This window comes from Herpailurus yagouaroundi, unplaced genomic scaffold (assembly GCF_014898765.1).
Source record: "Herpailurus yagouaroundi ecotype Mexico unplaced genomic scaffold, PumYag 219, whole genome shotgun sequence".
Classification (NCBI taxonomy): domain Eukaryota; kingdom Metazoa; phylum Chordata; class Mammalia; order Carnivora; family Felidae; genus Herpailurus; species Herpailurus yagouaroundi.
In genome coordinates this window covers 624,484-695,238 of record NW_024412450.1, presented here as the reverse complement: position 1 = coordinate 695,238, position 70,755 = coordinate 624,484, and the positions used below count along the sequence as shown (strand labels likewise).

Genomic DNA, 70,755 nt, shown 5'->3' with positions numbered 1-70,755 from the left:
CCCCTGCTTGTGCTCTCTTTCTCTCCCAAAAAATAAAGTAAACATTAAATTAAATTAAATTAATTAATTAATGAAAATTTTTTTAAAAACGTGAACTTCATTCATACTGTAAGCATGAAAGAATCACTGGAAAAACTTGAAAAGAAGGAAATAGTCTTACTAGATACTAACCTACCGTAAAGCATCTTTAGATGACATCATGGTACTGATACATGAGTAGATGGATCAATAAAGCAATAGAAAGTACAAACGTAGACCCAAGCACATATGAAAATTGTACAATACGTTTGCCATCTCAAATCACCGTAAGGAAAAATGGACTTTTAAATAAATGTTGGGATAGGGGCGCCTGGGTGGCTCAGTCGGTTAAGCATCTGACTTTTGGCTCAGGTCATGATCTCATAGTTCGTGAGTTCAAGCCCTGCATCAGGCTCTGTGCTGACAGCTCAGAGCCTGGAGCCTGCTTCAGATTCTGTGTCTCCCCACCCCCCTCCTTCTCTCTCTGCCCCTCCGCCACTCATGCTCAGTCTCCCTATCTCAAAAATAAATAAACGTTAAAAAAATTAAATAAATTCTGGGATAAAGGGACATAGCCATTTTGAAAAGGCACATTAAATCTATGCCTCATACCATATATCAGAAACAATAAACTTTAAATGTGTCAGAGATCAATACATAAAATTTTAAATACCCAACCACTAGGATAAAGTGTGAATGACGTATTTTATTATCTGGGTGTACAGAATTCCTCCAAACCCAGAAATAATATCAAGAAATTTTTCTTTATGAAATAATTTAAAAATGCAGGACAGAAAACCCACACAGAAATAAAAATGATAAATTTTAGTGAAAATATTTGTAAGATTTATCATAGATAAAAGCTAATCTTTTTGGCAAATGCAATAAAAATGATCAAGAGACATGAGCAGTTTTCATAAACAGATAAATGAATGACTTTTAACTGTACAAAAAGGTGCTCCACTTCAATCATAAAATTACAAGTCAAAACTACATTGAAGTACTTTTGTCACCTGTCAGATGGCAAAATTTCAAAAGCTTGGCAACACAGTGTGGTGGCCTGACTGGAAGATAGGTCCTGTCATATGTCCCTGGTACACGTACAAGATGGCACCTTTCCTTTGGGGGTGGGGCACATTTGGGCAGCATCTAACGCCTACTTGTGCATCTAACTCCTGTTTGTACCCTTTGACCCACCCAGCAATACCCTTTCTGGGAATTTGCTTTGAATATACGCATCTACAAAGAAGAGATGACGTAGACATAGTTTTTCATTGCAGCTATTTGTAAAAGCAGAATGTTGTAAGCAACCTAAATGCTGACCCATGTACAGTGGCTGAATAAACTGTGGCGCATGAATGTAACGTGGGACCATGTACATAAAAATGAAGAGGGTATCTATGAACTGGTATGAGATGACCTCTGGAGAATATTCTCCTAGCAAGTGAAAAAAGGAAGGTGTGAACTACTATGTATAGTATAGAAAAGTATAGACACATTTGCATTAAATTTGTATATATTATGTATATACGTACATAGGTGCAAATATTGGTGTATATGTATGTATATATGTGTTTTACATATTTTTGCAAAAATAAACTGAGGGTAAACCATCACCAACAAAAATGGTTTCTTATGGAAGTGAAGGGGGAGTAGAATATAAGCAATATTACTCTGAATATGTGTTTTGATTTTGGGGGGCATCTGGGTGGCTCAGTCGGTTAAGTGTTGGATGCTTGGTTTTGGCTCAGGTCATGATCTTGTGGTTTGTGGGATTGAGCCCCACGTTGCTCTCTGAGCCGATGGCACGGAGCCTGCTTGGGATTCTCTCTCTCCTTCTCTCTCTGCCCCTCCCCTCTCCAAAAATTAATTAATTAATTAAAAAACTTTTGAAAACTGTATGTTTTCATCTTTTGTACCATTTAAATGCTTCAAATACATATTTTTTTCACTTGGATACTTTATTGGGACTTTTATTTTCCTGTCATAACTTCTGCATTTGGGAATGCTATGGCAATTTTGTATTGTTACAATTTTTCAAAGAAAGGATACATTGGCTTCTAGAGTAAAGATACATATAGCTTTTTTTTTTTCTTTTCTTTTCTAAATTGGCTTAGAAAAAAGTGTTTTTTTCATGACACTTAACAGAAAGGCAGAAACTTGGGAGTCCCAGTACCGGCTGTTCAGAAATATCTCCTAGAGAAAAAAATTCAAAAGCAATGCTTCAAATATTTAAAAAGCAATGTTAAAGGACACCTGGGTGGCTCAGTCAGTTAAGCACCTGACTTCAGCTCGGGTCATGATCTCACAGTCCGTGATTTTGAGCTCTGCATCGGGCTGTGTACTTAGAGCTCAGAGCCTGGAGCCTGTTTCGGATTCTGTGTCTCCCTCTCTCTCTACCCCTCCCTTGCTCGCTCTCTCTCAAAAATAAAAAATAAAACAAAAACAATTAAAAAATAAAAATAAAAAGCAATGTTAAATTCAAAGTGATTAAACACAGAAACAGATGAACTCAACTGTATATCAAATTATTATTAATAACAGAGCAAAAAAACAAGTAACTTGAACACAGTACTCTGACTATATTCTCTTAGTGGAATACTTACTGTCTGTGTACATATAAAGCTGCAAAGATATTGATTTCACATAGTAGGTATGTCGTTGGAAATGTTCTAAAACACAAAGCATTGTAAATTCTGAAACTATTCTGCACTTATTGTAGGTGAGGGCAAATGAGTAAATATATACATCATATTGAACTAAGTTTTTGTTTCACCGTGGGAGAAGGTATATATTAAAATGGAATATAGAAAGGTGAAATAGGGGCGCCTGGGTGGCTTGGTTGGTTAAGCATCCGACTTCGGCTCAGGTCATGATCTCACAGTCCGTGAGTTCGAGCCCCGCGTCGGGCTCTGTGCTGACAGCTCAGAGCCTGGAGCCTGTTTCAGATTCTGTGTCTCCCTCTCTCTCTGCCCCTCCCCTGTTCATTCTCTGTCTATCTCTGTCTCAAAAATAATAAATGTTAGAAAGGTGAAATAAATCTTACTGTGTTGAAATTGTATTGAATTCATGATATTCTGTAAATATGTTTACCAGCTCTATCCATGAAAGTGCCTGGAGGGGACGAGGCATCATTAACAATGAGCCAACCTCCTACTCAGTCTTTGTTACTAATACTGTTGCTCCAAAATGAATCAAGACTTATTGGGAAAACCGTTGAAACTAGTCCTGATACAGGGAAACAACAATGTGGTCATGTGTTTATTTTTCTGGAAAAATGGATGTGACCTAGCAGGGTCATGTTCAAACAATGCAGGAGCCTGATCAAAGGGGCCCCAGGGGCCAGATGGGAGACAGTTGGCGACCAGCATGAGTAAGGAAGGAATAGATTACAAAATAAGTCTATAGTGATATTCAAAATGATAGAAAGCTCTTTATGGGAAATTGCTAGCTAATAAATGTAGAAGAAATTATAAAGGCAGGCAGTAGCCCCCAGTATAAAAATTGATTCAAGCAAAAATCATCAGTGAATGCTAAAAACATTGGGGAATAGGCTATTGATGTCCATGCATGCTCTTACCCCATTGCCGACTTAGTAATTACAGTGGGAAAATGAGTGGATAGATCTGGTGATCACTGCCTTAACTAACTGATCAAATTTAGCATTATCGATAATGAAATAACTTGATAGCATGTGCCCTGTGACATGACACCATAAGTACACATTACTTACGTAGTATCCTTCCAAAAATTACTCACCAGAATCTGTGAGGAAATAAGACAAATCTCTGACATTCTATAAGATAACTGGGTCTGACTTTTCAAAATTGAATGTCATAAAAAAGATTCCTGTCTTTTTTAGATGAGAGAAAGCAAAAGGTATAATGTATAAATATTGTTTCATGGACTTAAAACCATAAAATATATTTTGGGGACAGTTAGGGAAATTTAGTTATAAACCATACATGAGATGGTTAGTGTAAGGAGCAGATGATGTTTTCTTTTTCCCCATGCATAACACTGGGCCAGTTTTCCACATTGACCCTAAAACAACTGTCAGATTCCTTTCTGGGTGTAGTAGTCCCAATCAGATAATTTGCATAACCCCCACCCCAAATATTTATTTTTAATTGCTTACACTGAAACCCATTTACAACTTTTTTTTTTTCCAACGTTTATTTATTTTTGGGACAGAGAGAGACAGAGCATGAACTGGGGAGGAGCAGAGAGAGAGGGAGACACAGAATCGGAAACAGGCTCCAGGCTCCGAGCCATCAGCCCAGAGCCCGACGCGGGGCTCGAACTCCCGGACCGCGAGATCGCGACCTGGCTGAAGTCGGACGCTTAACCGACTGCGCCACCCAGGCACCCCATACAACTTTCTTTTAATTGTCACAACTTAGGATTCCTTTAATGTTTGTGTTGTTATTCCCCAAAACCAAAACCACAGGGATGAGTACCGACTTCTGTCCAATGGAGAGAGTTTCTGTTGCATGGCTCTGCTTTATTAGTCCCAGCATTGTTTTGCTATCTCTCCTTATTCTGTTTGGCATTCATCTTAAGAATTCAGCAAAGGGGCGCCTGGCTGGCTCAGTCAGTTAAGCATCCGACTTCCACTCAGGTCATGATCTTGCAATCCATGAGTTCAAGTTGAACACGGGCCGGAGCCTGGAGCCTGCTTTGGATTCTGTGTCTCCCTTGCTCTCTGCCCCTCCCCCACTCGTGCACGTGCTTTCTCTCTCTCAAAAATAAATAAACATTGAAAAGAAAATTCAATGAAGACTCTTTTTCTTCTCACATTCTATTTCTGTACAAGAATGTTCTGAGGTTTAGTTATGCTTCGTACAGTGATCACCTATATTCATTTCCAGATGTATCGATTTGTCCCCAGGTCCCACAGGACACAAATGGGCCTGAAACTCCTATGGAGGAAATGAGTCCCCTGGATGCGGCACAGGAGTGCCTGGGTACCCAGCTCCCATCTATGGAAGACAGAATGGAATGTGCATCTCCAGAGCCACGCCCCCTGCAAGATAATGGTGAGGTCCAGAAGGAGGATGACGTTTGGGAGCGGGAAGGGTCTCCTTGCTGAAAAGCTCTGAAATCTCATCCATTGCAACCTTACTGAATTCGTCTGAGGGAAGGTCAGCCAGTGTTGGGTGATGCTATTAAAGGAGTTAAGCAGCCAGGTAATAATGTAAGAAATCATTGAATACAAGATTTTTGATGGATATTTTGCAATGGAATTACGTCCCTGTGGCTAAATCAGAGGATAAATCAGTAGGGATGCTGAGCACTCATCCGTGTGCCCATTGGTCTGATTTCTAAAGCCTCTGCCCTAGTTTTTGTCACACATGATGTTTAAGACTTGGATTGCTACTCAGAAATTCTGAAGAAAATGGAATTTCTGGTCTATGCCCTTAGCATTTCAAGGACTGTTAATAGGATAAGGTGTAGTGGAGGCAAGAGCACAGGCTGACTGTTCTGGAGCAACGTCTTTTCCAGAATCTCCAGTATAATCAACACGTTCTACGTCTTGTGAAGTCCTAACAACTCCCCAATTATCCTGCACCTACCAATACCCTCCTTGCTTCTGGAGCTCATGTTCTGGTTCTCATTCACATTGCCCTATATTCCTTTCTTCCCCCAAGTTCATCCTGCTTCACCCTCCTTTCCTACTCATGGCTCCACAGCGTGACACAAAATGTATTTGCGTGGAAAGAAGTACTGTCCATATGGTGGTCTTTTCAGTCGCATTTTGAGACATTGAAACATAAGCCCCAAATGTTGCTGTAACAGTTAACTTGACTTAATAGGACAAAACATGGTATAGTCTGGGGCTTTTTAAAAAAAGATCTATTACTGGGGCACCTGACTGGCTCAGTCCGTAGAGCACAAAACTCTTTGATCTCGGGATTGTGAGTTCAAGCCCCACGTAGTGTATAGAGATTACTTAAAAAATAAAGTTTTTTAAAAAAGCTATTACTGTATTGCTGAGGCTTCACTAGCCAAAACAAATCATCTTTTATAGTTAATAAATAATAACATCAATTTGTTTCTTGTTTTACATAAAACAGTACTTTAAGGCTAATCCCAGATACTGCTCTGGAAAGTCACATCTCTTTACTAGATCAGAACTTTTTGTTCCTAGCTTGGGTTCTTCATTTACCTTCTGTTTCTCCAAGGCTGGGCTCCCTAACCAAACCTGTGTTCCCCCAACTTGTGTGCCCACGCCTCTGTTTCTACCCCAAGCTCTAGTGACTGCTTGGGCAGTGTATATGTTTCAAGTGATATTCCCAAATATTCTAACTGATTTTTTTCTCTATATTTTAGGGTCATTTTTGTGGCTTTCCATGATGTCTCAAAGGGTGGGTGATGATAACCCCAGTAGCTTAGACACTAATGAACCAGAAATGGAACCAGAAAACATGAGAGAGAAGTTCTTCAGGAACTTAGCAGTGTTGCTGGAAAACAAAAGTAATAATACCAAGATATTTTCCAAAGCAAAGTACTGCCAGTTAATACAGGAAGTGAAAGAGGCTAAAGCAAAGGCAAGAAAGGAGTCTGTTGATTACCGTCGCTTAGCGAGGTTTGATGTGATCCTTGTGCAAGGAAATGAGAAGCTGATTGAGGCTATAAATGGGGATACAGATAAAGTTCGGTATTACTTACACAGTGAGGAGTTATTTGACATTCTGCACAACACACATCTCAGCATTGGGCATGGAGGACGTACCCGCATGGAAAAGGAGCTACAAGCAAAATACAAAAACATCACAAAAGAAGTTATAATGCTGTACCTGACCCTCTGCGGACCATGCCAACAGAAACATTCGAAACTCAAAAAAGTTATAACATCAAAACCAATTAAGGAAGTTAGTTCAAGATGCCAGGTGGATATTATAGACATGCAATTGAATCCTGATGGGGAGTATAAGTTTATTATGCATTATCAAGACCTTCGTACAAAGTTGAGTTTTTTGCGGTCACTAAAATCTAAAAGGCCCAAGGAAGTGGCACATGCTCTTTTAGATATTTTTACAATTATTGGAGCTCCCAGTGTCCTACAATCTGACAGTGGGAGGGAATTTTCAAGCCAGATTGTCTATGAACTCAGTAATATTTGGCCAGAGTTGAAAATTGTCCATGGGAAGCCTCAGCCCTGTCAAAGCCAAAGTTCTATGAACCAAATTAATGATGATATCCAAAATAGGATTATCTCCTGGATGCAAACTAACAATTCATCACACTGGGCTGAGTTTTTGTGGTTCATTCAGATGATCCAAAATCAGCCCTATCACAGAGGTATGCAACCAAATCCATTTGAAGGCACATTTAGCTCTGAAGCTAAGCCAGGCCTCTGTCATCCTCAGTTAACCGAAGAACTCATTGCCAGCCCAAATCCAGAAAGTGAATTTGAACCAGCTGACAAAGAATTAGAGAATCCACCAGGAGCACAGTATGAAGAAAATGTTGAGACTGGAACCGATAGTAGTGATATTGAAGAGAATCTTTCTATTACTCCTACGGTGGCCATGAAAAACCCTCCTGAAAGCAGATTAAAATTTTTATCCTGTGTAGTTTGTAAAAAAGAATGCTCAGGTACTAATAGTTGCATATCATGTGATGGAAGTGTCCATGCAGTCTGCGGGGTGCCCTCCCCACATGGGACTGCGGGCTACCATCACAGAATAACGTGCAGTCTTTGCTACGAGACCACCACAATGAAAAGGAAACATGATGAGATCCAAAGAAGTTTGACTGGTCAACCTTCCAAAATGCTAAAGCCTTCAGAGACACCATTTTCATCAGACAAAGTAGGGGATTGGGTAAGAGTTTGAGTATCTGTTGTAGATGAAAGCAGGGAAAGAGCTTCATTACTCTTCACTGTGCTCATGATGAGTGAGAATGTTTGGCAGGGTATATACTAAATAAAGCACAGGGTGGTCAACTTGGATTTGTTTTCTCCAGAGAAAAGCCCATTACTTCTAATTCCTATCCCCCCCCCCCCTTTTATCAGGTTGGAAGTTATAACCTTGAATGCTGCTTTATTTGTTGTGTGGGGTGATGACAGTCTCTCACTCTGTCCTGGTGTGAGGAATTCCTTGGGGGGATAAGGAAGCTAAGATCTAGGGGGTAAGTGGTGTGTGTGAGGGTGTGTTTCTACAGGAGGATGAACATGAGAAAAGCTGAACTTAATGTTACTTTGGGTGGGGAGCTGAGCCAAGAAAGGGCATCTTGGGTCAAGTGAAGTAATTAGGAAGGACAAGAGATGACAAGTTGGATTGTGAGATATGGGTTTGTGTTGAGAAAAAGTTCAGTTTTCAGATATAAATGGAGAACATGAGATAAGGCCAAAGAGCTTTATTTTAAATCCGTAGGTTTTATAGAGTTAATGTGTGTTCAGGGTTGAGTTTTGAAATATGGGGGCTACACCTGATTTGGGCCAGTGGTACTGGAGTGTGATCTTCGGATCAGCGCTGGTCTGCAAACTTTATACCAGTCCACAGTAGGGCAAGTGTACTAATCAAGAGTATTTAGAAACTAGCCACAATTTGACATTGCCGTAGTGCCCAGCACGTGATTACTTGACTTGCGTTTCCGAGTAGAATGCTGGGAGGTATGGATGTTGACTCCTAGGGCAAGTCGTGTGCTGGCATTGTATAGCACTCAAGCACAGTTACAGTGCGTGATATTTTATGGCTAGTTTGTCTGCTGTAACTCAGAAAAAATGTAAGCATTTATTTATCTTTATAACTTCATTTTAAAACCATTTTTAAGTTTGTAATCAAACCTAGTTTTTAATTTGTTTAACATTATTAGACAAAGGAGGAAAGTAACATTTGTGTTTATTTATTTTTAATCCTGATTTTCAGATGGCAAAACGAGCTTCACTGGACTTGTTTGTCAAGAAGAAACATAGCCTTTCTGAATCTGGGGGCAGGAGTAGAAGAAACGGTAAAGGTGGAAGTCAGCCTGAGGAAGTGAAAGGCAGAAGAGTTCACACAGGTTTCACCCGGAAATATGACCCCTCGTACATTGAGTTTGGGTTTATAGCTGTAATTGATGGTGAGGTGCTGAAACCACAATGTATTATTTGTGGAGATATCCTGGCTAATGAAGCGATGAAACCATCAAAACTTAAGCGGCATTTATATTCAAAACATAAAGAAATGAGTTCACAACCAAAAGAATTCTTTGAGAGGAAGAGTAGTGAATTAAAGAGCCCACCAAAGCAGGTGCTTAGTGTTTCTCACATAAACATTAACGCCCTGCGGGCTTCCTACAAGGTGGCGCTGCCTGTGGCCAAGTCCAAGACACCGTACACGATTGCGGAGACCCTGGTGAAAGACTGCATCAAGGAGGTCTGCCTGGAGATGCTGGGAGAGTCGGCTGCCAAGAAGGTGGCTCAGGTGCCCCTGTCCAATGACACCATCGCCCGGCGCATTCAGGAGCTGGCCAGTGACATGGAAGACCAGCTCATAGAGCAAATAAAAGAAGCAAAGTACTTCTCGCTGCAGCTGGACGAGTGCAGAGATATCGCTAACATGATTGTTCTCTTGGTGTACGTGCGGTTTGAACACGATGATGACATAAAGGAAGAATTCTTCTTTTCAGCCTCTTTGCCAACAAACACAACTAGCTCAGAACTGTGTGAAGCTGTGAAGAATTATGTCGTCAACAAGTGTGGTCTGGAATTTCAGTTTTGTGTAGGCCTGTGTTCTGATGGCGCGGCTTTGATGACAGGGAGACGGTCCGAGGTGGTGGCCCAGATTAAGGAACTTGCGCCGGAGTGTAAAATAACACATTGCTTCATTCATCGAGAGGGTCTGGCCATGAAAAAGATATCAGCTGAACTAAATAGTGTGCTTACTGACACAGTAAAAATTGTGAATTATGTAAAATCTAATGCATTAAATTCGAGATTGTTCTCTTTGTTGTGCGACAATATGGAAGCGGATCACAAGCAGCTGTTACTGCACACGGAGATGCGGTGGTTATCACGGGGGAAAGTTCTATCAAGAATGTTCGAAATACGAAATGAACTCTTAGTGTTTCTGCAAAGCAAGAAGCCAGTTTGGTCCCAACTTTTCAAAGACGTGAATTGGACAGCCAGACTTGCTTATTTATCTGATATCTTCAGTATTTTTAATGATCTTAACGTTTCTATGCAAGGGAAGAATGCAACATGTTTTTCAATGGCTGATAAGATTGAAGGACAAAAACAAAAGTTAGAAGTTTGGAGAAACAGAGTTTCTGTGAATTGTTATGACATGTTCCATAATTTAACAACAATTATCCATGAAGTAGGTAATGACCTTGATATTGTCTATCTGCGAAAAGTTATCAATGAACATCTTACAAATTTGTTAGATTGTTTTGAATTGTATTTTCCATCGAAAGAAGATCCACGCATAGGGAACTCATGGATCCAAAATCCATTCCTCTCATCAAAAGATAACTTAAATTTAACTGTCACCCTGCAGGATAACTTGTTGAAGCTGGCTGCTGATGAAGGACTGAAAATGAATTTTGAAAATACAGCATCACTTCCTTCATTTTGGATAAAAGTTAAAAATGAGTATCCTGAGCTTGCTGAGGTTGCTTTAAAATCCCTTCTTCTGTTCCCCTCAACGTCCCTGTGCGAGACCGGGTTCTCGACTTTAAGTGTCATTAAGACAAAGCACAGAAACAGTTTGAATATACATTATCCCCTGAGAGTAGCATTGTCATCCATCCAGCCCAGGTTAGACAAATTAACAAGCAAGAAGCAAGCTCACTTATCACATTAAAAACTTTAAGGTATTCAGTCGAAGTGTGCATATATGCATTACGGAATACGAAAGTTATTAAAATAGCAATTCTCTATATAAATTGTCTGTATGTACACTTTCAGTTACATGTACAGTTTTTATAATTCTTTTCTTGATATATTTCTTATATTTATTAAAATGTAATTTTAAATCTGTTGTTTCTAACATTAAAAAATTTTGGTCTTGTATTTTGTATGTCTTTGTTGTTGTATTTCATTAGGATATGAAGATTGTAGGATGACTTCAGGATGGCAGTGATTTCTCTGAAATGGCAGATTAGATCAGTGAGGGGAAGTGAATTTAAGGCTGGAATTGGAATCGGAGTGTCCTGGGTGGTCAGGTGGGAAGCTAATGTTAAGTTTCCTTTGTTGGTGCATGTCTACACACAGTGTTTACATGGTGAGGACAGGGAAACGCTTATCATGTAATGGTGTCATGGCTTTGGATTCATATTCATGAATTCTGACCTCATGGCAGTGGGGGATTGGGTCATAGTGATGAGTTTAGGTCAGGTACAGAGTTTTAGATTTTGCTTGAGCTGATTGCTGTTCAGGTTCTCTGGGACAGAGCCAGGTATGGCGAGCTCTTCATGTAGATTTATAACCTCTACTGTGCGGAGATGATTCAGAAAAATGGCACACAAATCTGCTCTCCTGTCTGCACTCCCTCGGAATTATAGAAAACAGACTGTTAGCACATGGCAGTTTCTTTAGGGTAAAAACATGCCAAGATCCTTGAGGAAAATGAGTCTTTTCCTAGACAGAAAAGCAACATAACAGTAAGTGCTTATTTTCAAAGAAATGTAACATTGAAAGTTGAAGACGGGAAAGATATGTAGTCATACGAAATGTCACTAATATTTTATGGATTAAAAAGTTTCATTGGAATGGATCCCAAAAATGTTAGAAAGTGGAGGAAACATTTTTCACATTCAATTCAGAACCTTCAGTAGGATTATATTTTATTGTGCATGTTTGATAAAATCTTACAGCTTCTCAAAAAAGGTGGTATTGGTGGATAGATATACGCAACAATGGTTTAATTTCTTCCACCTACATTTTATGTGTCCTGTCTCCTATCTGACTATATTTTGGAACTAAGGGACTTACATTTAAAAAATTTTACCATTTGTTTTATTGATTGAATAAAGTATTGTGCTTCCAATTTTCAAAATTAAAAAGCAATATATGTGTGGTGATTTTATATTTATTTCTATAAATACCTCAAGTGTCTGGGAGAAAATAAACTGATGGACATAAAGAATACATTTTAAAAGAGAACTAATTCCCCTTTATCTGTAAGAAATATAAAGTAGTGGATATTTGAGAACAGAATTAGAATCATCTGGGCAGAATTTTTGGTGTGAATTTTGGCCTTCTTGGATATTTTCTTTACTGGCTACCTGTTTCTCCTGCAAATGATACGCTACCAGGAGGCTGGATTGCTTTACCTGTACCTTTTTCACATTTTGGGAAATTGGACTTTCTTCTGTTTCCTCCTCCCTGTGTGTTTTATTATCTTACTGTACATTTTTTTTCAATTCAACAGCTTTATTGAGGTACAGTTTACATGAAACCTTAACATGAATTGGGTGACTAGTGACTGTAAGTCATGTGATCTTTTTCTTCCTATTTTCTGCTTGTTGTGCAGTGAGTTCACATGTCTGTAGACATGCCAGGAAGCACCCGCTTTGATTTTGCCAGGAAGTCACTTGTAAGTGATCCTTCAGGACGAAGGGCCTTGCATTTCATTCCCAGATTGGGCGTCGGGTTAGGCCGAGGATGTGCTCATGGGCCCTGTGGCTGCCTGAGCAGGAGGAAGAGGTTGGAGAGCGGTGGTTATTCCTGCAGGTCAGCTCACGATCCCACACTTTGGAGTGACAAAGGGATGCAAGTTCCCTGTGGGTCGGCTGACACCAAGGAGTGGAAGTCTGAGCCCTCAGCTAGTGTCCCACTCAGGACAGTGGTCCTGCAGCGGGAGAGCCCTCCAGCAAAGGCTGATGACATTTACAGCTGCTGGGGGTTGAAAGAGGTGAAGGAAGTTAAGCTGAAGGTCGATTCTCTTTCTGTACATATATTTGTGGGCAAGGCCCCCACAAATACCCTGAAAAATATCTCCCATGATCCCATGAGAAAGCTAGAATTCCAGGGTCTAATCAGAGAGCAGGTTACCAGTTGACTCTGTGTGTGTGTGTGTGTGTGTGTGTGTGTGTGTGTGTGTACATACTTTGACATCTTTCCACGAACCTGGCCTCCTAGCAAGGTTTATTGCCATGAGTAGGGCTGAGTTTGGGGGAAGCAGCAGGTCAGAAGAGGGATATGCAGTTGGAGGCTTTGCAGACTTTATGCCCCGATTCAGAGGACCTCCTCCCCATCAGCCCTGGTGGTGACAAGCCCGAAAAAGAAGGAAGTGAGGAAGAAACCCAGGGCAGGGCTTTGTGCAGGGGGGAGGAGGAGGGAGGGAGAAACTGACTGGTGTTAGTGATGCAGTGCGGCCCTGGGCCTCCCTCCCGGGCTGGCCGGCTCCCAGGATTTTTCAGACACTGAGAAGGATTGAGTCGGATTGGGAGGCGCAGGGCTCTGTGGTGTTGCTGTGTCCCTCCTGCAGGGGGTCCGCTAGGACCCTGCAGACTGGATGAGGAAACCAGCCCAGTTTGCACCCTTCCTGGGCACTCCTAAGTAATAACTTCCAGAATGTCTTTTCTGGTTTCACACCAAGATAGAAAGATTATTGTGAAAGCTCCAAACATAGAATTAGGCATTATTATGATGAAATAAAACATGCATTTACTGGCTCAAAGAACATACTATGTGTTTTATATTCTGCTATACTTGTGTTACACTGAATACAACCAATTATTACTATTATTTATTATTGATACAATTATGGTTTTAATTAAGCCTTGGGTTCATTAAAAAACGTAAAAAGGAAAGAGCATGAGGCCGTTATGGGCTGTATGACTTTTAGGAGTGTGGTTATTATGTGCTTTATCTTAGTAAACACAAGTTAATTTCTGACTGAAATCTCTTTTGCATCTTTAGGAGGGAAATTTTTTCCAAATTACCATTTCCCATCTGAAAGATCTGTCATAGTTAACTCGAGGAACCAAGAGTGAACTCTGGGCAGAGCACAAGGGCGTGTGGGGTGCTATCGGTCAGGAAGGAGGCCGGAGGTGAGGAGGCCACAGGACAGAAGCCGGTTCTCAAGGATAAACCCAGGTAAGGAGCATAGCCTTCATCCGGGAGACACTGGTAAGCACTGAAGGGATCATAAATAGACCCGAATTACAGTTCAGCAAGATTTCTGTGCCTACAATGTGGGAAGTAAAGTGCAGACTGAGAGGCAAGGAGGCCATGAGGCCTGTGTGATCGATCCTGGAGATAGTGGTGTGGATGGGGACATGTCACTAAGGAGGAAAGCAAGGGGACATATTGAAAGGCTTGGTGTTACAAAGGTGCCAGTTTACAGTCCTACTGAATATGCCAGTGCAGGTGTTATGCAATATAACCAGTATCTGTATACACAAGAGCTAAGCATCAGACTGGCTAAGAACATTAAAACTCATTATAAAGCTATAGTGTGTGAGACATGGTAGTATGAAGACAGAGACAGACAAATAAGCCACTGCAGTGTAACAGGGATCCCGGAAGCAATCCCACCAACATATGGAAACCTGATATGACAGGACTGTTCCTGCTCAGTGGAGAAAAGAAAAAAATGACTATCCATTTGGGAGCATATGGAATTGGACCCCTGCATTCTAAATGCATTAGAGACTTAAATGTGAAACACAAAGCTGTAAAACTTTTTAAATAAGTTATTATTCAGTACATTTGAAGATGTCCACGCCCCGAAGTCTTACCACGTCCACCGTTGGTTATGTGTCGAGCCCTGGAGGAGCCGTGCATCTGAATGGTTATGACATCAGAGTGTATAAGAGCCCAAGTGGGAAACAACCCAAATGTCCATTCACAGAATACAATGTACTATGTTACTCAACAGCTAGATTACAGTAGTAAAATCACATCATCACTGAGAGAATTTGGGAGATGTGATGAAATATATATATACATATATATGTCAAAATCCATCAAAATTATGTAATTAAAATGGTGCATTTTATTGTATGTATGGTATACCTCAATAAAGTTTACTTGAAAAGGCAAGTGACCTGGGGGCGCCTGGGTGGCTTACTCAGTTGAGTGTCTGACTCTTGATCTCAGCTCAGGTCTTGATCTCAGGGTCTTGAGTTCAAGCACCACGTTGGGTTCTATACTGAGCATGAAACCTACTCATGTGTGGAGGAATTTAAGAAACAAAACAGATAAGCTTGGGGGAAGGAAAGGAAAAATAAGATACAAACAGGGAGGCAGACTGTTAACAGGGAGGCTCTTAAGTACAGAGAACAAACTGAGGGTTGCTGGGGAGGTGGGCGGCGGGGCTAGATGGGTGATGGGCATTCAAGAGGGCACTTGTTGGGATGAGCACTGAGTGTTGTATGTAAGTGATGAACCACTGAGTTCTATTTCTGAAGCCAAGACCACAGTGTGTGTTAAGTAACTTGGATTTAAATTAAAACAAAACAAAACAAGTGACTTATAATTACACACATCAACATGGGTTAAATTTAGAACATAACATTGAAAGAGAAAACAAAGTTGCAGAAGAATACTGAAGTATTGTTCCCTTTATGTCAAAAAAAAGCTTAATGATGTTTTTTAAAAGATGAAAACCTCAACAGCACAAATGAGAGATATGCGGTGGTAAAAATGTAAAGAAAAGAGAATGCTACAAAATATGAAAACGGAGTTTCTGTCGGAGGTGCCCTGTGTCGGGTGGGGGAAGGAGGAGGGCAGGGGCTCAGGGAGGACCACTTTGGTCATGATTTGTTTCTCAACATGGGTGGTGAATAAAACAGTGTTCAACATACTGTTGTTTTGAGTTATAAATATTCTTTGATATCTTTTCAAAGTTTAAGGTACAAAATAGTTGCTAGAATGTAAATCTGACAAAAGTGATGCTGAAGACAGGATGAAAAGATTTTAAAAAGGAAAATTATGAAAGAACTGACATTATGAAGGAAAGACAGAGAATCTCCAACATCTGTTTATAAGAGAATAGAGAAGGGGCAGTGAGGGATCTTTGAAGAAATGAAGCACAAGAATATTCTAGAATTGAGAACGGCCTGAGCCCTCAAAATCAAGCTACAAAACAGCCCAAAGCCAGATAAATAAAACTAAATTTATACATAGATCCATCATAATGGGAAAAATATATTAAAAGCAACAAGGGACTTAAAAATAACAAATAAATAAAATTGACTTACAGTAGGTTTTTCGACAGCCATGACAGGAGCCAGAAAATGTTGAAAAACGTTTTCAAAGAGCTGAAAAAAAATAACTGTCAAGCTAAGATAGATGCAAGCCACTGGCCACTGTGGTGTTCAAGAATGAGAGAGGATTACCAAAAAAAAAAAAAAAAAAAAAAAAAAAAAGAAAAAAAGAAAAAAAAAGAAAAGAAAAGAATGAGAGAGAGTACAAACATCCTCACAAATGTCAGGAGAGACACGATACCAACAAACTTTCAGTTAAAAAAAAAAAAGCTGTTAAAGACATAAGTAAGAAAGAATAAAATTTAACCATGAAGGAAAATCTAAGCTCAACAAGGAATGATAAGCAAAGAAAAGAACAAACATCTGGGAAATGTAGATGAACATTTACCGTAAGATAATATTAGCAAGAATGTGAACTTATTAGGGTTAAAACGCCAAGAAGGAACTTGAAATGCTAAATAACAGGTAAGTTGGGCAGAGCAGAGTGCTGAGAATTGGTTTTTAACATATATAAGGAACAGACCCAGTTTGCTTTCACTTCTGTCCAACAAATACAATTTCCTACAGACAAGATATCTCAATGAAAGTCCTAATGGCAATTACTATTAAAATCTTTGAATTTGATAGGAGAGCTCCTTGTTCATCTGAGCAAATAAACTAGCAAGAAATTCAGATTTATGATGGAGATATGCATGTATCTAACCTAGTCTGACTGTAACCCATCTATAAGTGTTTTCTGTACTTGTGTAGTAACTGGCACGTTAATATACCCAACCTTTCTTCACCACAGGGAATGGCGACTTTATCTTATCAATAGCACTGAGTCAACCCTCACCCTTTCTTTCTGAGATTTCTGTGTCGTTACAAATAACTCCTACTGATCTCTCTGACTTTGCCCTCACTCCTGTTCAGTCCATTCTCAACAGCCAGAGAGATATTCTCAAAGTGTAGATTAAATTATATCACTCTGCTCAACACCCTCCCGTGTTTCCCATCTCATTCCAAATAAAACACAAAGCTTACAGCAGCTTGGACTGCCTTATACAATCCACCCCGGTCTGCCCTGGTTTCCTATTCTCTCCTTATAAATTTTTCTGTTTCCCACTAGAATGTGGTAGCCATGAGTGGATTTTTTTAACGTTTATTTACAGAGGGAGAGAGAGCAGGGAAGTGACAGAGAGAGAGGGAGACACAGAATCTGAAGCAGGCTATCAGCCTAGCTCAGTCGAGCTATCAGCACAGAGCCCGACATGGGGCTCGAACTCAAGAGGTCATGACCTGAGCCAGAGTCCGACACTCCACCCAATGAGCCACCCAGTCACCCCGAGAGAATGGGGTTTTTAATCTATTTTGTTTATTGCTATATCCCCATGACCTAGAAAGATACCTAGCACATGGTATTGTTCAATACATATTTGGTGAATAAATTAACACATAGATGTCAATGTAGGGACTCAGGATTGTATTAATACTTTGCATTGTAACAAATGCTAATTTTCTACTTATGATAATTTGCCTTATATTTTTCATGCACAAATTGCCTTTATAAGTCAAGGGAAGATTGTATCATAAAAATGATGTGTCAAAAGAGGAAGTAACAACTACCTCTGGGATAGGAAGCTAATACTTTGGAACAAATGAAGACCTTTATTTTAGTACTTTCGCCAAAATATAAATCCCAGATACATTATTGTTTAAATGTACTTTTTAAATGTTAGGATAAATTTAGATGGTAATTATGTAAAGAGTGGGAGGGAAAGTCATCAAAGAATGACTCCCAGGAAAGTTACTATAAAAAGCAAGCATTGGATTTAGCCCATTGAAAATTTATAGTTCTATGTTGAAACAAGCATTAATAAATATAAAAAAATTAGTAATTGGGAAAACATTTTGAATACATAGTACATAGATACACTTGCTCTATTATATGTTTGATGGCGATCTTTTGAATAAATAAGAAAAGTGTTGAACAGAGCAAAAGAAAAAAGAAATGGGTCAAGGACCCAGCGGCTTAAAGTAAGACATTTGCTCCTCACAGGCCTGTTGTTTGGCGCTGTTCTGCCGGGCTCAGCTGGGGCTGGCGGGGCTTTTGCTGTGCTATGTCTATGTCTCCACGTGTCTTCTCATTCCAGACCAGCAGCCACCATGTGTGCCCTTCTGCTAGTATGATGCAGATGGGCTGGAGAGCTTGGCCATGACTTTGAAAGCCCAGCTCAGAACCACACACCCTCTTCCACCCACATCCACTGGTCAAATCAAGTCCTATTGCTAAACCCAGTGTCAGTGGATTGGGAAAGTATACCTCCTTTTTAGGGAGGACACAGCAAGGGCAAAAAAACAAAAACATTAAAAAAAAAACAAACAGAATATTCAGCTAAAAGTCTTTTAAATCATAAACACATTTTTTTTTTTAATGTAGCAAGATAAAGTGGCCTCAGGATTATTTCAGTAACCCAGAAATGTGGTCAGGGAGCCAGGTTTTCTGTGTTCTGTCCTTTCCTGTCTGTTGGTCTTTGTCCTGATGTTTGTTGTCAGAGGTCACAGCTGGCTTTCCCAGCTCACTCGCAGAAAAACAGCTAAGTAGAAAGAACCTTCTCTGGAAACTCTCTCACCAGTAAGAAAAAGTCTTTTCCACAACCTCCAGGGGTTTCCCCTTCAACTGAACAGTGTAATTGGGTCACATAACTACCCTACCCATCTCTTTATTTAAGGGGAAGAGGGTTGCCATGGCTGGCTTAGAAAAATCCGGATTCATCCCCTATACCAGGGCACTGCCACGCAACAGGAATTCTGTTACCCGGATGACGGAGAATGGCAGAGAGAGGCAACCCTCCACGTCCGCCAGTACTGGTCGACATGTCAAACACTTTCTGGATGCTGGCTGGACGGAGAAATTCTTAGGGCTTACAGCCTCTCAAGACAACGATTTAGAAATAAGCGTGGAAACATTTAAAAACTTGGCAACATTTTACCAACAACTAGAATTCTTAGAAAATTATGTAACCTATGCCCCAAATCTAATTGTGAGATTGATATGTTAGGAGAGTTTATATTACTCTACACAAAAGGAAATCGTCCAGGAGCCAACTTCACAGGAACTGTTTAGTCAAGTAATGCTTCTTTGATACATTTAGATTCTAAGCAGTCTTTTTTTTTTTTTTTAACGTTTATTTATTTTTGAGACAGAGAGACAAAGCCTGAACGGGGGAGGGTCAGAGAGAGGGAGACACAGAATCTGAAACAGGCTCCAGGCTCTGAGCTGTCAGCACAGAGCCCGACACGGGGCTTGAACTCACAGACCGCAAGATCATGACCTGAGCCGAAGTCGGCTGCTTAACTGACTAAGCCACCCAGGCGCCCCTAAGCGGTCTTAATAATAAAAATGTATATGTATTTTCTTCCATGGGAAACTGGTCAAAATACTGTATTAACTGAAAAAAGATTATAAAACAGTTTATGTAGTACAATCCTAAATTGGACATTGTATTTCATGTGTATTAGAAAGTCTGAAGAGTTATTTCCTCAAAACTTTAACAGCAGGTATCAAGACAGGGAATAGATTTTGCAAAATCATTCAGTCATGAATGCATCTAGGAATATACATTTGTAAGCTTACAAAAGTACTCTAATTCAACTTTGGTTAAAATGAAATTTATTTTCAAAATTATAATCACAGTAGAATTTTAAAATCTTGAAAGAAGAAGGTGATGGTTTACTCAAGTGCTTTTGAAAATACAAAAAATCACTTTGTTATAAAGAAAGGGGAGAAGATTGGAAAATATTTCCATTCCAATTGCTACAAAAATATAGAGCATTTGCCAGGTGGAATTAAGGTCATATTAAGGTTTTGTGTATATATAACTTAATACATATTAAGTACATTAATACATATTTATATAATTTATATGTATAAATATAACCATCTTCTCATCAACAAATTGAATTACTGGCTAATATATTTGCTGAGATGAGCAAGAAGCTCTCCTATTAAATTCAAGGATTTTAATAGTAATTGCCTAAATTTAGGACTTGTTAATAAAATATTTTGTCATAGGAAACTGTATTTATTAAAGATGTGTGTTTAAAAAATTGAGTTTGTTGTTTAAAGTTATAAATTATGTTTTTTCCAACAAATTTCCATGCCAATCCTGGTTAATTAACCCACTATAAACTTCCTGATCTTGTTATACTTAATTTCACAGATAAGTAAAGCCAGAAATTCTCTATGGGTTAGGAAAAGTATACTGTCCAAACCTTTTATAGAAATACAGATCTCCCCTCTTTTCAAGGAGAAGGAAGTTTTCTTCATGTTGAAGGATAATCAACTGAAAACAACAGGTGTAGAAATGAAACCTTACATTATTTCACAAGGAACATACCTGTATATAATTATACATAGTAGCGGTTTCTTTAGAAAATTTAAAAATACCTGATTTTTACAAAGATACTTCCACAATATGTTCATACAAATTTTCCCTAATCCCCATGTGGCCTACCTTTGACCTCGGGACAGCTATTGATGTTATTTCAGTGATTTAGGATCAAGACACAGGGAAGGTCTGTGTAGGAGGAACAGACAAAAAAAGATGACCTTTTTTGACTTGATAAGTTTGAGGCATTTGTTGGGGAAATCAGAGTTCCAACAAAAGGCTAAACTACAAATTTGGAGTTGGATGAAAGGTTTTGACCAGCATGAAACTCAGTAAGATTATCTAAAGGAGAATGAGTGGAATGGCAGGAGAAATTCCTAGGACCAAGTTCTTGGAATGCTGTATGTAAGAGTCAGGTAGGAAAAGAGCGCTCAACAAGACGTGGGGAAGGAATCCTAAGAAGTAAGGAGAGAACTGGGGATAAGATTTTAACGGGAGCCAAGGAATGAGAGAGAGGCATGCAAGTGATTGTCAACTCTACAAAATGCTTGGTAAAATGAAAGTTGCTAAGAAGAACTCTTGGTAAAACAGGAGTCTGAAGGGAGCCTTTACAGACAGTCACCTCTGCACCATGGCCAGCCTGCTGCTGGGAAGTCTTTGCCTTCCCCTGCCCTGCCCTCGTCCAGCTGTGTGCTTCGGCCAGTGCTGTCACCTGATACAGATGCCCTGACCTGGCCAGGCTGACATGACCCGGCTCCTGGCTGCCTCTTCAAGGATTTTTGGATGTGGTGCAAAGGAAAGGATCAGGACACATCCTGGCTGTTGGTTTAAGCCCAGTCATAAACCTCGAGACCTTCTCTCTCACATAAAGATAGTTATTGTCCAGTAAAAGAGAATAAAGCTTGAAAGACACAAAACTAAACATTTTCAACACAAATAGGGAGGAGATGAGCAAACGAAGAAAACTTGAAAAGAAAAAAGAAAACTCCTGGGTTTTGAAAGTGAGAGATAATACTGGATTTTTGTCGTTGTGGTAGATGATTATTCAGAAGTATTTGCTGCCTCTTCCTGGGGTTAAAGATGGTTACTCCCAGGGGCAAGATTACTTCCTGGGGTGCCATGATTACTCCCAGGGGCAAGGTTACTTCCTGGGGTCAGTTGATTACTCCGCCTCCCCCCCATCTTTAATTGCCTTATTCACTTCACCCTGGATAATGGAATGTGAGCAGAATCGACAGGTTACTTTTGAGCAGCAGCAAACAAACAGTCCTTGATTTGGCCTTTTTTACTCCTCTGTCGAGAGAACATCAGTGCGTCCGGTAGAGGTGACCCCACCGCCCTGGGCTGGGTCACGATGGACAGAGGGCATGAGCAAGAACTAGACTGCTGCTCTTGTAGTCCCTAGGATTCCTGGGCTTCTGTGTTCCACAGCACTTGGAAAATGCTGTACTAACAATGTGGTTGGATGAGCGTCAGAAAAGGAGCTTAGGTCTTGACCCTGGTGTTTGCCTGAGTGAACCTGAACAGGTCCCTTACTTCATTGGTGTTGAATGTAAAATAGGGACAATAATGTGCTCAGCACCTTGGGGTTGCCTTTCGAGTTCAAGGGGGAAGTGCATTCATTCATTCATTCTCAAGTCAGCACCCAGTTTGGTTTGGGCTGCAGGAGTAGAACCCAGTGATTCATCTCTTACATACAACACCCCCGCGCTCATCCCAACAAGTGACCTCCTCGATGCCCATCCCCCATTGTCCCCACCCCCATCAACCTTCAGTTTGTTCTCTGTATGTAAGAGTCTCTTACGGTTTGCCTCCAAAAGGGGAAATAAAGTTGAAAGCTTTCAGTAAATTGTAAAGTGCTATAGAAACGTGAGACATATCATTTTCACTTGAAGTCTGGACTCAGATACGCGGTCTGTGGCCTCATTTCAGCTCCTGGTTCAGCCACCGCAAGCCACACAAAGTGCCTGCATATGAATGAAACCAGCACGGAAAGTCCTGTTTCTGGAAACAAAACACAAGGTGGGCGGGGGGGGGGGGGGGGGCAAGAGGTACATTAAAAGGTACTTATCGAAGCAAGCGTTTTGTTTGGTTCCGTGGCTTAGCTGGTTAAAGCGCCTGGCTTGTAGACAGGAGATCCTGGGTTCGAATCCCAGCGGGGCCTGGCTCCAGCCTTTTAGCTGGGGAGGGGGCGCGCGGCGCTGGGGGCCACCTCCTGGGGTTGAGTCCACCCTTAAGAACAAGAAACTCCTGGGGTTGAGTCCACCCTTAAGAACAAGAAAGAGCTACCACCAGTTTTGAGGATTTTCTGGAACAAAGGTTTTTCTGACTCGGGCAGAGATTCGATAAACCGGGAACCGGTGATTGACGATTAAAAGCGGGGCGTCTTCGGCGCTATGCCGGCGCATCCGCTTGGACAAAAGAGCGCCCTGAGCATCCTGCAGAGGTAGTGAGGACGCGGCTCCCCCCCCCCCCCCCACCGGGGCCGCCGCACACACGCGGTTTGGCTGCGTTGTGCGCATGAGCCGGTTTCTCGGCCACGTTTGTGGAATGCATACACGAGGCTTGAATGAGTGAGGAATGGAGTCTCAGGGCGTCCTCCCTATTTCCTACCCGGTCCGACGAAAGTCTCTCCCCTCTACCGCCCCTCCCTTCCCCCCCTTGTCTCCTGGTGTCCTTCCCCCCCCCCCCCCCCCGCTCTGCCCACACCCCTCCCCCAGCCCTCCTACTGTCCTCCTAGTGTCCTTCCAACACCCACAACGCCATCCACGCCCCTCGCCTAGCCCTCTGCCCTGGGATGGAGGCCTTTAGTCTCGGCCTGGGTCCCCCAGGGGGCCGGGAGCGGGGGTGAGGGGAGAGCATGAGAGCGCAAGGTCAGCTGAGGGGGGGTACCCGCACCCCTCCTCCCAAAAGTCGCAAGAACAATATTGTAGTAACAACATATTTCGGGTTTTAATCTCCCAATGTAAGGGTGAATGAAAAGCAGCAAATCAGAATACTTACTCCAGTATGATTTTATTTCCGTGCGTTTAGAAACACAAAACTATTGTGTGTGGGTGCGCATGTATTTAGTCAAGCAGAAAACATGAACGAAAAGAAGGGCAACCATTACGGGGTACTGGCTACTTCTGCAGAATGAGACGGGGCCGCGTCCTCAGTTCCCGTTTCTTCCACAGACTTCCTCTGCAGCGTGAGGGTCTCCGCGGCAGTATAAGCAGGGGTTCCTGGTACAGTGTTTCCCGTAGAAACCCCAAGGCTTTTTCAACATTTACTTACTTACTTACTTAACTTACCAGAAGACCGAGTTTTTGGCCTGTAAGGAAGTATCTCCTCTCAAGTACGAGAAGATTGGACACCTGTTGACAAAAGACTCAGTGACTGTCCTTAACTTGCTCTGGTCACTGACAGCTTTGGGACAGAGGAGCACAGTCGTCGACTGGGAAGGTGGGATTGTCCACTCCCAATTGGCAGGTCTCACCCATGGCCAGCTTGAAGGAAGGACACACTGGGGACAATGTGAATTTCGAATGTATTGCACTCCATCTTGCCACTGCCTGTCACTACTGATGCCAACTGACAAAAATATTTTAAACCTAAAGATAAACTCTTTTTAGAAATAAGTTTGTTGATAGTTATGGTGTGAGCCTGTATACAGACATAACTTCAACTGGTCCGAAAACGGGGTGTGCGTGAATATAGGCACAGTTCTGCTGAACCTGGAATGGACGTGGTCACTGAAAAATATACGTGTCGATGGCACATTCCCTTCTCTCTATGAATTGACAATACTCCACATGCTCTGAGCTCAATGAACTGGGCAGCTGATATAATACTTTTGGGTTAATTAAGAAAATACGGAGCATCAATTTTTCCAGCATCCCCCTGCCCCCGGCATTGATTTCGAGCACCATGTGTGGACTAGAAGAAGAAGGAGTAATACTTGGGTGTTACCAACTGGCTGTCTGGGTAGCATCCAAGCTGGTGTGATGTCAAAGGCACCATATTGGTCTCTGAAGCTGTGGCCTGATCTTGGAGGAAGCAGTCTGAGGAAAAGATGTCAGATAAACCACAAGTGGCTAAGAACAAAACTTGTGATAGCTTTATCTACGTCATCAATGAGAGTATCCATACTTATATATTAAAAGATAGAGGGATACTTGGGTGGCTCCATCGGTTGAGCGTCTGAACTTCAGCTCAGGTCATGAACTCATAGTTCGTTGGTTTGAGCCCCACCTAGGCTCTGTGCTGACAGCTCAGAGCCTGGAACCTGCATTCGGACTCTGTGTCTCCCTCTCTCTCTGCCCCTCCCCCACCCATGCTCTGTCTCTCTCTCTCTCTCCTTCAAAAATAAATAAACATTAAAGTGATGTGTGATATATCTTAATTTCTATGTATTTTATTATATATGAATAAGATAATTTTAAACAGTAATAGATAGTGACATGTAGGCTTTAAATGTTACCCTTTAAAATATTATTAATCTTATCAAGCATATTTTAAGACTGAGTTTTTACTACTTTGATTTTAACACCAATTTGAATGTTATGAAGAACAAGTGATTTGCATATTGACAAGAGTACGTCAGGAAAAAAATGTGCTGAAGAAGTACTCTTTTTTAAATTAAGACTATTTTTCATGGGGTGCCTGGGTGGCTCAATCCGTTGGTCGCCTGACTTTGGCTCAGGTCATGATCTTGCGGTCCGTGAGTTCGGGCTCCGCGTCAGGCTCTGTGCTGACATGCTCAGAGCCTGGAGCCTGCTTCGGATTCTGTGTCTTTCTCTCTCTCTGCCCCTCTCTTGCTAGTTCTCTGTCTCTCAAAACTGAATAAAAACATTTTTTACAGGGGCGCCTGGGTGGCTCAGTCAGTTAAGCGGCTGACTTCGGCTCAGGTCATGATTTCGCCATCCGTGAATTCGAGCCCCGCATCGGGCTCTGTGCTGACAGCTCAGAGCCTGGGGCCTGTTTCGGATTCTGTGTCTCCCTCTCTCTGACCCTCCCCCGTTCATGCTCTGTCTCTCTCTGTCTCAAAAGTAAATAAACATTTAAAAAAAACACATTTTTTACAAAATTAAAATTGAGACTATTTTTTTTTACAACCATTTCAAGTTCACAGGAAAATTGAAGGAAGGTACAGAGATTTCCCATAAGATGCAAAGCCTCCCCACCTGGGTGATACATTTGTTATTACTCAAAGTTCATCATTTACATTGCAATTCACTCTTGTACATTCTATGGGTTTGGACGAATATGACATGTGTCCATCATTATGGTGTCCTACAGAATAATTGCACTGTCCTAAAAATTCCTGGTCCTTCCCCTATCCATCCCTCCACTCTACCGTGAAACCATGGCGGCCACTGAACTCTTTCCTGCCTCCATAGTTTTTGCCTCTTCCAGAGTGTTGTGTCATCCGAATCATACAGTACACAGACTTTTTTTTTTTTCTTCTATTTTTATTTTTGAGAGAGACAGGATGCGAGTGGGTTTGGGTTGGGGCAGAGAGAGAGGGAGACACATAGCATAGGGAAACATAGGGACACATAGGGAGAATCTCAAGCAGGCTCCAGACTCTGAGATATCAGCACAGAGCCCGCCACGGGGCTCGAACTCATGAGCCATGAGATCATGACCTGAGCCGAAGTCTGACGCTCAACCGACTGAGCCACCCAGGTGCCCCAGTACACAGACTTTTAAGATTGACTTCTTTCACTTAGTAACGACACTTAAGGTTTTTTTATGTCTTTTCATGGCTTGATAGATCATTCCTTTTTATCTCTGAATAACACTCCATTGTCTGGATGAACCACAGTTAGTTTTTCCAATCACCTACTGAAGGACATCTTGATTGCTTCCAAGTTTGGGAAATTATGAGTCAAGTTGCTATCAACACCTGTCTGCAGCTTTTTGTGTGCACATAAGTTTTCAACTCCTTTGGGTAAATAAAACGAGTGTGATCTCTAGATCATGCGGTGAGAGTATGTTTACTCTTGTCAGAATCCAACAAAGTGTCTTCTGAAGTGGCTGTGCCATCTTGCGTTCCCACCAGGGATGAATGAGCGTTCTTGCGGCTCCACATCCACGCCAGCAGCTGGTGTTGTCAGTGTCCTGGATTTGGATCCTGCTAATTGGTATATAGTAGTAGCTCGTTGCCGCCTTAATTTGCGTTTACACAATGATGTATTATGTGGAGCATCTTTTCTATGCTAATTTTCCATCTGAATATCTCCTTAGTGAGGTGTCTTTTCTTTCATTTATTTTTTATTAATTTTTAAAAGGTTTTAATGTTTATGTATTTTTGAGAGATAGAGAGAGAGAGACAGCGTGAGCGGGGGAGGGACAGAAAGAGAGGGAGGCACAGAATCTGAAGCAGGCTCCAGGCTCTGAGTTGTCAGCACGGAGCCCCACGTGGGGCTGAAACCCAAAACCGAGACTGACTGAGCCAGCCAGGCCGCCCCTCTTTGATCTATTTTTAAACAGTTTTTCTTTTGTTTTTGAGTTTTAAGGGCCCTTTGTATATTTTGAGTATCAGTTCTTTATCAGATATGTATTTTTAAATTTTTTCCACTCTGTAACTTGTCTTCTCATTCTCTCAACATCGTTTTTTGCAAAGTGAAAGATTTTAATTTTAATAAAATCCAGCTTATCAATTATTTCTTTTGTGGATCATGCATTTGGTGTCCTATCTAAAAAGTTACTGCCAGACCTAAGGTCATCCGTTATCTTCTAGGGGGGTTGTAGTTTTGCATTTTACATTTGGGTCTGTGATCCATTTGGGGTCATTTTTGTTAAGGGTGTGAAGTCTGTGTCTAGATCACATTTCATGTGGATGTCCAGCTGCTCTAACAGCATCTGTCTTTGCTCCATTGAATTGCATTCGCTCCTCCGCCACAAATCAGTTGACTTTATCTGTGCGTGTCTATTTCTAGACTCCGTTCTGTTCCATTGGTCTGTCTGTCTATCCTGATGACGGCAGCACGCCGTCTGGATGACTGTGGCTTTGCAGAAAGTTTGAGGTCAGCAGCGTCAGCCCTCTCTTTGCTCTTCTCCAACACTGTGTTGGCTATTCTGGGTCTTTTGCCTCTGCATATAAACTTTAGAATCGTTTTATCAACATCCACAGAATAACTTGCTAGGATTTTGACGGAGATTGCACTGAATCTATAGATGAAGTTGGGAAGATCTGGCGTCTTGACAATATTGACTGTTCCTGTCCATGAACATGAACTGTTTCCCCATTTAACCAACTTTCCTTTGATTTCATTCATTAGAATGTTGCAATTATCCTTGTATAGGTCTTTACATATTTATATTTCTTTTTTGGGGTGCTAAAAATGTTGTGTTTTTAGTTTCAGATTCCACTTTCATTGCTGGCATATAGGAGAGCAATTTACTTTCGTAAATTAGTCTTGTATCTTTGATCTTACTAGCATCACTTATTCATTCCAGAGGGTTTTCCTCTTTTTTTGTGTGTGAATTCTTCTGGATTTTCTACACAGATGACCATGTCATCTGAGAACAAAGGCAGCTTTATTTCTCCTTCCCAATCTGTATACCTTTTATTTGCTTTACTTGTCTTATTGCATTAGCAAGGACTTCTAATACAATGTTGAGAAGGAGTAGTGAGGACATCCGTGCCTTGTACCTGATCTTCGTGGCGAAGCTTCCTCTTTCTTACCACAAGTGTGATGTTATCTGTAAGTTTCTTGGATATATTCCTTATAAGGGTGAGAAAGTTCCCCTCTATTCATAGTCTACTGAGAATGGGTGTTGTATTTTGTCAAAGGCTTCCCTCTTTTTCTGCCCTTTGTGGTTTTAATTGAGCATTTTATATGATTCCATTTTCTCTCCTTTCTTAGCGTATTGACTATGCTTCTTTTTGTTTACAAACTTGTTTTTAGTGGTTGCCCCAGAGTTTGCAATATATATTTACAGCTAATGTCCATTTTCAAATAATGCAATACCTGTCATGGGTAACATGAGTACCTTATAATAACAAAATATTCCTGGTACCCTCCTCATGTCCCTGGTATCATTCCTGCCATTCACTTATCAATAAGCAAACATAAGCATATATATATACATGAGATATATAAAGGAGCATACATAACTGAATACATTGTTGCTATTGTTATTTTGAACCAAACAGTTATTTGTTAGATTAAGAATAAGAAAAACAAAAGTTTTTATTTTACCCTGACGTGTTCCTTCTTGAATGCTCTCCCTTTTCTAGTGTAGATCTGAGTTTCTGACCTATATTGTTATTCTTCTTCTCTTTAAAAAAAATTCCTTCAACAATTCTTGCAAAACAGGTCTACTGGCCACAAATTTGTTTAATTTTTGTTTATCTGAGAATGTCTTCATTTCTCCTTCACTTTTGAAGAATAAGTTTGTAGATTACAGAATTCTAGTTTGGTGAGGTTTTTTTCTCTCAGCATGTTAAGTATTTCTTGTTTGTATAGTTTCTGAGGAGAAATCGGATATAATTCTTATCTTTGTTCCTCTGTTGATAAGATGAATTTTCCTCTGACTTCTTTCAGAATTTTTTATTTTCTCTTCCTTCCTTCCTTCCTTCCTTCCTTCCTTCCTTCCTTCCTTCCTTCCTTCCTTCTTTCTGTAGTTTTAAGATGATATGTGTAGAGGGATGCCTAGGTGGCTCAGTCGGTTGAGCCTTGACTTCAGCTCAGGCCATGATCTTATGGTCCCTGAGTTTGAGCCCAGTGTGAGGCTCTGTGCTAACAGCTCAGAACCTGGAGCCTGCTTCGGATTCTGTGTCCCCTCTTTCTCTTATGCTGTCTCTCTCTCTCTCTCTCTCAAAAATAAACAGTACAATTTTGTTTAAAAAAGATAAGATGTGTAGGTATAGTGTTTTTTTTTCTGCTGTTGTTGTTTATTTTGGTTTGATTTTAGGTGGTGGGTTTTACGTCTGCTTGTTTGGGGGTTTTTGGTGTTTTCTTGGTTTTTGTGGGTTTGGGGGTTTGGTTTTTTTGGTTTGTTTTGGGGGAGGGCATTTTTTATGCTTGGTGCTTTCTGGGTCTGTGATTTGGTGTCTGAAATTAATTTGGGAGGAATTCTCAGTCATTGTTATATCAAAAATGTCCCCCATTACTTTCTCTCTTTCTCCTTTCCTGTATTTCCATCATGCATATGTTACACCGTTTGTAGTCGTGCCTCGGTGCTTGGAGGTTCTGGTCTGGTTTTTGTTTGTTTAGTCATTGTTCTGTTTGCTCTTTGGTATGAAGGAGAAAAAGACGTTAACATTTCTCTGTCCTCAACCTTGACCACAATTGCCACAAGTTCTTTCTGAAAGACTTTTAGCAATTTCACTAAAATGCTCATCTACTTAACTATGTTACTTATGTTAAGAATTCTGTGCCACCAAGCCAATTACCTCAAACTGAATTCCCTTCGGTCTTTCTGAACGACCAATTTTTATCTGAGAAAGTAATTGCTTTAATGACACAACGTGCACAAGAATATTGGCAGCAGTAGATTGAAACTGATGTCCTCAAAGAGACTGGAGCGTAACCCGGAGCGTGGGGTCCTTTAGCCCTCTACCGTGTCGGAGACGTGCACACAACAAGTAGTTTTACTTCTTTTTAAAAAAAATTTTTTTTAACATTTATTTATTTTTGAGACAGAGAGAGACAGAGCATGAACGGGGGGAGGGCCAGAGAGAGAGGGAGACACAGAATCTGAAGCAGGCTCCAGGCTCTGAGCTGTCAGCACAGAGCCTGATGCGGGGCTCGAACTCACGGACTGTGAGATCGTGACCTGAGCAAAGTCGGACGCTCAACCGACTGAGCCACCCAGGCGCCCCTAGAAGTAGTTTTATTTCTAAAAGATGCAAGAATGTATTTTGTAAGAACGCAGAGTTGACAACCTAATCCTCACATCCCCCACTATAAATACTGGTCAGGGGCTTCAATTCTTTCAAACTGGGGCATTTAATTGAAATATGCATTTGGATTGTCCACTCAATTCCTACCTATGCAAGGTCACTTCCCCATCCTTCCAAATCAACTGCCACCTAAGCAGCTTTCTCAGCTCTTACTATGGGCCAGCTTCCAGCTCAGACTGCTGCTGTGAGCTCTGTTACCTGTGCTGTGTGCTCTGAGACACCACCACGGCAGGGACTGGGCCCTCAGAGGAACAATCACTGTAGTGAGAGGATCCATCCTCGAGGGAGTGAGTAGAAATTCCAGTGCCCTCAGCGACACTGGCATTCCCACGGTGTGGAAATCAAGTCCCGGGTTTAACAGTTGCTTTGCTGGGCTGTGGAAGGTTGTCGCTCGTCTACCTTTTTATCTAGTTTGTCCTGTTTCATCCTTGTCCCTTTTCAACTTGTCCATTGCTCCTTTATGTGATTACAGAAGGATGCAAATCACACGTGCTGCTTGCAGCAGTATTCGTAGTGAAGCTCAACATTCCTGTAGTGACCCAGCAAGCCCACTCCCAAGTACATACCTGTCCTGCCGTCATTCAGCTGAAAGCAAGTGGTCTCCCCCACCCCCTGCATTTGGTTTAAATCACAAGACTGATAATGCTATACGTGCACCAGGAAGCTACGAAAATGTTTACTCACATTATGAGGCTTTCTGGGGAGAGCAGACAAGGCTCCCAGGCAGGTCCAAAAATGGCTTGAGAGAGCAGGAGGGGTGGAGCTGGGCAAAGGTTCCCGAGTGGCAGCCTGGGCTAGTGTGGTTTGACCTTCCCACTGGAGCCAAGAGAGGGAGCTTCTGCACTTTCTTATGAGCTGGTTTAGATGTGAGGGAGTGATGGGTCTTGAAAGCGATCAGCAAACTTCAGCAACAGTCAAACTCCTAGCTACAATACCCAAGAGGAATTTGTGCACAGGTCCACCCACAAAACACATTTACAAGAGTGTCCTTAATAGCCCTGTTCATGATATCCCCAAACTGGAAACAACCCAAACGTCCATCATGAACAGAACGGACCAATAAATTGTGACATATTCATGCAATTCAACAAAAAATAACATTGTTAACTGCAACAACAGGAGAAGCCAGGCATAAAAGAGCACATCCTGTATAATTCTACTTACATAAGTGATTAAAATGTGCAATACTGAAAAGTGATGTCAGAAGTTAAGAGAGTGGTGACCCTTATGACGAGAGTGGTTACGAGATGCATGAGGAGAGCTTCTGGTGAGGTTCTATTTCTTGACATAGCCCAAGGGACAAAATTGAGTTCTGGGTTTCATTTGATGGAAATAGTGGCAATAAATTGGAACAAAAGATCTGGGTGAAGATTCAGAGATATGTTCTCTTTGTAAACATTCAGTGATCTGTATACATGTATGTTGTTGTGGTTTTTTTTTGGATTAAGCAATTTATTTAGCTCACAATAATATTAAGAATCAGATAATCTGACTTCAGTGTCTATGCTCTTAATTGGTACACTACTCTGGTAACATGAATATAAAAAACATATTACATGTAATTTACCACTTCTTAAAATTATCTTTTTTTTTTAATTTCTATCCAAGTTTGTTAACATATAGCGCAACAATGATTGCAGGAGTAGATTCCTTAGTGCCCCTTACCCATTTAGCCCATCCCCCTCCCACAACCCCTCCCGGAACCCTCAGTTTGTTCTCCATATTTAGGAGTCTCTTCTGTTTTGTCCCCCTCCCTGTTTTTATATTATTTTTGTTTCCTTTCCCTCATGTTCATCTGTTTTGTCTCTTAAAGTCCTCATATGAGTGAAGTCATATGATTTTTGTCTTTCTCTGGCTGACTAATTTCGCTTGCATAATACCCTCCAGTTCCATCCACCTAGTTGCAAATGGCAACATTTTATTCTTTTTTATTGCTGAGTAATACTCCATTGTATATATATACCACATCTTCTTTATCCATTCATCCATCGATGGACCTTTGGACTCTTTCCACACTTTGGCTATGTTGATAGTGCTGCTATAAACATGGTGGTTCATGTGTCCTTTTGAAACAGCACACCTGTATCCCTTGGATAAATCCCTAGTAGTGCAATTGCTGGGTCATAGGGTAGTTCTATTTTTAGCTTTTTGAGGAACCTCCATACTGTTTTCCAGAGTGGCTGCCCCAGTTTGCATTCTCACCAGCAGTGCAAAAGAGATCCTCTCTCTCCGCATCCTCGCCAACATCTGTTGTGGCCTGAGTTGTTAATGTTAGCCATTCTGACAGGTGTAAGGTGGTATCTCCTTGTGGTTTTGATTTGTATTTCCCTGATGAGTGATGTTGAGCATTTTTTCATGTGTCGGTTGGCCATCTGGATGTCTTCCTTGGAGAAGTGTCTATTCATGTCTTTTGCCCATTTCTTCACTGGATTATTTGTTTTTTGGGTGTTGAGTTTGGTAAGTTCTTTATAGATTTTGGATACTAACCCTTTCTCTGATATGTCATTTGCAAATATCTTCTCCCATTCTGTCGGTTGCCTTTTAGTTTTGCTGATTGTTTCCTTTGCTGTGCAGAAGCTTTTTATTTTGATGAGGTCCCAATAGTTCATTTTTGCTTTTGTTTCCCTTGCCTCTGGAGACATGTTGAGTAAGACGTTGCTGCAGCCAGGATCAAAGAGGTTTTTACATGTATGTTTGAGCACTTTCCCACATGCTTTTTATACTTCAATTTAAAAAGAAAAGCCACTAATTAAGAAACAATATTTCCATTTTATCTTTCTCTCTCACTCTGAAATAACCAGTATAATAATACTTGTGATAATCATTCTCTTGCTTTTATATACTACTACACATGTATCCATAAAAAAATAGATTATTTAGTATGTTTAGTTTGTAGTTTCTATACATGAAACCATGCTATATTTGTTTTGGGGTATTTCCTTATTACTGAAATATTATCATGTGACTATCTTGTTTTGTGTGGTATCTAGATTTTTCTTTGTTGCATGCAATTGCTTTTGTAAATTTTTATGGCTATCAGAAAAATGTGTTAAAATTCTTTTGCTAGTTATAATAGTTTGTTTTTGTTTGTTTAGTTGATCTTTTACACAAGCACACAATCTGTTAAAAAAAAGGGGGGGGGGAGAGACTTTGTTTCTTCCTTTCTAGTCATTACACCTTTTTAATTTACATGCTTTTTCTGTTTGTACTAAGGTGCACATAACTTTTTTCTTTTAATTTCTGGATGTGCTGAATCATAAAAACTTCTTTTAATGCTAGATTGACTTTCAATTTTTGGTATAAACCCACACTTGTCACAATTTTTAAGCACTGTTGGATCTAGTTTGCTTTTTTTTTTTTCTTTAAGGGATATTTGCCTTTACATCCATGAATGAGATTCGCCGATGATTTTCCTTTCTCACCTGTCTCGGCCTGGCTTTGACATCAGGATGAGGTTGGTCGTATAAAATGAGATGGAAAGCTTCCCTCTGTGACTATGTAAGTGTTTGTGTCCAGTTGAAATTATTCTCCTTAAAATATTTTGTAGAACCTGCAGATGAAAATATCTGGGTTTGGGGTTTTCTCTGTGGGGAAAAATGGACTATTTATTCAGTTTGTTGAATGATTTGGGGCTATTCCGCTGTGTGGCTCCAAACAGGACTGACGTTTCTCGGTCGTGCACGGTGTCTGGGACCTTCTGGGGCCTCGTACAAAGGTCAGGGGGAGGCTCTGGCGTCTCCATCCTGCACGGCTTCCAGGAGAGCAGGCCGAGGAGGCCCTGGATCCCGCCCTACCTGAGGCTGCCCCAGCGGGGTTGGGGCTAAGCTGAGCCGTCGCAGGAGGGGCTCTCTGTCCCACTCCTGGTGATTTTCCTTTACTCCCAGGGCGTCTCCGTTCTGACCTCTCAAGGTGACCTGGGAGCCTGTGGCCCTGATCACAGAGGGACTTTCAGTCCTTTTCTCCCGTCTTTACAGTTGGAAGCAGCTGGCTGAGCTGCACGAGGGAGGTGCTGGGTCCGGGTGAAGGCAGAGGCGAGGAGGGAGTCACAGCTTGTCAGCAGGTGGATTATGCAGCGTTTGTGAATGTCAACCGCGCTGCCTCCGAACCGGGGTTAACCGAGAGGGCGCCATCACTTTAGAGAGCTACGCACGGACAAGCCAGAGTCTAGATTCGCAACACTTGTTGTAGCTTTTGCGACAAAAAGGCCGTGGGACCACGTGGCCTAATGGATAAGGCGTCTGACTTCGGATCAGAAGATTGAGGGTTCGAATCCCTTCGTGGTTGCTGTTCCCTTTTTCACTCTCACATCTCTGTCCGACCCTTCAGTCGCTGGAAGGACATGCGACAGTGCGTCTCAGGTGCACAGTTGTGCGGGGAAGCGCGCGAGCGGCTCCCCCTTCCCACCGTGCCGGGCAGGTGCACGGGGGCGGGGAAGCGCAGCGGGGCTCGGAGGCTGAGGAGCTCTGCTCTCCCGACCCTGTAACACGGGTCCCTGTAGGTCACTTAGGTCCGTGACGACCGTCCTCCCCCTTCCCTTCCCGGGTGGCGCGCGGCCGCGCTCAGTGACTTAAGAGCAGACGCACAGAAAACCTGTTATCTTGCGCGACTTGTCTCTTAAGTCAGTTTAAATGTTGCCTCTTTCGGAAGGAGGACCCCTCACACCTTAGATCCGACTCCCGCTGAGTCGGACTGACGCCCCCCTCCCCCCATGGCCGCTGGACCACCTGCAGATCTGCGCACCTGGGCTCGGCAGGTGCACCCGTCCCGGTGCCCTGGACCCAGCGCGGAGACCCCCGACCTGCAGGGGAGGGGAGCCCAGCGAACCGGGACCAACAGGGAGCAGCTACCGCGGAAGTGAAAAGAATCTGGGCAAATACACCTGAGTATTTAGACGAAGTGGACGAAATGTTAGAACAGCACGACGTGTCAAGGGAGGTTCGAGAAGGAATATCAAATGTGAATATTCTTAAACGATGAAATATTTTTAATTAGTTGTCAAAAGTCCTACCTAGAAAACCCCGTGTCCCGAGGCTTACCGAGGACTTCTTTAAACTATTCAAAGAAGAAATAAATCTGACCAGACATAGCTCTTCTGAGGCAGAGCAGGGCCTGGGCCCCGGTCCCCTCGACCCTCCCTACACGGTCCCCGTCGGAGAAGAGAACTGCCCGCCACCAGCACACCCTGCAGGAACGCGGACGCGGGTGTGGCCACAGGCTGGCCGACCCCGGACCAAAGCCGTCTGCGCCCGGAGGGGCCCCAGCGCTGACCTCCCCCCTCTCCCCTCATTGTAACAGTCAATGTCACACCCGGGGTGGAGATCACAGCCAGGGCCCCCGCCTCCGCGCGCTCGCTCTTCACCCCTCTCCCGCCCACCTGTCCTGGGGTGAGCCCACCGTCCGTCCCGCCGCCTCCGGGATGCGGGGCAGCAGCCCCAACTCAGCCGAGCCCGACGCTCCTGGTGGGCAGCGCGGGTCAGCTCCTGCTGCGGGGCGAGCCCAGGGCCCGGGGAGGGGACACTTCCACAGTGTAGGGAAGGAGACCCACAATTACGTTTGCAGAAAGCCATAATGAGATTGTCTTCCAGGTAATGTACACTTTATTTTATTTAGTTAATGTACATCTTAAATGGCTTTATAAGGTATAGTTTGCTTAGAATCAACTGCATATATTTAAACATATGTATGAGTTTGACATAGGTATAGCTCAAGAAGCCATCACTGCAATAAAGGTAATGAACACAGGCCACACCCCCAAGTGTCCATCAGTGCCCTTTTGTAACCCCTGTCCCCTCCCACACCCACTGCTTCCTGTCAGTATGTTTGTAGTTTTATGAAACGTTGTAACTTGTAGTTTATACAAGTCATACATTATAACTTGTAGTTATCCGGAATTTATGTAAATGAAATCCTACAATATGGGCTGTCTTTACTCTTTCACTCACATCATTATTTTGAGACTCATCCATGATGCTTGTATCAATAATTCACTTCTTTTTATTGCTGGATAGTATTCTGTTCTATGGACATACCACATCTGCCTGTTGGTGAATATCTCCAGTTACAAATAAAGCTGCTATGAACAGTTGTATGTAAGCCTTTGTGTGGATATAGTCTTTCAGTTTTCCTGAATAAATACCTAGCAGTCGAGTGGTTGGGCCATACGGTAGGTCCATATTTAACGTTTTAAAAGGAAACTGCCCAACCAAGGCTGGTATTACCTTCATACCTAACCTGATGGGGACATTATGAGAAAGGAAGACCATCAGTCAGTCTCCCTCTTGAACATAGATACAAATTATAATGAAAGTTAAGGAACTGAACACAGTCATGTTTAAAATTGTAAGTGATTTTGGTCTTAAGTTTATACCAAGATTACAAGGTTAGTTTATCATTAAAAATTAAATCATTCCTGGGAATGCAAACTGGTGCAGCCACTCTGGAAAACAGTATGGAGGTTCCTCAAAAAACTAAAAATGGAACTACCCTATGACCCAGCAATTGCACTACTAGGGATTTATCCAAGGGATACAGGTGTGCTGTTTCGAAGGGACACATGCACCCTCATATTCATAGCAGCACTATCAACAATAGCCAAAGTATGAAAAGAATCCAAATGTCCCTCCATGGATGAATGGATAAAGAAAATGTAGTATCTCACACACACACACACACACACACACACACACACACACACACACAATGGAGTATTACTCGGCAATCAAAAAGAATGAAATCTTGCCATTTGCAACCAGGTGGATGGAACTGGAGGGTATTATGCTAAGCGAAATTAGTCAGTCAGAGAAAGACAAATATCATATGACTTCACTCATTTGAGGACTTCAAGAGACAAAACAGATGAACATAAGGGAAGGGGAACAAAAATAATACAAAAACAGGGAAGTAGACAAAACAGAAGAGACTCATAAATATGGAGAACAAACTGATGGTTGCTGGAGGGGTTGTGGGAGGGGGGATGGGCTAAATGCGTAAGGAGCACTAAGGAATCTACTCTTGAAATCATTGTTTCACTATATGCTAATTAATTTGGATGTAAATTTTAAAAATCAGTCAATCAATCATTCCAATTTGCACATTAAGAATGAAATAACCCCCCTCCCCCCCAAAAAGAATGAAATAAACCCTGCGATCACCTCAATAGGGAGAGACAAAAAAAGTACTTGATAAAATTCAGCATTCAGTCATGATCAAAACGCCAAGCAGCCTAGCAATAGAAGGTAACTTCTCTAACCTAGCATCTTTGAGAAAGTATAGTCAACATCACCTTAAATGTGAAATATCGAATGTATGTAGAATAATGAGAACATTCTGTTTGAGCTTGGTAACTAATCAAGGATACCAGCTATAATCATTTCTATTGAAGATTATGGATTTCTGTGTGCCTCATGCATCGCCTTGGGCAGTCATGCCCACACAAGGAATAAAAGGTTAAATGACTGGAAAGGAAGAAAGAAAAGTGTCATTATTCTCAGATGATGTGATGATATATGAAGGTAAGTTGTTAGATTATATAGATCTATTACAATATACCAGCTCGTAAGATCTAATCGATGTTAATGTACTGGGCCTGAATACACAAAGAGATTGACTGTAAGCGTATGTTACACATGATGATAAAACAGGGGGTTGAAGAATACAACCTTGCTCCCCTCACTTACAATAAGCCCTTTCCTTTTTACTCCACAGCAGCCTGCGAATCCAAGAGACAACTTTTATTTATTACAGTTTTCATTGTTTATTTTTTACCAGTTGGTGAAGGCTGCATTTAGGGGCTCTGAGAGAGTGATACAAGGCAAACCGGGAGCAGCTGACGTGGCTGAAACCCTCCTGCTCTGTGTGCCTGCTGGACCCAGTCCCTTGTGTCCCCCTGTCTCCTCTGGGCGCTTTCTGGAGCTGAAGTCCAGGTACAGCTGATTCTGGGCCCAGCTAGGGCTGGTGGGTCGGGAGGCTTTGAAGGCTTTTTTGGAAGACAGAAACCATTTCTCTCTCTGGAATTCTGAGCTCTTCTTGGGGCTTCTAATCTGAGAATAATCAAGCAAGGACACCAACTTGGGCCTCAAAAACCCCAGAGCCCTTCCAGAACAGTCATGCAGAGATCTCCCTCTGCCATTGCTCACAGACACTCCAGCCTTCAGTCCCACACCACTGCATGATAATAATTCCTGCCTCGTGAGATGAAACATTAATATGTTGTTCCAAAGTACGCCCTGGGTTGTTTTAGCCCAGTCTGGGAACACACAGGAGGGGACTTGACTGTCAGGAAAGGGGAAGTTGATATACTCACAGGTGCCCGGAAACAGAAGCCGTGGCCTGTCACAAAGGGGAGAGGGGAGGCACCAGGTCAGTCAAGAGGCAGAGAAGGGGGAGGCGGATGTGGGCTAGAGACTTCACTGTGGTCTCTGTGGGAAGGAGTGTGTGAGACAGGGAGACAGTCTTAAGCACTGGGCAGTTTGGAGAAGTTTGGGGGCTGTCCGTGGCTATCTGGTGTCTGGCCCTGGGGAGATGAGGGCAGGATAGTGGACCAGAGCATAAGGGCTTGCTTAAGGCAAACGTTTGGAGCCTGGATTCTGGACTGGTTGGTTTGCACAGAAAAGGCGTGGGGTTGTTTCCTACCTCTGGGAATTGATTAGCCTGCAGGGACAAGGACAGAAGGACAGTCTTTCTCTAGGGTTGCCGAGGTCCCAAGATGTCAAAGCATCAGGAAATACAGAAAATTAAAAATAGGATTAACACACATATATAAAGCACTGAGCATGAGGCATGACATTTGGCCTGTCCACAATAAATTATATTTATCGTTTGCATTATGTATTTTAAGCTCAGAGGGGATAAAGTGATGTGTATGCCACATCATGTGGTTAATAGCAATGGAAGGAACCCAATTTCTGTATTCCTACTTTAGGGCTCTAACTATGTCATCCGGCCCCTCACCTGTTGTTACTAGTTCCTAACCATCTATGACATTAACCTTTGCTCCCCTTGTAGAAATTATCTCTTGAGTAGTAAGAAAACTCTTTATGGGCCCGATTTCACTGTTCTGATCAAGTAGACTCTGCTTTCCCAGATCTCTGAAGCTCTGGTAAGCTTGTGACTACCTTCGGAGCATACCTCCTGCATGAGAAGAGCAAATAGTCCAGATCCTACAGAAAACATGGTAGGCTTACTTCAGAACTCCCAGCTGAAAGTATGACCTATCCCTATTGCAACCAGGTTAAGAGTAAAAAAAAATTGAGGCTGAAAGACCTTTGCCTACTCACAGGGCCTTAGCTGCCCTGGGCCAGTAGACCTACCCGTGGAACACTCAGACCCTAGAGTTCTCAGCCTCTCGCGACCCAGGTGTCCATTGTGGCTCACGTCCTGGTGAAGACAGAGTCCATGGGGCCAGAAGGTGTTGTGGGAGTCTAGGCTTGCAAGATAGGAAGGGGGGAAGGCAGAGAAGGGGGGAATAAGGAAAGATAGAAGAAGAAGGGGGGTAAGAAGATGAGAGAAAGAAGCACGCAGGAAGAGAAGAGCATCGACATTCACAAGCTGCCTTCCACGCGCCAGCCATCTTCAAAGACATCACATTTAATCCTCACTAGTCATCAGGGGGTTATTAGTGTGCCCATTAGATCAATATGGGAGTCCACACAGAGAGAAAATAAACAATATGTGTCAGTTGGTTTTCCTAAAAATCCCAAGTGTTCCAAAACCGCTAATAATAATAATAATAACATCTAATGATAAAGATTTTTGGAAGACGGGAAGAGAGTAGTGCATGAAGGCAGAACACCGAGCTGGAGTACAAGAGAAAGGGAGGGAAGAAAGACGATGCGGGGAATTCAGGAGCACAGACCTCTGGGATCACGAGGCGTTCCGAAGCCAGCGTCACATAATTTCCCTGAGTGGGGCTTCTGGGTGGCTCTGTCTGTTAAGTATCTAACTTTTGATTTCAGCTCAGGTCATGATCCCACAGTCATGGCATTGAGCCCCCAAGTCAGGCTCTGCACTGAGTGCGGAGCCTGCTTAAGATTCTCTGTCTCCCTCTCCCTCTCTGCCCCTCCCCCACTCACATGTGTGCGCACTCTCTCTCTAAGATAAAATTTTTAATGCCCCTGAGGTAGGGGTGATCTCATGTAGACCTCAGCCTCTTCAAGGAAGAAACCATTTATTAACTAAACCAAGATTGGTGTATTTTAAATTCCACACACCCCTCCTGTTATTTGGGATAAAAATGAACAATTCGGTAGTCTCTGCCGTGAGAAGCTTGATGTCAAGGATGTCAACAAGAAGAAGTCCTGCCTTTGCAGCTCTGATCCTGCCACGGTGGCCCCACAGACTGGCTGTGGTGTGTGTGTGGACGTGCTTTGTAAAAAGCTTACAGCAGAAAGGAACCGGGGAGAGATAAACCCACCGTAGCAGGAAAGTGGTACAATATTACCTTGGACTGAAGAAAACAATGCCATTTAACACCCATTTGCTTCGGTCTTCTCCAACAAGGAAAAATCATATTATTTTTTAACATATTAACTCATTTTATCATCACACAATCTTTTCTTTTAAATTTCTTTAGTAATCTTTATGCCCAATGTGGGGTTCAAACAACCCCCAGATCCAGAGTCACATGTTGTACAAAGTGAGCCAGCTGGGAGCCCCAGAAAAATTATATTTAAAGTGGGAAAAGAAAAGGATTGAAGAGGAATATGAGGCTAAGTTGTGAACGAATGCTAGGGAACCTTTTTTTTACCTACTTGTAGTTTTTAAGGCTATACACCCACTGAAATAGTATCTCAGGATATTAAAAACACCATTAATCTGCTGTAATTCTGTAAGTATTATCTACAAGAAGTCCTGGAGGTATTAAAATATCCTGAATTTATAAAGAGGCTAAATGAAACTTTGAAGTCTAAAAGGCAACCTTAATGTAGAGATTCTGTGGCTTTGTATGCTTTTTTTTTTTTTAGCAGGACACGCTGTGAAGGCCTGTGGAGTGTGGTAATCACTGAGGAAAGGCTTGGGTTTACAAAGGACGACCCATAAGACAAACGTCAGTCAAGCCCGAGTAGAATCCTAGCTCTGGGGTCTAGGCTCTCTGTGGACGTTTCTTGCTACATTTGAACTGATTTGGTGGAACATATAATAAGTGTGCTGATTACATTTGCATGTGATTTCTAACTATCAGTTGATCAGTTATGATCACTGATCAACTTGACATCCCCAATTGCTATTGACCAGAGGGTGCATTAAACTTGGGAGAAATCAATTGCCCAGCACAATATTGGAGATTAACAGCACCTCATAAAAACAAGGTTCATGCGTTTTAGTTGACCATAAGCTACACATTTTTAAAGCTACACTTATTTTTTAAGTGATGCCAAAAATAAAAGCAACTTTGACAAATAATGCATTTCCAGAGTACTTAAGGAATTCCTACCAATAATAAACCAACCAGAAAAACCCAGAAAAAAAATGGGGAAAACTATTGAGTAGTCACTTCCCCGCAAAGAAAGATGTCTGAAAGATCAGGAAACATATGAAAACGTGACAAACATCAAGTCAGCAGAAAAGCAGAAATTAAAACTTCAATAAGATACTACTGAATGGAAGACATTTAAAAAGAGTGAAAATATTAAGTGTTTGCAAGTATACAGACAACTATAACTCTCCTATAATCATGGACTATGTCCCCCCAAATTCTTATGCTGAAGCCCTAACCCCCAATATGATGGTATTAGAAGGTGGTGCCCTTGGGATGTTGTTGAGATTATATCATGAAGGTGGAGCTGTCCCATGATGGGATGGGAGCCTTTATGAAAAGAGGAAGAAACACCAGACTTTCCTCGCCGCCGTGTGGGGACGTACCAAGAAGACAGACACCTGCCAGCTAAGAAGACAGCCCTGCCCACGCTGACATCCTGATCATGGACATCCCAGCCTCCAGAACTGTGAGGAATAAACATCTTAGTCAAGTTGATTAAGACACCTACCTTGTTAGGGTATGTTAACACATGTAACAGAGGCATAGTCCTATAATCAGAGGGCTGGTACTAGAATTCTTTCTCTTGCACTCTTCTTCCTAAAATGTTATAATTAAAATCAGAGTATTCTAAGGTACTGGAGGCAAATAAATGTACGAAAATCAATTGTATCCATATACACAAGTAATAGGCAATTGTAAAAAGAAATAAGATGCATTGATTGTCATAGGACAAATTGCATAAAATGTGTCATATTTAATAATAAATCCAATAAAATAAATAGTATTTAATCTAATGAACCTAAGGGAAATGATGTCTATGAGGTCCATTAGACCTCTATGGAAAAAGCTATGAAAATTTAGTGAGAGAGTTTAAGACCCAAATAAATAGAGATACATACCAAGTCTATGGAATGAAATAGCCAGTACTATAGAGATGTCACATCTCCCAAATTGATCCATAGATTCAAAGCAATTCCAAAATCCTAACTAATTTATATTTAGAAATTGATGAACTCAGTTCTAAAATGTATGTAGAAGTGTAAATGGGCAATTAACTAAGATACGAGGGAGATAAGGAACAAAATGAGAGGATTTATTCCACCTGATATTAAGACTCATTCAAAGTTTCAACAGTAATTAAAAGAAGCATGGCATTGGCCGGGATCACTAAACAGAGAAATCAAAGATAACAACTTGTGCTCATGTGGACACCGGATAGAGAAAAGTGGATACTCTACAGATGGGGGGTGGAATGAATTTTAGATAAATAATTCTAGAAAAAATGAACACACATGGATTGACCTGTACTTCATCATATAGAAAAAAAAAAACAAAAACCTGTTTAAGACTTACATGTAAAAAACAAATATATACAGATTTTATAAAATTATAAAAAAGAATATATTTGTAAACTTGGGGTAGGGAAGAATTTCATAAACATGCACAACATGACAACAAGGAGGAAAAAGATTGGCAAATTTGTCAACATTAATTTTTTCAAGTTTATTTATTTTTAAAGAGAGAGAGAGTTGGGGCGCCTGGGTGGCTCAGTTAGTTAAGTGTCCCACTTCAGCTAAGGTCATGATCTCATGGTCTGTGGGTTCCGAGCCCTGCATCCGGCTCTGTGCTGACAGCTCAGAGCCTGGAGCCTGCTTCGGATTCTGTCTCCCTCTCTCTCTGCCCCTCATTCACACTCTGTCTCTCTCCTTCTCTCAAAAAATAAATAAACATTTAAAAAAGAGTGAGGGGCGTCTGGGTGGTTCAGTCAGTTGGGTGTCCGACTTCGGCTCAGGTCATGATCTCGAGGTTTGTGAGTTCAAGCCCTGCGTTGGGCTCTGTGCTGACAGTGCAGAGCCTGCTTGGAATTCTCTGCCTCCATCCCTCTCCCACTCATTCTCGCTTTCCCTCTCTCTCAAAGATAAAATAAACATTTTCAAAAAGCTAGCATGAAGGTTAAAAGACACAAGTAGTAAAAAAAATTTTTTTAAACTACAATAATTATTTAAAAAAAAAAAAGAAAGAAAGAAAGAGTGTGAAGAAAGGGGGGAGGGGCAGAGAGACAAGAGAGAATCCCAGGCAGGCTCCGCACTGTCAGCTCAGAGCCGGATGCGGGGCTCCATCCCACAAACTGAACCATGAGATTATGACCTGAGCTGATATCAAGAGTCAGGTGCTTAACCGACTGAGCCACCCCGGTGCCCCAGATCTTTGTTTTTAATCCAGTATGACAATCTCTGCCATCTGATTGGGTTGTTTAATCCATTCACAATTAGTGTTATTTTTGATATGGTGGTATTTATATCTGCCCTTTTACTTTTGTTTTCTCTGTGTTGTTCTTGGCAAATACATTACATTTCTCTATGTTATAGAGGTCCAACAATACATTATATATATATATATGAGTTCTTGGTATCTCTGAACTACTTCAATATGCAAATATGTCTCAATGTGGACATCAGCCCCTTGTCTCCTTATCATGGCTGATAAAGCAAACCAGTACACTTATGAGACGGACAGGCAACACTGGCAAGAATACGGCTAGTCTGTTTGCAAAAGCAGGCAAGGAATGTGGACATTGCCTACTCATTCATGCGTCTCCTCACTCTTGAGGTTCAGAAATTCTGACTTTCAACTCTGAGTTCGGTGCAAGGACCCAAGGAGACAGCTTACTCATGGAATAAACGTAAATAGCCCGGGGTCCCCAACGATTTTGGAGTCTCTCACCTGCGGCAAGAGCAGAGAGGACCCGATGCTTAGGACAATGAGAAGATCCCCCAAAGTAATAATCTAATTTATCTTAGGTTCTTATTCTGTGTTAAATGCTTTTATTAGTCATCTACATCTTTGTAACAAACCTCACCCAAATTTATTGGCTTAAAACAATAATTGTTTTTGTTTTTGTTTTTTTGCAACTCTGCAGGCCCACAATCTGGACTTCGCTTGTGGCCATTGCCGTGCCTGCAGTCATCGGACAGCGTGACTAGGACCAGATGGTCCGAAATGTTACCACCCACGTGTCTGGGGAGTCCACTGGACTGGCTGGGATCCAGCACCCCTCTCTCCATGTGACTGTGCACCCTCCAGGAGGTGAGCTGGAATTTCTTCACAAGGTGGGCCTCAGGGTCCCAAGAGGGGCAAAACCTGTTGAGGCCTCATCTTGGGGCCCCTACAAAATCATTTCCACAGCATTGTACTGGTCAGTGTCAATCATAAGATCAGCTCACAACCAGGAGGGAGAGAAACAGACCCCGCCTCTTGATGGAAGTAGCTGCAAAATCACATTGCGAAGGGACATGCCTGGAGATGGGAGGAATTTGTGGCCGTTTTTAATGGATAATTTATTATGTCCTTTTAACACTGAAAACAACTCTGTGAACAACCTCTGTGCTACGTCCGTTGTCCGTGTTGGTAACTGAACTATCTTCTATCCCTTCGTTGCCCAGCGTCCGTCTAATCTGCTGTGAGCCTGGTTGTGAACCTACACGTGCAGGGCGGGCCGCTCAGTGTGGGCCGCCGCTGTGGACACTCCAAACCGTCACGGCGCCCGGAGAACTGACGCATGTGCACGGGGACCGTCACACACACCCCGGGAAGCTGGGGACTCTGTGTCCAGGATGCCTCCGGTAACGTTTTAGACCCAGACGGTGAGGTGGGGCCGCACGCGGGTTTCCCGCGCAGCTCGGAGGCGGTGATGGGTCCGTTGGTTTTCTGGGGCCGAGCACCCGCGTCGTCGGCGCCAGCCTCAGGCCCCGCGGGCCCGCGTGGCGAGCGTCCCATCCAAGCCCAGAGCCGCGGAGAAACTAAGGTAAGGGAACGGGTGCAAAGACAGATTTTCCACGGAAATGCTTATTAAAAAAACAACCTGATTTCCTGCAGTTAACAAATCAGACATAGGAGTACTTTTCAGTGGTTTTATAATTTCTGTGCGCACGTGGAGCCTGGGCCTGAGTCTCTGGCGACTGTGAGCAGGTGTCCTGGCGACCGCCGGGAGGAGGCGGCTGCAAAAACGCGGGGACTGGCCCTGCAGGAGGTTCCCGGGGGATGAGGTCACAGCGGCTCGACAGCACCCCGCCCCCCCCCCCAGGGTTTCCCCACCGCTCCCCTGAATTCGCAGGGGTGGCCGCAGTGGGCGCGGTAAAAGTGCTCCAGGTGAGGCTCGAACTCACAACCTCGGCATCGCCCACCGGCCACTGTCTTATAAGTACCGCGCGCTAACCGATTGCGCCACTGGAGCCGTGCGGGAGTGAGGCTGCGGAGGTGGTGTTAATATATGCTTCCGGCCGAAGGCGGCGCCCGCTGCGGAAGCGGGTCGTGCGAGCGAGGCCACCAGCCGCGGGCGGAAGCCCGGTCCCGGATCCCCGGGGCCGCCGTCGCCGCGGAAGCTGGAGGCTGAGGGTCGCGGTTCCCCGCTCTCGTCCCCGCGGCTTCCCTACACCCAAGCTGGGATTGGAAAGCACTTGAACGACAGGTCACATCGGTCCAAACGGCCACGTGCGACGCAGACTCCGTACCCTCGGAGGAGCCCCCCCCCCCTCCCGCTCCGCCCGCAGGAGCGAATTCCACCTGCGTTTCCAGCTGGGGGTTCCCGCGGGCCTTCCTACCGCGCCCGGACACCAGCCCTCCCGACCCCTCGCCCCTGTGCTCTAACCGATGTTAAGACACTTTCCTACCCCGAAACCTTCGGAGAGAGAATATTTCCTTCAGGAAAAACACTGTTTTGCAAATACACAGCTGCAACCCGGGCTAAGGAGATGCAGGAAACAATGTGATAATTCCGCGAGAATTTTTCTAAGGTCTCACATGCAAACCCATTGTTTCCATGTGTTGTAGCTCATTTCAGACTTTGTTCTCTGAAGGTTTTCCTTGGAGTATTTTTGGAGTGGGCAAGGCTGTAACTACACACACACACACACACACACACACACACACACTCATACATACCCACATACGCATTTATGTATTTTTTAATTGGAAAAATTATTTCTGCACTTCAAATACATAGTATTGTGCAGGAAACAGTCTTGCATACATATCTGCAGTAACTGTCACATACTCTGTTTAGAGGCAAAGCACCATGGGTAAAGCTGACCATCCGTCCAGAGCTCTCTACTTATGGGATCTCGCTTTCCAATTTTACATTAATTTTTAAAAGTCAGAAGTGTTATCTCCAAAAAACGTGAAAAGAACTGTAAAAAAGTAATCACTTTATTCAATATTACAGTTGTAGAAATGAGTGTATTTTCTTTAAGAAATGAAAAACAGGAGAACCTGGCTGGCTCAGGTCACCATCTCAGGGTTTGTAAGTTCGAGCCCCAACATCAGCTCTGTGCTGACAGCTCAGTCTGGAGCCTGCTTCAGATTCTGTGTCTCCCTCTCTCTGCTCCTCCCCTGCTCCCACTCTGTCTCTCTCTCAAAAATAAATAAATGTTAAAAAAATTAGAAGTGAAAAACTAAAAAGGGGATGCCACTTAACCTGGCTGGGACATCAGTATGATCCAGCAGGAAGAAGTACTGTGATGAGTTTTGTCTCTCTGACACCAAGAGGACATTCCAGCTCAGGCTTGAACATGCTCCGGTATTCTCAGTGGACAAAGGGTTCACTTCACTGCTGCTTTCCACTCTTTTCCACATTTCACACCAGAAGGTTGGAACAGCCTTTAAAACTTTGTTAACAGGAGGGGGCGCCTGGGTGGCGCAGTCGGTTAAGCGTCCGACTTCAGCCAGGTCACGATCTCGCGGTCCGGGAGTTCGAGCCCCGCGTCAGGCTCTGGGCTGATGGCTCAGAGCCTGGAGCCTGTTTCCGATTCTGTGTCTCCCTCTCTCTCTGCCCCTCCCCCGTTCATGCTCTGTCTCTCTCTGTCCCAAAAATAAATAAACGTTTAAAAAAAAATTAAAAAAAACTTTGTTAACAGGAGCCAATCCAATGTCCACTGATTTCTTCTCAAAAGGCATTTTAACTTATCAGATAGCCCAGCAGTTTCTTTCTCATGAACGCTCTAGCCATGACAAAACTCAACAGGACACAGACGAATCCAATGAGTTAGAAGAAGACATCTACTGAGTGTGGGAATGTTTGGTGCATTTGATCCGTCCAGGATTGTGAAACCTGAGTCCGTCATTGTAAACAGGAATCTGGATGCGAGTCCTTCCACAACATATTGTCCATTAACCCCGTAGGCCAGGAAAGCTACGGGTCTCTGACACCCATGTTCATCTGTCATACAGCCAACACTTGGAGGTTCAGCAATAACACCATAAATTATTCTTCTGGTGATGAGGAAGTAAGAACCACCAGAGCATACACAGTCATGGCCAACAGCATGTGCACCCACGGTGGCGTCTTCAGCTTCAGCGGTGCAGCGGTGGGGGGGGGGGGGGGGGGGGGTGGGGATGCAGATTTGAGCTCTAAGAACAGGACTCAGTACAAAGTCTCCATGTTGGTGGTGGCAGGAGCGGCTCCTGACCTGCTGTATTATTTTGTTTTTATTTAGCACTATAACATAAACTATTTCCCGTGATGGGCAAGCTAAAGGAAGCACTTATATAGTCCTTGCTATTGGGTTGGACCTGTTACTCCACGTTATTACACATTTGCACAATGTTCAGTCCATCCACTGATATACCACAGTTTAATCAATGCTGCCGGATGTCTTTCCCTGTTTTCTGATGAAGAGAATATTTGGTGCTGAGGTACATTTTACAGTGTAAGGACCAGCGCTCCAGAACACAGACTGTCTTTCCTTCTGATCCCTTGTCTTCTCTTCCTGGGAGTAGCCCGGCCTGAGCTAAAGAGCTAGCTCAGGACTTGGTCCTGGGGAAGGGCCAAACGTCTGACCAACCCATTGTCCCCCTCTTGTCTCTGACCCCAAAACCATAAACAGTGTCTTCTGAGTAGGAATGTGGCCTTCCTAGCTGAAAAGTCAGTCTCTGACCCTTCCCAAAGGATCGATGTCCTTAACTCTAAACAAATGTAGATATTCCATGAGCCAGGTTTGGGGATAAGATGATAGTGTTGGGATGTACAGAAAGTGTAATGAGTCAAGGGTAAGATTTTATTATGGTGTTCAGATGATTTTTTTAAACTAATGATTCCAAAAAAGGTCATACTAAATCTCATTTTCCACATATTTCTTTAAAGAATCACAGGGTGTAAATTAATGTTTTCTAACAAAGATACCACAGCAGGTGCAATGGTTTCAATTAGGGCTATTCCTCGGTGTAGATCGTGGTAGGTAGTCCACTGTCATTTTCCAGACTCTTTCTTTTACTCTTTGTAGGCAACAAACTGGTGCATTAAGTGGAGACACTATAGGGATCCCAATTGTGCATCCATTTTGGTCCATCTGTCACGGTCCCTGGGAGGATGGTTTCCATTCACCTGAATGGCTTCATTTACTGGCCCAGCTGGGAACTGGGGAGTCAGCCTCAGGCCTTCCTCTCGGCTTCTCCTACTGTGATAGTTCCTTAGACCACATGCCAAGAAGTCAATGTAGTGCTTACACCAACTCCCACAAATACCATTCTAATTGTACATTTGGGGACAGGAGAAATTTCCGCCCCATGGATCCATGGCCTTAGTGGATGAACCAGCCCTGGGCCAGGACTCCATTTGCTGCCTGGACCCTGTAGCCTCTATTCTAACCAGGGGCCATGATGACACAGTGGGCCTTCTAGTATCAATGTCAAGTTGGACCTTATTTAAATTTTTTTTTCCAACGTTTATTTATTTTTGGGACAGAGAGAGACAGAGCATGAACGGGCGAGGGGCAGAGAGAGAGGGAGACACAGAATCGGAAACAGGCTCCAGGCTCTGAGCCATCAGCCCAGAGCCCGACGCGGGGCTCAAACTCACGGACCGCGAGATCGTGACCTGGCTGAAGTCGGACGCTTCACCGACTGCGCCACCCAGGCACCCCAAGTTGGACCTTATTTAAAACAGTCCTTGAAAGGTAAGGGTGTTTCTCTTTCTTGAGTTTATGGCTGCTGAGTGAATGGTCACAAGTCCCTTTAGGGAAGGAATGGGGAAATTATATTCTCTATATTTGTGGTGCTGTTGCAGGGTCCTACTTCCTCAGGACTTGGCTTTTCCTCTGGTTCAAGATCAGAGCTGAGCAAGGTATGCTGATTTTGTTTTTAATTGGGGCTGCTGCCCTCAGTCTACTGGTTATGTATTCTAGGTTCTTCTGATTATGCAGACAATGATACCTTGTTGGCTGTTCATCTCCCTTGCTTCTAGGGATGCCGTGTTCTATTAATCATCTCCGACACTCTACAGAGTTGCCTGCCCCCACCCCCACCACCCCCCACACAGATTCTGATGTATGAGTGCCGCCATCTCTGGCCCAAATCATTTCAGGATCCTATAATCCGCATCGTTAACAGCGAGGCCACTTCTGTAGCAGAATCTCCCATCAACCACACTCACCACACACTTCTCCGTGATCCTGCACATTCTTTTTTATGTTTTCAAACTCCTGCAATACTTTGTCTTCAGTGACTTTCCAGCATTACTTTTCGGAGCTTTTGATTCCTCCTTTGTGTCATTAGACACAATAGTCCTGGCATTTCTACCACATTTGATGAGGGCCATTTCTTTGTCCAAACAGGAGAATCCTAACGGTGTGTTGGTTCTTGCCAATGTGTAAAACCTCTGCACTTGGTGAAAATGCTCCAATATCCATGAACTCTCTTTCAGCTAACTTTGTGTTTCATGCCCCTTGATCAGGAACCTTTGGAATCTAATTCTTTTTGGGCGGATATTGAATGGGTGTTTGGCAGAGCACCAGCCTCTGCATTATCACCAAGCAAGAAGGACGAGCTTACGCTTAATAAGGAGGGCTGGGGGTCTTGGAAAGTCTGGGGATTTAGATGTTCTAATGCATCCAACCAGATGTATCCATCCAATGCCTCAAGGTTCTATTCTTTTCCAATCCAGGCCATGTGACTTGAGCATAGGAGATAATCTGGTTTGAGGGTTTAACCTTCTTTGGAGTCCTACTATTCCTACGATTAAGTCTTGAACCTGAACCCTTGCCCTTTGTGCTCTTGAGTTGCAGGATATGAGAAGTTCTTTATCTCCTCTTGGGGAGGCACTGGTTTTCACAGTTAGCCTTTATCTGGTGAGAGGTCACCCTCAGCCTTTAAGCATCTCCCTCCAAAGCATCAATTTCTTCTCAGAACAACCTTAAAATTGCCTTAAAATTATATCACCTCTCTCACCACTCTCTCACATTTCTCAGGGGCCTGATCCGTCACATTCACCAGCACATGGAGCTACCAGTGTGACCGCCTTGTGCATGTTTGCTGAGAGTTGTAAAAACTGCACCTGCTGGTCTGTATTCTGGCTGTTTGTGCTCCCCCCACCCCCCACACTGCCAGCCAGATAGCAGACAGTTCAGCTTCAAAACTCTCGTCTATCATCTATCTATCTATCTATACATATATACACCTATATATGTATATATATGGGGCACCTAGGTGACTCAGTCTGTTGGGCATCCAACTTCGGCTCAGGTCATGATCTCATGGTTTGTGAGTTTGAGCCCTGCATCGGGCTCAGAGCCTGGAGCCTGCTTCGGATTCTGTGTCTCCCTCTCTCTGCACCTCCGCTGCTCCCACTCTGTCTTGCTCTGTCTCAAAAGCAAGTAAAGACTAGAAAAAAATTTTATTAACTCTCATTTTAGCATCTTATTTCTCAGATCCCCTTTGGTTACCTGTAAGGACTCAAAGATGGAGATCTGCATTCAGAGTTTACTGGAACACTACTTCAGGGTCAACACAAAGGCATCAGACCCTCGGGGCTGTCCACAGCTAGGACGGGCCCTTCAGAGATGTCCCAAGTTGGGAAGTCAGGTCATGCCTTTTATACCCTCCGCTGAGTGTAATTGGATACAAGCTGCCTCTGGAGAGGGGACATGGCTTTGACCTGAGAAACTCCTAATCAAGGGTGACAGTTCAGAGCCACCAGGTGACAACCTTCCAAGGATCTGGGAGGACAGTTCCTTCTAGGCAAGGGGTTAAGGTAATTTGGGAAACACACCATCTCTGGTAGTTACAGTGAGAAAGAACAGAGAGATGAGACAAGTTTGAGCACAGGACAAGGTATAAAAACCACCACAGTGATGCCAGGTGCTGCAGAAAACATTTTATTGGGACAGGACAGGGCTGGCTGTGATGCTGAGGAACGTAGGATGGAGAGAGGAAAGCCCTTCCTTCCAAGGGCGCCTGGCCCGGGTGTCGTAGCCTGAGTGCACTAGAGGTCAGACCCTAGGAAAGTTTCTGTAGGATCTAAGTGAGAGGGAGGCTCTGGAGATGCCCCTCCCTTCATGCCAGGCAGTCCCCTGCTCCCACTCCACCTCAGGGCTCCTAAACCGGAATGACAGGTCGGTGTGCATGTGGGACGGTGGGTGTCACGGGTGAACGATGATCTGAAAAGACTTGGGAACTGACAATGCGTGTTTGTCCTTAGGGGAGGGAAAATGTTATGAGGTGGAACCCAGACTGTGTGCTACCACCCCACTGTTCTTTCTACACCTGTCGGGTGGAGAGAGCAGGGGCAATGTGGCGTCTAGGAACACACTTCTCCAGGATACTGTGGCAGACTGACCCATCCTCACGGAAGGCTGATATTCCCTTGACGGATAGGAGTGATGCCATCTGTAACAGGCGTCTGAGGATGTAGGGTTTCCAGTGTTTTGTGCTTCTCCCACGTCCGTACTCTTACAAGGAGAAATAGCAGCAGCCTTCTGAGCGTCAATCTACTTGGTAGGGAGGGGGAACTTCGGCAGGATAGAGTGATTGAGTCGAGCGGAGGCCATTTAGGAAGACAGCGTAGTGAAATACGGAATTTTTAAAAAACAGGTCTTCAGGTAAGAAGCAGGATGGCTCCCGCCCCACACGCGGGATTCCTATTTCGTTTTTAGCTGCTTCAGGTACTCCAGGATGTCCAATCTGACGGTGCTGATGGGAGCCTGGTGGAACCAGCGCATGACAGGGACCCCGTTGGGCCCCACCAGGAACTTCTCAAAGTTCCAGCGGATGTCGTGGACCTTTACCGGCTCCCAGGATATGTGCCTGAAAGAGCCCAGCACCTCAGAGGGGTGAGGGCAGGAAAGCTGGAGCAGAGAAGGAACAGAGAAACAATATCATTTCTGCTACTTTCGCCCACGGGGAATCCGCCCCTCCCATGCCTAGGTACTCTGATTTCCTGTGATTCTCAACAACTCTGATTGCCACCATGCCAACCATCAAGACAGCTGTCGGGGGGCGCCTGGGTGGCTCAGTCGGTTAAGCGTCCGACTTTGGCTCAGGTCATGATCTCACGGTCTGTGGGTTCGAGCCCCGCGTCGGGCTCTGTGCTGACAGCTCAGAGCCTGGAGCCTGCTTGGGATTCTGTGTCTCCCTCTCTCTCTCTGCCCCTCCCCCACTCATGCTCTCTCTCTCTCTCTCTCTCTCTGTCTCAAAAATAAATAAATGTTTAAAAAAATATATTTTTTAAGATGGCTGTCAGTATTACAGGAAGAGTCTGTCCCCCCCTCTTGCTCCCCGGTGACCCTGTGATCACACAGCCATGCTGCTGTGGGTAAGACACGTCACCTCTGTGGCTGTCAGTTTCCTGTTCTGCAAAGTGAATGGCTTAGATTAGAATGTGCTTCTCCAGGTCTCAGGGTTCCTGGGCCAGAAGCATCTCACAAATATCTTTGGGACCAACATGGAGTTCCAACATTTTGTTTCATCAAATAACAAAACCTTTCAGAAACATCATCACTTCATCATTTAATTTAAAAAAGGTTACTGTAAGAATAAATTCTATATACGTCCTAACCTGAGACTGACGGGAAACCCTATAAGTCAGTTGAGTTTCCGAAACCCTCCTCACACTGTTTTGTTTTCTCCCATTTGCTGAGAGTGTATAAAAATCGCGATGTGAGCCGGCGCTGCCTAAAAGTGGCCTCCAGTTCTCTGTACCTAAAAGTCAGCGTTTTATCAAAGGCACTTATTAACCTGTTGATTTCTACGTCTCCCTCTCCAATACTAACCCATCAAGGAGTAGGGACTGTGTCTGCTTTTTATCCGTATTGTTTAGGAAACTGCCTGAGACTCCGCAACTGTACCTTGAATGAATGAATTCAGCACGCAGGCTGGTCCTCGGAAACACTGTCATTCTACACAGCGCTCTCTGTCACCAAAGCCAGAGCCTCATAAATGGACAAATGAAACCCCGATCCCTCTGCCGAGCTGGAGATCTCTTGCAAAGATCTCATCCCGTTTGCGGGCATGAGACCCTTTTCTACCACATCGGTTGTAAGGAAGGGAAGAGGGAAGAAGAGGTTTGGGTCAGTAACTCACTCACCTTCAAGAAGCTGAAGACTTTCTGTTCTGTTTTGCCATTCACATCCCCTTTCTCAAAAAGCTGGAAATTCGGTACATATCCTCTCCCTGGACGCACATACCTGCAATGACTCACAGTTGCCAGAGAGCTCCAGAGTGTAGGAGAGAAGGCTGTGGGGGGCCCTGGGGCTGGGGGTCATGGGAAGGGCAGGAAGAAGGGCAGATACAGAAAACAGGGCCCCGGGGAAATAAGGCCATTCTTCACGTCAGGCTCCCTGATTCCTGTAACTTGTGTCTGTTCCACAACCTGAGCCTGTGCCCCTGGACTGCTTCTGTTCCGGCTCCTTCTGTGGTCCTGCTCCTCTGCGGTCCATCCAGACCTCACTCCCAGGGAGAAGGAGAGTGTCCAGATACTGCCAGACCCACGTCAGGGGAGGACAAAGTTGATGTCGGTGTAACCCACCCCCCACCCAGGAAGCCTCGTGTGAGCATGCCCCGCAGACTGAAGAAAGGTGGGCAGAGGCCTCCTGTGGGCCCAAGCAGGCACTCACTTCAGCCCCGGAAGGATCTCTGAGTTCTCTCCTGGTTCCTGGTTCCCAAACTGGTTGCAGGGAAAGCCCAGCACGACCAGGCCCCAGGGCTTCAGCTCGTCCTGAAGTGCGTTCAGTCCTGTGGGAAGAGAAGAGACCGTCTGGTGGTCTGGCCGGAGACTCTGCCTCGTGTAGAGAAAGATCTATGGAGCCACCCATTTTACAGAGAAGGAGACAGAGGCTCAGGGAAGGAAAAGTCTCTAGCTGGAAAGACCTTTAGTGACAGGGCTGGAGTTACGTGCTGGAGCTCCAGACACGCATTCAAAAGCCCTTTATTATAGGGTAATATTTCCCCAATCTGTGGCACATCAGGATCAGCAGAGGGCCCTTCCTGAAAAGCAGGGATGCCCAGGTCCCATCCCAGAGAATTCTCTGGCCCTTCTTCTGAGTTGGGCCCCAGTCATCTTTACTCTTCAAAACCTCACCAGGTTACTATGGATTGTGACAGGTGTGACTGCTTATGGACAGTGCCTGCAGGGGTTACTTAATGGGTTCAGTTTCAGTCTGGCAGGATGAAAAAGTTCTGGAGGTTTGTCTCCAGATCTGTGAGTGTGAACACACTTAACACTACTGGTCAGTACAACTTGGAAATGGTTACAAGTGTAAATTTTATGTTATATCTTTTGTTAACCACAACTAAAAAAAAATGTTTGCCTTCCCTGGTTGGTTAATTGCAGGACTGAATCTTTCTTTCTTTCTTTCTTTTTTAATTTCGATGTTTATTTTTGAGAGACAGAGAGGCATAGAGTGTGAGCAGGGGAGGGGCAGAGAGAGAGGGAGACACAGAATCCGAAGCAGGGTCCAGGCTGAGCTGTCAGCACAGAGCCCGATGCAGAGCCTGAGCCCATGAGCCAAGAGATCATGACCTGAGCCAAAGTCAAGAAGCTCAACCGACTGAGCCACCCAGGTGCCCCAATCTTTCTTTCTTTCTTTCTTTCTTTCTTTCTTTCTTTCTTTCTTTCTTCTTTCTTTCAGAAAAAGACACAGGGGCGCCTGGGTGGCGCAGTCGGTTGAGCGTCCGACTTCAGCCAGGTCACGATCTCGCGGTCCGTGAGTTCGAGCCCCGTGTCGGGCTCTGAGCTGATGGCTTGGAGCCTGGAGCCTGTTTCCGATTCTGTGTCTCCCTCTCTCTCTCTGCCCCTCCCCCGTTCATGCTCTGTCTCTCTCTGTCCCAAAAGTAAATAAAAAACGTTGAAAAAAAATTAAAAAAAAAAAAGAAAAAGAAAAAGACACAGATGACGATAATGGGCTTCTCTCCTCTGTACGGACTGGGTCCCCTGGGTGGGGCAGGAAATAGACCTGATGGGCAGAGAGAGCCAGAGAAACTCGAGCCCAGCTTCCCGGTGTTCTTCAACATCCTCAGGATGTTCTACATCAGTCCTCACCGACATGCCGGAACCCACGAGCCTGCACCTGCCTCCTTCCACTGTCTTCCCATCCTTTGCTCAGATTTTTGTCATCAGCTTCTTTGTTAACCCTTTCTGGGCTAGGTGGCTTCAGTGCCCTGACAGACACTAGCCGGTCCCACGAAGATTCTCCACAACCAACTGGTCAACAGGAGCCTCCTCTTAGTCCTTTTCTTTCCTCCCTCCCTCCTTCCTTCCTCTCTTCTTTCCTTCCCTTTTCTTTTCTTTCTTCTTTCCTTTTTCTTTACGAACTAGACATTGGCTTCCTGATTCCATACGGTTCCCCAGTACCTCTCCCCACATCCTTCTTACCTGTCTTCAGTCATCGTACGTGAGCACTTGCTCTGGGAAAGAGACAATAAATTAGGAATCCCATCTTCCAATCCTTGGGAAACGATTCCTTAGTTGCCTCGTCTGTTCTGTACAGAGTGGGAACTGAATACACGAGTTTTTAAAGTCACCGTAAACTGGTAAAATGAATTATGGTCCAACAGAGTGTCATTCAGTCTTTTTTTTTTTTTAATTTTTTTTCCCAACATTTATTTATTTTTGGGACAGAGAGAGACAGAGCATGAACGGGGGAGGGGCAGAGAGAGAGGGAGACACAGAATCGGAAGCAGGCTCCAGGCTCCGAGACACAGAATCGGAAGCAGGCTCCAGGCTCCGAGCCATCAGCCCAGAGCCCGACGCGGGGCTCGAACTCACGGACCGCGAGATCGTGACCTGGCTGAAGTCGGACGCTTAACCAACTGCGCCACCCAGGCGCCCCATAGTGTCATTCAGTCTTTAAAAAGAATGAGGAGGTGGTCTGAACTCTAAAGTACTTTAGTGGGATGCCTGGTTGGCTCAGTCAGTGGAGTGGGTGACTCTCAATCTCAGGCTTGTGAGTTCAAGCCCCACATTGGACATGGGGCCTACTTAAAATAAATAAATAAATAGTTTATTAAAACAAAAAGCAAAGTGACAAGCAGTATTTACATTATGTTACAATGGGGGGGGCAGAAAAAAGAATTTGCGGATTCTGTAAACATAATACCGGTCATCTAGAGAGAGGGGGACAAGGAGCTGGAAAGACTTCTTCTCACTCTAGACTTGATTCCTATAATTTGTGAGCCTTGTGAATATGTTACCTGTTCAAAACACAACATAATCAAAAACCAGAAAAAAAATGAAACTCTTATTACTTCAAACATAAGAAGTGCCTCTATGTCTGGTTAAAATCCATCCTGTTCATTATTCACCGGCTTCGAAACCACACGGCCGAAGATACGAGAAAGATGAAATCGCTCCCTGAGTAACGTACAGAGACGGGGAAACCACGTCCAGGAGACCCTGAGGTGGAGCCGGACGACTCGCCTCTACCCCCACCTGCTGGGCCAGCTCTCCGGACAGACACAGCTGCAGCCCATCCCCGCCGCCTCTGCCTTAGCAAGTTACCCTGGAAAAGTCTCAAAAACATCAATCTGTCTAGTATTTACCAAGACTTCTGGAATCTGCGCCGAGGCCCCGAGTCCTCAGATATATGTTATTCTCCCGGAAATCTCAGGAGCAAAGCAGAGGCAGGATGTAGGGAAGGGCTCAGCACACTTTGTATAAAGACAGTGGACACCTTAGACTCTGCAAGCCGGATGGTCTCCATCCCTATTATCATCAACTACTCAACCCGGCCTTGAGGCGTAAATCAGCCACGGGCAGTATGGAAGCACATGGGCATGGCTGTGTCCCAATAAAACTTTGTTCACAGAAGCAGGCTGACCAGATTTGACCCGTGGGCCGTTGCTTGCTGGCTCCTGACATGAGGGAATGAAGTCACTGGGTCGTGAGGATCTACTTCAAGGCGTAATTAGAATGTAATTCTACTTATGATTTAGAACATGCTGAGCAGGAAACTGTAACCCCAAGGACAGTGGCTCTGAATTCTTACCAGGATACTGAGCTGTCAGACCGCAGTAGGTGGCCACGTTGACGAAAAGGACGTGCTTGCCCGCGTACTGCTTGAACTGAATGTGTTCCTTTCCATTAAGAGGGAGGGCGTCATATTCGTAGATGGTGCCTTTCACATCTTTGTAGCAATCCATCTGGAAGATTTTTAAAAGGATAATGTTAGTAACGGTTCCTAACACCTGTGAAATCTGTCAGCGCACTCAAACGGTAACGGCTGCATTAACCGAAAACGAACCAGCAAACAAACAGGGCTTTTGTGAGGCGTCCACGACACGATGGAAACTTACGTCCTGTGACTGCACCGCCAATGGTGTTTGAGCGGCAGGCAGTCATGTCCCCTCCCGTCATCCGGGCGCCGGGAAACGTGCCAGGATGAGGTGAAAAGAGCGGAGGTTCACGAAGTAAGGGAGGCCCAAGAGAAAAGCTCGCTGCCCTGTGTGCTTCTGTGGAAACGAGGCTTCTGGCTGGTTCTGGACTGAAGGTGTCCCGCCTAGACTCTCCCACAAAGGGCAGGTGTGGGATGGCTTATGTATCTGAGGACGGCCTGGTCACTTCTGTAACTTTCCCGAGGCCTCCCGACTGCTTGCTCCACGCATCAGCGTGGTGTGGAAGGAACTCCGGCCTGGGGATCCAAAGCCAGCTCTGCTCCCTGTGAACCTGGGCCGTTCTTATCCTTGGCCCTCAGTTCCCCTGCGGGTAAGACGAAGACACTCATCTAGATTCCCATCAGCTCTTCAAGCGGCCTTCCAGGTTTTACCTTCTAGAAGCTAACGTCAGCCCTGCTTGGGATACTTCTGTCCCTCACGTCTCTCTTGCTCGTGTGATGGTTTTACAAGCCACCGCCGTGACGCTCCTTCTGTAGCTCCCAGTAGAGGACAGCGAGAGCCCGAGACCATCTGCTGGTGCCGCGAACATCTGTCCAGCAGCACCTGCTCTCACATAATCAGCCCCCCACCGCATCGTGCTCTAGGAATCGAATTCTCGCCTTCATCACTGGCTCCGTCTGTCCTGTTCCTCCCCGGATCTTCTGAGCATACTTGAGCAGGATTCTATGTGACACAAATAAGTTCCATATGACAGAAATACTTTGTACATGACATTCTCGCTGCCTGATTTTAGGTTAAATTCCTCTACAAGGCAGATCTCGCCTTATTCTTCCCCCACTCTATTCTTTAAAATTTTTTTTTCCAACGTTTATTTATTTTGGGGACAGAGAGAGACAAAGCATGAACGGGGGAGGGACGGAGAGAGAGGGAGACACAGAATCGGAAACAGGCTCCAGGCTCTGAGCCATCAGCCCAGAGCCCGACGCGGGGCTCGAACTCCCGGACTGCGAGATCGTGACCTGGCTGAAGTCGGACGCTTAACCGACTGCGCCACCCAGGCGCCCCACACTCTATTCTTGTAGAGTCCACGAGGGACCCAAAGGGTCTGGACTCCACAGTGCTCATCAGCACAGCCTCACAGAACCCAGGGAGTGTGAAAAGGAAGCTACCAAGCCTCATGGCGAGACAAAGGCAGAGAGGAACGGGTCAGAGAAAGGGGAGAAGGACGAAATGCGATAAGGAAGGTCCAGATTTAAAGTAGGATTAACCCAGACTCCCTGGAAATCCAAGGGACTAGAGAGGATTTTAGCCAGCCAGCCAGCCAGCACCGGTCCTGATGCCACACAAACAAAACCGGACTTTCTCCAACCTTCTTGGCCAGCTGCTGCTCTCGCTAGCACACCGGGCTGCGGGCCTCAGTCCCTGCCCCTGGTCAGAAGGCTGCCTCCTCTAAGCAGGCCTCTGCGCTTTCCCCTAAGTGCACAGAGACACACATGCCAGCAAAACTGAGAATGTTGTGTGAAAGCATCGATCTCCATGTCCATGGTGCCGGTGCCAAGCTGAACATTTTTCATGATTTGTCTTCTTCCCCCTTTGCTACCGCAGTGAAAATTAATGACAATCGTGTTGGGTACCAGGGTGTGGGGATTTAGAGACTCTGGACCTGGAGAGCCCTTTGCGGCACTTACTGCTGACACTCAGTGCTGCTTCCAACGTATCTAAGTCCACATGACAGGTCTCCTATACCTCCAGACTCAGCTTTTCATTAAGCAAATTCTACAGCCCAGGGTCCGGGGCCTTCATACCCAACCAGGCAGCACGCAGTGACAGAAAAGCGCATCAAGTCTCAAAAGCAGAGCGTTCTCTGGTCGATTTCAGAGCAGTAGGAAGATCTTCCGAGAGCTGCCTTTTACTGAGCACATCGCACATGTCATAATTACTGTTCAGCCACCCACAAGGTAGACACTGTCACCCACGACTTCGTAATGAGATGGCAGAGGCTGACAGAGGTGAAGGGTGACCAAAAGTGATCCCCCCGCTACGGACGAGAGTTTGCTCGCCTCTCACTTCATGATCCCATTCTGCCTCCAAGTCACCTAGATCCCATCTATCCATCCCTGAGCTGTCCTCCCACCGCCACACACACACACACACACACACACACACACACACACACGTTGCCTCAATAAGGCAACGGAGCCATGAAATGGGACTAGACTGAGGCCAGAATCCAACACTTGATTCCAAATTCAGTTGCTTCAGTCCTCCAGTTATTTCTGCACGTGATTTATGCTTCTCTGGTAACTCTGTGACTTTATCCATCTGTAAAACTTCCACATTGATTCTTTCCTCCTCTTCGTGGGCATCCCACTGAGATGACTTAGCCCACGGTCTCCCCCAAACCCTGCCGCCCACTGTGATGCCCGCGCCAGCCTTGCCTGGGGCCCAGCTGAGGCCGATACTGACGTGGCTGGAAGGGTGTCCAGGCGACCCTAAATGGAGATGGAGAGGAGCAAGGACCACAGTAAGGAGCCTCTTCCCTAGATTCGGCTCAAGGGACACCGTTTATAGGACTGAAGAAGAGGCAAGAAGAAAAGAAAGGTTAATGGAAAGCACAAGAAGAAAGCACGGAGGCGGGAGTCTTGCAAGAATGACTGACACAGGACAGAAGGGTGACTCTACCTTGGAGCCCCGCCCCGCCCCCTCTGGAGGTCACTCACCTTCACCTTCTCTGGGGGCTTGGGATTCGTGCACATGACGCCGACTAGCAGAAGAGGGAAGAGGGAGGAGGCAGGTAACTGTGCCGTCATGCCTGGGTGTGAGGTTCTGGTCTTGGAGGCTGGGATCTGCCGCACCCTGGCAGCCTTTTGACACACTAGCCAAGCCCGTGCAGGCCAGTCGCAAGCCGGCAAGGGCTTCTGGGGCATTGAGCGGGGATGTAGAATTTAAACCACATCCTCACCCACACACACCCCCACGTGCACTCAGTGCTCACCAGTGCGATGAGGGCCTGGGACTCATATAAATTCTGGCAGAATTATGAAAAGGTGAGGGCAAGGGCCCATGGCCCTTGAAGATTACTGTCTGCTTTAGCTGGGTGGAGGGTAGTGTCCAGATGCAGAGAGAGCCTCCCCAGCCTTGCAGTAAAGTCACTGGAAACAGGACCACACAGACCCCAAATACCATTCGGGGTATCATGATTTGTGGACCACCGAGGGCCTCTCTAAGAGAGGTGGAAGGAAACTGGCCCTGAGGGAGGAAAAATATTTGCAATTAATGTGAAGGAAGCACATTAATATCACATGCTACACCTGCCTGCAAGCGCTCCCGAATCAGTAAGAAAAAACAAGCAGCCCAACAGACACATGGGCGCCAGGCAGGAAACCAAATGATATCTGTGCTGGGATACGATGTTCTCCTTCACCAATAATCAAAGACGTATAAATAAGAAAAGATGCATTCTGTGTTTATCAGATTGGCCACAGTTAAAAGGCGCGGAGGCACCCGCCTGGCTGTCGTCGGTCTGGTATGGGGGGGGGGGGGGTTGCACACCAGACGGGGGAGGGAGCCGCCAGCGGCTGCCAGTTTTCTGGAGGAGAATCTACCATTCTGAATGTGCTCCTTTTGAAAGTGCTCTCAATCTCCTGGAAGTCCCAGGGCCTGAGAAGGAAAATGGTGATGAGGCACGAATAAAAACGCTTTGCCTCTCAGCCAGCAGCTCTTGGTTTATCAAGTCCCCAACTGCTCAATCGTCTCTGCTAAAATTGGGACTGGGTGAGGGATACAGGCCTGGATATTGCCGGATACCCCGCTTCAGTAACACATTTAACCCCACCCCACCTCCCCGGAGGCCTCCCAGCCTCCTTGTCCCTCTCGTGTACAATACGGTGCACTTCTGGATCCCAGGTGCTGAGGCCTGAGTGAGTCACACTCCTCAATTCACAACCGCTTGTCCTTGCAAAGCCCCCTTTGTTCTGTAGATTATTTACAGCCTTGATTTCCAAACCACATTCTCCCCACCCCCCCACCGTCCCCATGGCTAAAATATGTTTCCTATTCCTATGGTTTGTAATCCTGGAAAAACTTGCACATTCCTTATCAGATTACTAGCCCCTTAAAGCTTAAAAAAAACCACTCACTTCCCCCCCGCCCGCCCCCCACCTTTGGACATCAGAATCAAGTGGTTGAGTTCATCAAACTCTTACATTTATGGCACTTTATCATCAGGCTGTGCACTGATTGCCTTATTATATTAATTTAAAATGTTGTTTTCTTGTCTCCAATCCACCCCTATTTTCCGGCTCTCGGGAGGATGGGCAAGGAAACAATCGATCGATCGTGCAGAGTGGCAGGTCGGGGCCCCAGACGACAGGAAGCCAAATGACTGAGACAAGGTGAAGGTTGGTGCAGGTTGGCTTTGAATCCCAAGTCGAGGGCGGGTGTCTGGGCTGGCCCTCGAGGACTAACAGGGAGACGTCGGGCTCTGGATTCCCCCCACACCTCTCTTCCCACAGCCTTCCCCACACAGGGTCTGTGGGCAGCTCTCTCTTCTACCCACCCCTCCCCACCCCCAGGGGGAAGTCCCTCTCAGCCAGCTTGTCGCCACCCCCCCTCCAGGTCCACACAAAGGGCAGCCTCCGCCTCCAAGTCTGATGGGGCTCAGTTCTTTGAGTCTGGGCATTCCTGAGCTCTCTTGGAAAACAGACGCTTTTGTTATCCCAGATTTCTCATCTCTCCTCCGAGGCCTCTAATCTGCTGGGGGAGGGGGGGGGAGCCCAAAACAATGACCTCTGACCCAGCCCCAAAGCTCCCACAGCCCGGTTTCCTGCCGTGTGAACCTCCGGACAGCAGACCTGACACCTGCCCCCGGTGGCCTCTGTCTCAGCTCAAGAACGATGGACATTAAAATATACAGCCTCAAAAATAATGTTTTTGTTCCTTACCAATGTTTTCCATTCCTTTATCCTTCCCAAGCTGTGTGACTTTGGGCAAGTTACCCTGTGTGCCTCTGGTCTTTGTTTATGAAGTTGGGAGAATAATACAAAGTTTACAGGGCTAATTTAAAAAAAAAAAAAAAAAAAAAAGAGGAGATGATTCATTCAAAGTCTAAACATGACCTGGCCAAGGTAAACATCCAGTGTTGAGTCAACTAAGAAACTGATGCACAAGTAGAAAACCCAGTTTACCCAAAGTCGTGGGAAATTGCTAACTGCTCCTCCATTGCTGTTATCAATTCCTTGCTCTCTTCACTATTTTCTCCTTGCTCAATGACTCGAGAGCAGAAGAGATTTCATCATAAACTCTGACTCAGTGGTGGGACTAAGTGACCTAAAATCTCCACTGTTTGAGAATTCTGTCCGGGAGAAGAGAAATTTCCAGGGCTTGGGCTCCACGGTGGGAGGGCACTTCCTGTCACCATGGCGTCCCGGTCCACCTGCCCGTTCCAGCACCCCTGCCTCCTCCTCTTCCATCCACTGGAGCCGCTTATCCAGTCCCTGTTGTTGCCTTTCCGGAAGGTGCAAATAACCCCCCTCTTGTCTTCTCTCTTCCAGGTTCTTCACTTCCTTCGGACCCCCGGCTGGCGACCCCCCTCCACTGATAAAGAGACAGTAGGGTCAACCAGTTGAGCACAGCATCAAAACCAGCCTGTCCAGCGTGTACCACGCCTATCTGGACAGGCTCCCAGCCTCCTTCCCAGCACCCCCTCCTGCGATTCCCTGACTTCACACCAGCCGAATCCATCCAGTCTCTAAAACACACCTCTTTGCACTTATATTCTTGAACTTGGAGGTCAATTATTCTGAGTACTTTGGGATTCCACCCCCCCCCCAAATTACCTCTATGTTTCTTCCCACCTAGAGGACAAGGTTGCAATTTTATCAGATTTTACCAAACAAGATTTTAGGTGGAAACGTTTGTAACCTGAGCCATAGAGTTAAGGCTGGAAACCTGTCCAGACCTAAACTGAACCATAAACTCTTCTCACTTTCTGACTTTAAAAATCCTACACTTGCCTGTAATCCATGATATTTAATACACAATGATGAAGTTTTAAGGTGTTGGTGAGGTGGTCCAGAGCCAATGGCCAAGAAAGAATTCTTGAAGACATCTTTGGTGCAAAAAGGTGATTTTATTAAAGCACAGGGACAGGACCCGTGGGCAGGAAGAGCTGTCCTGACAGATAACTGATTATGTACCCTCAGGTTGGGAGGGGGCCAGGGGTAGAGTAAGTCTGTAAGGAATTTTGGAAGCAGGGTTTCCAGGACCTTGAGGGTCTGGTGTTGCTAGGGAAATGCCACTTATCAGCATTTAGTAAAACCTCAGTCATGAGACCCTTCAGATGTAGGGTGGGGTTGCATATGCTTGGAGTATGTTTGCCATCATGTATCTCAAGGCGGTTAAGACAAAGGAAGTAGACTTGCAGGATCCTGGGGGGGGGGGGGGGTCAGGGTAATGTTAAGCCAAGGTTCCCTTTGCCCCCAGCGAAGTGTCATCATTGAGGCAGCTGACCCCGTAGAGGGAGGTCATTCTATCAGTTTTAAGAACTTGTCGATGGGCTGTAGGCAGTAAGGGAATTTAATTTTTCATTTGCCTTAGTTTCCCACATCACCATGGCAAGCACTTACACCCCTTTCTTTTGTTCTTGGACAGCCAGGAGTGTTCAAGGAAACACATGTCCCACCTGGGGGGGGGCGGGGGGAGGCTATAACCTGTACTTTGCCCTCAGCTCACCCCACACAGGGTGGCAGAAATCACTATGTCTCAACCACTGCCTACTTTTCCCATTCAGACTCCAACTTTTCCTTGAGCTAGGACTCCTTGGAGGAGAACTTTCTTGCCCAAGGTGACACAGCTAATGAGCGGCAGTTAAATAAAACCTCCAGACTCCCCATCCTCACTTCTGTTACCGACTTGATCCTGCCTGAAAATCGACAGCAAGTTTCTTGTGTTTTAATTAAAAGTAACAGGAGTTTGGTTCCTTTGGTTATAAAGGAAACAGGTTCAGCTTTTGCTGAGATGCTGTCCACCTCTTCATCCCGGATTCAAACCCAGCCTCTGCAACCCAGACCCGACATAGAGATTTTGGTCCCCGTTTAGTTTTACTTGAATATTTTCCCTGAATTAGATCATCTCCGTTGGCATCTGGGATCCCCGTTCAGACCTCCAGGATTTTCTTTACTCTGGGTGTAAGTGTGAGGCATACGACTTATCCCTAAATCTGCAACTTTAAAATAATATTGCATATGTTTATGTAATATTTGTAGTTCACCAATGTCCTTCACATCGTTAATTCCATTTAGCCCTCCCAGTAAGCCGGTTAGGCAGATAGGACACGCATTCCTTGCTCGAATTTGCAATGGAAAAGTGAGGTTCAGACAGGGGACATGACTTGGGCAGTGTCAGAATAGTGTAGACCTAGACCAAAAGTTTGAGTTTTTATTTCAAATCCATTTGTCTCTCCACTCTTAGCTCAATTCCCCATAAAACATGTTTGGGAATGGAGGAAAGCCCCAGAGAGACCACAGTCCTTTTGCATTTAATTTTCATCCACACGTGTCCTTAACCTGCTGAGGTCTGGGACTCTCCCCTGGTCTGGGCTGACTGTGGCCCCAAGACTTCCCCAGAGCCAGGAGGCCTGGCACACAGCCGTGTCACTGACCCCAGCTTTCTGCTCCAGGGAGAGCACTGCTGCTTGGAGGTGAGGGTGGGAGGCAGTGAGAGGAAGGGTGTGTGCTCCCCAAGGTGTTCTTGTCTCTTACTCCAGCTCTAATGGGCTGGGGGAGGGCGTGGGAGAGAGCTCCGTGTCCTGGCACAACTACCGGAACCTGAGGAACCCACACGGTTGGAAACCAGAGCCCTCCCACCTGCAGATTCTGCAGTCTACGCCTCAGGCCCTTGCTCCCAGGGAAAGAATAAATATGCTAAATAAAAGATGCCTTTTGTCAACAAACATGCCCTGTGGCCATCGCCAATGACGTCCCAGATCTGTGAGGCTTTGAGAAAATACCTCCCTAGACCTCAGTTTACCCATTTATAAATCAGAAAATCACCAAAGTCCTTTCTAAGGCTGACATTCTCAGGTTTTTTTTGTCTCAGCTTTTGAGAGAGATTCTGAGCTCCTCTGAAGCTGAGTTGATCTGTTGTTACCCCTAGGCGATTGGGAAGCAAAAGTAAGAATCAAGAAATTCTGTGGATTTTGAGTTCTCCTGTGGCATATAGGTTTTCCAGGCCACAGCTGTATATGGGAGAGCCAGATGCTCAGTAAAGTAGAAAGACTGGCCGGTCCAAGCCACCAGGCCAGGGCCAGACACAGCTACAACCGAACCCCCACAACTGTCTATGCACGTTGCAATCAGATCGGATGCAGAACAGATTCTCGGTTGAGACCACTTGGCTTCTCTATCACCCCTTCGCCTCTGGCACCCTATGAAGGGTCTGAGGGCACCAGGATAACACCAGGACTTGACCTAGAAAACCCCTGCAGTCACCCCAGGGACACCCAGGGACAAGGTTGGCTCTCTTTCTGCCTAAGATCAAGAGAGGCAGGACGTATTTACAGATGCAGTGATATGATGTTCGGAGTTTGCATCAAAATCATTCCGTGTGTCTGTGCAAGGGGGGAGGGCTGGGGGCACATGTGGATGTCGATGAAATTGGCCGGGAAATGTGCTGATCACGGCTGAAGCAAGTAGGAGGTATATGAGGTCAAGGATACTCTTCGCCCTGCTGACTGCGTGTGTTTGAGAGTTTCCATAGAAAATATTTAATCAAAGGTAACAAGCCGGGAAGGGGGCTTCTTAAAACTAATGGATAGAAATAGCACAGAGGGTAAATAAAAGAGATAAGTGGAGAGGGAAGGGGAAGGAAGAAAGAAGACAGACAAATAGTGGGATTTTTGTGAGCAGTCACTAAGTCCTTACTCTGTGCCAGGCATTTCTAGGTATAAATTCTCACTAATGTTTATTTTAAAAGTCATCGTTATTATGTTCTTTTACAAAGAAGAAACTAATACGCATACAAATTAAAATTGCTCAAAATTGCATAGCTAGAAAGAACTCAAAGCCAGGTCTGTTTAAGCCCTAAATCCCAACTTTTGTCCCTGGACACAACAGGCAGGGAGAGAAAGAGACAGCAGCCGTGGACAGCGAAGGGTATAGAGTGTAGAAATGGAAACAAATGGGAGACAGAACGAGGCTCAGTGAGTTAGGCATCAGGGACCAGGTTGACAAGAAGCCCTTTGGAAGCCATTCCGGATCGGTGGGCGGTGAGGGCTGGTCCCTCTCCCCCGCCCCGGACTCTGAGGAGGAGGGTTAATCTTGCATCAGGATAAGTTAATAGAAATCTGTGATGCCATCTGGAACTTGCTGTGAAGGAAACATGAATTCCATAGTTCCATCTCCAACTGGTGCAGGCACCCAGGAGAATCCATGACTTCCCAGACATTTGTGACTAGCCTTGCCACGAACTTCCTGTGTGTGTGTGTGTGTGTGTGTGTGTGTGTGTGTGTGTGTGTGAGAGTGTTCAAGCTAAATTATAGCAGAAAGGGAACAGGTGGGGAGGGACGCCTGATTGGCTCAGTCAGGTTAAGCATCAGACTTTGGCTCACATGGTGATCTCCTGGTCTGTGAGTTCGAGCCCCGTGTTGGGCTCTGTGCTGACAACTCAGAGCCTGGAGCCTGCTTTGCATCCTGTGTCTCCCTGTCTCTGCCCCTCCACCACTCACACTCTATCAAAAATAAATAAACATTAAAAAATATTTTTTAAAGTTCAATTTCCTGGGTGGGTAAACTGAAATGGGCACCAATCTCAAAATGGCAATTCATATAAACTTAGACTGACTTTTGGTTGACATTAAGGCCAAAGTGAATAATAAAAAATAAAAATGAGTGAACTGATAGTGTTCCAAGGATATTAGAGAAAAGAATGCGATCTTGGACTATATTGATTAGTGCACAGTCTTCCAAAAAATGTGCTTTATATTGATCGAATCTGACCTGAAATAGCGTTTCTACCTGCGGACAGAACAAATAAAAATGTAAATTCATAAATCAGAGCATGTTCTAAGGAAGAGCGTCAGGATGTAAGCTGGCTTCCAGTAGGTATTTGTTGAATTAGGAGGCAGGTAGTTAGACGTGCGTGAGGAGGGATAAAGCAGGTGCAGGCCACAACCTCCGAGCCACCTCCAAGGAATAACAGGACAGGAAAGGCCTAACCGCAGAGCCGGCTCAGAAGCCACAGCGGGGGCGGGGCGGGGGGGGGGGGGGAGCTCCAAGAGCTGAGCATGCGCACAAAAGGTACAACTTGCCCTTCCGGTCACAGCAAAAGCTCGTTAGAAACCCATAAATACGCAATGCGTGAATAAATACAGTTAGAACAATGCATCAGGGGCAGGCGCATGCTCCAAGCCAAAGTGTGATGGACCCACCAGCTGCCGGTCAAACAAGTCAATCCAAGCCCAATCTGCTCGTACACGAAGCAGATTTAAGACGATGCGGCTAGAGCTTCCGGGGCCGGTCCCACTCTCGCTCCGCAGTGGCCAGCTTTCTCTGTTGCGTGAACGGTACGTAGCAGCCCTATGAGCTATGCCCCCACTCTGGTGTCGCGTCTCCACCCTTCCGTGCGTCTGGGTCAAGAACCGAGCGAGCCGGTAACGCAGAGAAACTAGATGAACTCATGAAGGGAGGAAGAAATGATCGGTCATCTGCCTCGATTTGGGCCCCCACAGGCCCTTTACGATGCAGCAGGCGAGTGAACGTTGTGAAAATACTCGGTTAAATCTGACACGGTGTTTTCCCGCTTGCAGGTCCCAAGGCTGCTCAGCGAACGTACAGAATCCAAACGACCACGAGGCGCCCCGGAGTCGGAGCCCTCGCATCCTCCAGCCGCTCCGGTCTGTTCTGGGTCTTGCCAGCCACCTCCACCCGGCGCTGCCTCTCCCTAAGTCTTGCCGTGTCCCAGGTCTCACCTCCCGGGTCCCCTGGATGGAGGGACCCCCTCCGACTCCTCCTGGTTACGCCGTGTGATCTCATCTGTGGTCTTCTTTCCAGGGCTTCTCAAATTCTGCAACTTCCTTGTTTATTCAGTGAAACAAGCATACATCGCTTTATGGTCTACCTACCCATGAGGTGTAAACCTCACTCTGTCCAGTGCAGCTCACTCTGTCCAGCTTGTCTAAAAGTCACCTGCTTTTATTCATCCGGAGCTTAATGAACACTCGTCGGATGAATAGGTAGACCTCTAGATGTCTTAGAGTAATAGCTCATAGATCTGGTTGGACGCACGTAAGCCATTTTACAGATCTGTTGAAAACTATGGACTCCTCACTCTCTAGAAAAATGACGCTGCGCACTACGGTTTATAACACCAAGGGGTTCCCGATCCCTCAATACTCTTGCTGTCTGTAGCGATGTTAGGTTTGCTTAAAATAGCAGGAACAGAAAATCTTTTCCTCTAAGGACATGAGTTTCATCTAGAAACTGAGAGTGGATGTTGTGGCCAAATATGTGTCCAGTTCCCAATGTATTCAGAGCATTTGAAACAAATACAGCTATCCCTAGAAGCTCAGAGTGTCTCTCTGGTCCTGAGCTATTGGTTCAGGCTATAGCCTGAAAAACTGTAAGTCCGCGGCTGTGCCTGTGGGAGGCCCTACCTGCCCCCACGGAAGGAGACACACACACACAGGCCTTCTGAGCTCCGAGAGCTAGTGCACAGAAGTAACATTCCGTGCTTGTACGTGTGCTGTGGCATCGAAGTGTGGTGCCCAGGACAGTTCTGGAACTGGTGACCTTGTACAAGCAAAGCTTGTGTAAAAAGCCTCTGTACGCTCATCTATGCATATGCTAGGGCTTCCTGGGGACCTAAACCAATCAAGGCTCCGCATGCTAAGAACAAGGAGACAATAGTTCGAAAGCATGTCTTTGCTAGAAATCTAAGAAGTAGAATCACACGCACGGCAGATGCATGGAAATATGTTGTAGGTCAGCAGGAATGCACGAGCAGGCTTTTCTGGTTGATCCTGTTACTCTGCTCTATGAGATCTGTATACTTTCAAATTTCAAATTTCATTTCATTTCAAATTTATAGTTGGTTTATAGCCCAGCATATGGTCAATTTTTGTAAATATTCCATGTGTGCTTTAATATGTATTCTGCAGTTGTTAGGTGTTCTATATATGTCTGCTAGGTCTAATTTGATAACTGTGCTGATTAAATCTCATATGCCATTATTCATGTTTTTCCTGCTTTTTCTGT

At 44.7% G+C, this 70,755-nt stretch overlaps 2 protein-coding genes, 1 long non-coding RNA gene and 3 other non-coding genes across 16 annotated transcripts in view; 4 read left to right on the top strand and 2 right to left on the bottom strand.

Moving 5' to 3' along the window:
* SCAND3 (SCAN domain containing 3) overlaps positions 1 to 12,016 on the top strand; it is a 17,705-nt gene extending 5,689 nt beyond the window's left edge. The window contains exons 2-4 of one of the 5 annotated variants that reach the window (XM_040457046.1): positions 4,910 to 5,057; positions 6,352 to 7,835; positions 8,895 to 12,016. In XM_040457046.1, coding sequence (XP_040312980.1) covers positions 4,910 to 5,057; positions 6,352 to 7,835; positions 8,895 to 10,811 — 3,549 coding nt within the window. In that variant the 3' untranslated portion in view covers positions 10,812 to 12,016. Of the gene's footprint in view, positions 1 to 4,909; positions 5,058 to 6,351; positions 7,848 to 8,894 lie in introns of all 5 variants that reach the window. The other 4 variants (XM_040457045.1, XM_040457047.1, XM_040457049.1 and 1 more) reach the window with 4 other exon arrangements.
* Positions 12,017 to 22,624: 10,608 nt separating this feature from the next.
* On the top strand, positions 22,625 to 22,698 carry TRNAT-UGU (transfer RNA threonine (anticodon UGU)). The gene has a single exon. It is a non-coding gene; the product is annotated as a tRNA-Thr (tRNA).
* Positions 22,699 to 34,643: 11,945 nt separating this feature from the next.
* On the top strand, positions 34,644 to 34,716 carry TRNAR-UCG (transfer RNA arginine (anticodon UCG)). The gene has a single exon. It is a non-coding gene; the product is annotated as a tRNA-Arg (tRNA).
* Positions 34,717 to 46,049: 11,333 nt separating this feature from the next.
* Positions 46,050 to 46,142, bottom strand: TRNAI-UAU (transfer RNA isoleucine (anticodon UAU)). The gene is given in 2 exon segments: positions 46,050 to 46,085; positions 46,105 to 46,142. It is a non-coding gene; the product is annotated as a tRNA-Ile (tRNA).
* A 5,888-nt stretch (positions 46,143 to 52,030) lies between these two features.
* Positions 52,031 to 62,011, bottom strand: GPX5 (glutathione peroxidase 5). Of its 4 annotated transcripts, none has more exons than XM_040457088.1 (5): positions 61,225 to 62,011; positions 58,159 to 58,312; positions 54,790 to 54,907; positions 54,261 to 54,360; positions 52,031 to 53,022 (listed from the first exon to the last, which is right to left on the bottom strand). In XM_040457088.1, the coding sequence occupies exons 1-5, from the start codon at positions 61,429 to 61,431 to the stop codon at positions 52,816 to 52,818; spliced, it is 786 nt and encodes a 261-aa protein (XP_040313022.1). In that variant the 5' UTR covers positions 61,432 to 62,011; the 3' UTR covers positions 52,031 to 52,815. The 4 variants fall into 4 exon arrangements, with proteins under 4 accessions (XP_040313022.1, XP_040313024.1, XP_040313025.1 ...); XM_040457090.1 differs by lacking the exon at positions 61,225 to 62,011 and adding an exon at positions 60,193 to 61,124; XM_040457091.1 differs by lacking the exon at positions 61,225 to 62,011 and adding an exon at positions 58,414 to 59,332.
* A 6,800-nt stretch (positions 62,012 to 68,811) lies between these two features.
* Positions 68,812 to 70,755, top strand: part of LOC121018354 (uncharacterized) — a 2,095-nt gene continuing 151 nt past the window's right edge. For 2 of the 4 annotated variants that reach the window (XR_005785160.1, XR_005785163.1), the window contains exons 1-2: positions 68,812 to 69,065; positions 69,309 to 69,734. This is a non-coding gene — a long non-coding RNA (uncharacterized LOC121018354). Of the gene's footprint in view, positions 69,153 to 69,308; positions 70,731 to 70,755 lie in introns of those variants that run through there. The other 2 variants (XR_005785162.1, XR_005785161.1) reach the window with 2 other exon arrangements.

What these genes read in the sequence shown, in the direction of transcription:
- GPX5 (XM_040457088.1), bottom strand. Translation starts at nt 61,431, where the DNA reads ATGCCCCAGAAGCCCTTGCCGGCTTGCGACTGGCCTGCACGGGCTTGG. An exon ending in AGCCCCCAGAGAAGGTGAAG is followed by an intron (nt 58,313 to 61,224) that starts GTGAGTGACCTC and finishes AAAATCTTCCAG; the next exon opens with ATGGATTGCTACAAAGATGT. An exon ending in GAGATCCTTCCGGGGCTGAA is followed by an intron (nt 54,361 to 54,789) that starts GTGAGTGCCTGC and finishes GAGTCATTGCAG; the next exon opens with GTATGTGCGTCCAGGGAGAG.